Source organism: Cupressus sempervirens, chromosome 6 (genome assembly GCF_028749045.1).
Source record: "Cupressus sempervirens isolate cs-2001-9-10 chromosome 6, ASM2874904v1, whole genome shotgun sequence".
NCBI lineage: Eukaryota > Viridiplantae > Streptophyta > Pinopsida > Cupressales > Cupressaceae > Cupressus > Cupressus sempervirens.
The window spans coordinates 476516737-476588825 of NC_143123.1; positions in this window are offsets into that span (position 1 = coordinate 476516737).

The following is a 72089-nucleotide window of genomic DNA, read 5'->3' on the forward strand; positions in this document are numbered from 1 at the left end:
ACATATATGAAAAAAGAAGAAAGAACACAACTAGGCAATGTTGGAGATTGCCTCTACCCTAAGTTATGTTGAGTTTGATGATATCAAGGGTTATGATAGTGTAAATAAAATTTATGATTCTCTTCACACTATTTTATTGAGGAGACACAAATATTCTAAGGCCAAATCTAAAAGTCTTAGATGTAAGTTCGATGGTATGAGAATGCAAGAAGGTAAGAATAGTGCTCGATATTCTTTTAGGATAAAAGATGTTGTAAATGCAATAAGAAGAGCTAATAGTAAAATAGATTATGAGACTATACTAAGAAATTTTTTGAGAAAATTACTACCCATTTATTCTATTAGAGTTTCTACGATACAAGAACTAAGATGTGTACCAAGTTCTAATCTAACTTTTGAAGGTTTGGTAGGTATGCTCACTTATTTTGAGATATCTAATTTTTGATAATTTGAAACATAACACTGTTGAATCTACTTTCAAAGCCAAGCTTTCATTGAAGGAACCTAATGAGAAGGAGAAGAAAAAGGTAAAATACGTTTCTAGTTATAGTGATACAAATGAGGAAGATGTAGAAAAACTTGAAGTACTACTAGCAAGGAGATTTCATAGAGGTAAAGGAAAGTTCAAAGGTAAATTACCTATCATGTTTTTCAATTGCAATGAGGTTGGTGATATTTCTACTAGATTTCTAGAGAAGAAGAAATATAGAGGTGGAGACAAGTATAAAAGTAGAAGAGATGAAGACAACACAAATTACAAAGAAAAAGGGAAGAAGTATTGCTACATTGTTAAAGAGGAAACAAAAGATGGAGATGATGATCATGATGATGGAGTGGTGTATGTTGCAATGAAGGATGAATTTTATGAGGAAGAGGCAACTGTTGAAATAATCAAATGGGAAGAACACTTCTGAGAGGGGGGGTGAATCAAAAGTATCACACTTTAACCTTAAAAAATTTTAACAAAAAATAAATTGTATGCATTTAAACATATCAATTAAGCATAAAGTAAATACATGCATCAAAACACATAACACCAAGTTTGGTAACCTAGAAACCCTAAAAATGAGAAGGTAAAACTAGGGTGGGGATGATACTCACAAAATATCACTGCAGCAATAATGTTTGACCACTTCTGATGGTCTACCCTATTAAAAGCTTGCCCTATTAAAGGCTTTACACTATGTCAATAGTGACCTGTTTAAAGGATTTACAAAACCTTTACTTGAAGTGTTACCCTATTAAAGGATTTTATCACCTTTTCAAAGGATCTACAACCTAGTTGTTAAGCTAACCTATCAACATAGGATTTTCCTTCTAATACAATTGTTAGAGAGTATTAGATAGATAAACCTAATAGCTTACAATCCTTGATTGTTGAATTTAGGCACTTGATCTACTCTCTCTAATATTGATCCTCTAAGATCTAATATCTATATGACGCCCTTACTCTATTCTAACTAACTGAATATGCAATGCTGATCCAATCACCCAATCTCTAACACCTTTGTTGCTTGCCTTGTTCTACAATTTGCTCCCTACAATTGTTTATATGCTTAGGAACTCCTTAACTTCTACAAATTAAGAGGTCTATGCCTTCTTATAAAGGCTTTGAAGACTTGGGTTAGGTATGAATTTGTGGACTAATTTTCTTGCTCAAATCCTTGGATTTATCCTATTGGTTGCATGCAATATCTACTTTTATTATTAGCTGCATGCTGATTGCATAGGTAAAAGAAAAGATTCAAACTTATCTCTAAAATCCATTGAGATTCATCCAAAAACAATTTGCATATGAGTTTGTGAGGGCACAAACTCATATGTTGGTTTTGAGTTACTCAGCACATACTAGATTACTGGTACTTAGCACATGTATGATCACTCAACATATAGATCACTCAACAGCTGTATCATGCTCGACACCTGAAGTCACTTAGTACCTATTGGAATTATGGCTTGTCACATACTGTGGGTCGACATATATAGTGTTCTTGGATTTTATATGAAAATTGGTTAAGTGTGTTGACACTCAATTGTCAAAACCAATCTGAGACCAATAATCTCCCCCTTTGACATGAGTGTCAAAAAACTTAACTAAGCATTGTACTTGATCTTATGAGTACATCATTTACTCTTGTTTGACATATGTACAAAATTTGAGAAACTTGTTCAAAATTTTGTAAAGAACCATATACCTAAAAACTCTTATAACTCCCTCTGAGCTGATGTGCCATTTCCATTCCTGTAACCAAAATTCTTGTGTTGAATTTGTCTCATGCTGATGTATCTAATATTCTTTGCATTTGCCTTGTTTTTTCTTTTTGTACTACCTTCCATTCTTATTTACAACTCCCTCAAAACATTATATCTCTCCCTTTCTATTTACACATTGTGTCTTTACCCTTGTTATTGTTTCTCCCCCTTTATTATATCTCCCCCTTTTTGAAACTAATGTCAAAGGGTACTAAGGGTTAAGACCATATTTTTCCAAAAATGTACCATTTACCTCTATAATCATCTTGAGAGCTACATCCCAATTCTCCAAAGCAATTTCCAAAGATTTATGCTAGACGACAGTCTCTGCAACAAGATGTACAAGTCCATCTAAAGTAAAAAGATTAGGATCTTTCTTTATAATAGTCTCTACATAGGCTTGTTCTTTATGGAGTACTTCTAGATGTAGGGTAATGGAAGATTGTATCTACATCAGTTTGGCTTTAATATTGGCCTTATCAACTATCAACATAGCTAGTTCTTTTTGTATGTGAAGCATTTAAGAAAAATGCTTCTCACTCTAAGCTGGATCTTTTGGCAGTTGAGTGCTGGAAATATTTAGATTTCTCTCCAAGCTCATTATTCTTTGACTTGTTTCCTGTGTGAAGTATGAAAAATCACACAACTTTTTGTATAATGAGAATACATTCTTTCTCTTTTCAATCTTCTTCACCAATTCTACCTATGAAAGTGCTATATCACTAGATATTTTCTCATTTACTTCTCCTTGGAATTTCTTCTTAGACTATTCCATTAATTTCACATTAGTTTCCTAGTCTTCATTTGTCACCTGTTCTACAATGTTTGATAGTTGTTCCATTATTGGCTTCATTTCATCAGGTGTTTGCAAGCTGAAAGCATCCAAAAAGATGTCCTTAATCTCATGTAATGCTTTCCTTTTCTTATACTCCTTCCTAAGTATTTCTTGCCTCTTTCTCATGTTTAATGCATCCTTCATTTCAGTGATTTTCTCAATGCTTATTGCTTATTTCCTCATCTAACTCAAGGTCTCCATAGTGAAGTACCCTTATTTTTTTTTAGCTTGAGCCTAGTGCAAAAATTTGCAATGGCATTACATTAGTGCTCAGCTTCTGAAGAACTCTTGTAGGAGTACCAACAGTTGGTAGATTAACCAATGTCTATATGGTAGCCTACTCCTCTTCCTTATGTGTGTCCTTGTCTTCTTTTGATCTTCTTGAATCAATTACAATTATTTGAGGTGTACCTTGTGTTTGTACTATAGGATTAGATGTAGCAATCTATCCTATTTTCTCTATTGATGTATCTTTTCCTTCTTCAGTAGTTGGCCTCTGTAGCATGGTGTCAACTATTCTAGATGTATCATGAATTGATGATGGAAGCATTAGAGGTTGACCATTAGTAGCTATAGAGATAATGGAAGGTGGTTCTTATGGATTCACCTTCTCTCTAATTGAGTTAGCTACTGCCTTTTGTAACTCATCCACATTGACCAATACATGATTTGTACATAATTTTTCTTATAATGTGGATTGGTCAAGGATATTTTTGAGATCCTTTGTAGTCAGTGGATTGATGTTCTAACAAGATTTTTTAGGAACATCCTTCAGATTTATGGTATCTACAGATGTGATGATGACATTAAGAGGGCTAGGAGGTGGAAATTGTGTTTCTTGCACACTCTATTCTTCTTGTCATTGATGATGATTAGCTATTGCCATTTCCTCTCCTTTTTCTATCTCCTCGTCTTCACCTTGTTCTTTTTCCTCTTCATCTTTCTTCTCTTCTTCTCCTTTCTCTATTTCCTTTTCCTCCTTTTGTTTCTCTTTCTTCTCCTTCTCACTAGTCTCAGCCTTATTTGCATCTTGATCCTTTTCCTCTATCTTCTATTCCTCTTCTTTTCCATCTTTGTCAGTAGTCAAGTTATATATTGACTTCCATAATTTTGTGGACTTATTGACAACTTCTTCAATCTTGTTTTGGAAGATGCTAAAGGCTCTATAATTTGGTGCAAACTTACCTCCATGTTTATTATTTGCCCTAGCAATTTGACCTCTAGTCAATTCTAGCATCACTTGTGCCAAAGTGGATTCTCTTATTTTATTTTCCATTTTCAAACAATAATGCCACTTATTTTTGATAATTTCATATAGTTACTTGGGCATAGTATTTTCCAATTCAAGAGGAGTATTTTTGAATTCTGCCATCATGGCATATATAGTTTCTTCTACCTTATTCTAATCTTCTCTACTTAATTTATTGAAATCAATACTTTTCAAATTAGAGAAGTCTGAATTCTTTCTAACATTATCACAAATTTTATAAATAACTAACTTGGAAGGATAGCTTACCACTCTAAACTATCTGATGTCCTCAGATTCTATCTTCTCCTCATCATCTAACTCTAATTGTGCAACATATTTTCTTCTTGGTTTCTTTTGCACTTGACTAGTCTACTCAATAGCCTTCTTCTTATCTTTCACTTTCTCCTTGGCCTTTTGAGTTGAGGCCCTTGTGGTGGCTCTTTTCATTGGTGTCTTTGTCTTAGCTTGGGTTGGCTTGGCAACCTTCTTAGCTTTAGGATGGTTTGTAGGCTAAGTTTTAGCTTTTCTCTTCTTTAGCTCAGCTTGAGTTGGTGCTTCCTTAGCTTCTTCTTCCTTAGCACCTTCTTCCTTTTCTTTATCCTCACCTAAGACTTGAGTTATCTCCAATGGACCTTGCCCCTATTCATCTTGTTCATCATCATCATCCTCAGCATCTTCTTCTTCTTCTTCTTATGCCCCCTCAATTCCTTTTCCAAATTTCTTCTTTATTTTCCTCACTATTTTATCTTTCCTCTTAATCATAGAGGTTGTCTTCAACTCCATTTCAACCTTTGATTTCACAACATCATATGTTCCAAAAGGTTTTGTAGTCTTATCAATTTCCTCTACAAGCAATGTTGTGATTGCTACTAATCCTTCATCAATGTCTAGCTCACATCCCAATGGTCTTAGCCATCTAACCCTTGGAACTGCTACTTGAATATAAGTGTGATCAATATCAACTAAGAAAAAAATATCATTGATGTGCTGATCCACTAAGGAAATTGGTATCCTAAGCCTTTTTTTCATGGAGTTCTTGAAATCCTCAAGGCAACTTGTCATTTGAGCTTCAAATTTGTGTCTCATTTGCTCAATGTACTCATTGATTTGATAGTAGCTAACTTGTTTGAGTTCTAATTAACTTTTCCAATAGAGGGAAATTCTTCCACAACATAGAAAAATATGCAGACTAGAACTGATCCAAACATACACTGAGCACCTTTTGATCTTCTGATTGTTCCCAAATTCTCCATGATCAACTATAACAACAATTATGTTAGATCATATGTATGATCTTTCTTGACAAGTTTGTAAGCTACATCCACAGCAATGTAAGGAACACTATTCAATTTTCTTGATTGATAGAACTTGTGAGATATCACTCTTACTGCAAAATCAAAAAGGGGATCTATGATAGTATCAATAGTCATGCCCCTTTTGTTCCATTTAGCCCTGATGTTCTTTTCAATAGCTTTCTTGGAATCACTTCGTAGGGTCTTGTACCGATCTAAGGTTGGAAAACCTGTAACCCTATGCATGATTCTCTTCATTATCTTGATAGGTCCTTCTTCTAGCCATAAACAACCATTATGTATTTTTATTAGGAAAATTTTTATCCACTTAGTTTTGAAAACTATGGGGAAAACTAGGGCATGGGTTAAACCCTTTTTCTCAACTATTTGAAATTCTTCCTTCAACACTCCATTATCACATAGTTTATGATATGCTTGAAAAATCTCCAAGTCTCCTATTGCTCCTACCTTACATTTGTAACACTTCCTCACATCCTGCACCATCACGACTTTGGGAAAAATAATGGAGAGTGCACCGACAGGGTCATTTTTATAGGATACCTCTTGAATTGGCCTAAAATTGGGTTGTTTAACCTTGTTGCTAAAAAATTGAACCTTGAAACCTTCCTTTTCCTTAGGGTTTTTAGAACTAGATGCCATTTTGTAAATCTAGGGTTTCAAAAGATATAAAACTTTATAACTGCACAACTTAGCACTTGAAGAATACCTTAGATCGATGAAAACAATGCTTGATCTTGTCAAAATTTGTGCAAAATCTTTAATGCTATTCATCAATCACTTTTGTACTCTTCTCATTCTTTCTCTACATTTGAGTGACAAGAAATGATCAAAAATTTGACCTTATACTCTTTAAAACATAATATTAAATGCTTAGTGCATATACAACTATACACTTGGCTCCAACTAGATTTCCCCTTCACTCAACTTCCATTGAAATTCCCTAACCCAGCATCAATTGAAGATTAGCTTAGCATCAACTATCAACTTAGTTGTAATTGACTACTTGGCATTTATTGGCATTTACTTGGCATCTAAGGACAGCTCAACAACACTTGTAGAAATTTTAAGTTTTAACTTTGTATCTTTTCTCATATTGTTTTCTTCTTTACAGTGCTTGTTTGTCTTGGGACTGATGTATGATAAAATTTTGTAAATTAGTCCCTTATTCCTTCTCTTGGTTATTTTGATGAAGTGTGATCACTTCACCTATTAGGTGAAGTGATCCCTTCATTTGATGTGCTAACCTCATATTTCTTCTTCCATGTCTTGTTCATTTGTCCTCTGACATGTTCTATATCCACCTTCTCTTTTCCTTTATTGACTTTTGATTTGGGTGCCTTTGACTTTTTTCAAAAATTCTTGCTGATATGACTAGTCTTTAAGCAACTAAAACATGTGGTTTGGCTCAGCCATCTACTATAGTTCCCTCTTAAATGCATCCTTTTGCAATTTTTAGGAATGTGTCCATATTCCTGATATAGTGACAACTATACCTAGTGTTATAGTCCCAATTATAGTGATGACCATGGTTATCTTCTCTTGTTGCCTAATTTAATGTCCACATAGGCTTTGATCTACACTCAAATGCTCTATGTACATAATTCTTGCAATTATAGCAGTGACCTTCAAATTTTGGTGTTTTGATAGTCCTAGTCCTGCAATTATGTGCTTGATGTTCTTTCTTTTTGTACTTATGACAATAACTTTCATTCTTAGGCTTATCATGCTGATGGGAATTATTTCTCCTACATACATTAGAAGTATGTCCCTTTTTACCATAGAAATGACAAGTAGGTTTAGCGTTCTTACCTTTGTTACTCCTTTCTTCTGCAGTCTTGGATGATTCTCCTTGTTCAGTGATGGTGTAACCAAGTCCTAAAGTATCATTACTAGCATTTGGTGATTGTAGTAGCTACTAAAAGTACTTGATTGCCTCATTAGATTTATTGAATCTTCCTACAAATTCCTTATCTCTTTTTAGGTCATTTTGTAGTTGTTCATTCTACATCTTTAGTGTAGAGATCTCATTGTCTTTCATATTTAGCTCATGATGTGCATTCATCATCTGGCTTAGCATGTCTAGCTACATGTTTAAGATTCTTTCAAAATCAATTGTCTTTTCCTCCAATCTATTGGAAAGATTTCTCTTGTCATCTTCTATCATGGCTTTTTCTTCAATGTCTCTTTTCTTCTATTTAGTTACCTCACAAAACATCATGGCTTCTGATTCTTGTTCAAGCTTGAGTATTCTAATTTATTTTGCTTGAGTTCTATTTTTCTCCATCAATTCTACTATTGTTGCATCAAACTCTTTGGAATCTCCATTTGAAAATAGATTTGAGGTGTCAATATCCTTGTACTATGCATCATTCTCAACTATGGCAATTTATTTTCTTCTCTTTAAGGATTTTCTTACTTCTCCTCTAGCTTCTTCCAAGTTATGTAGAGTGAGGTGCACATCAATCACTTGATTCTCTATAATCTTCCCAAGTTTGAAGACTTCCATCTTCAAATCTTTGCTCTAAGTTGTTAGGCTTCTCTTTGTGAGAACCAAGCTCAGATACCAATTGTTGAAATAATCAAATGGGAAGAATACTTCTAGGGGGGTGAATTAGAAGTATCACACTTTAACCTTAAAAGCTTTTAACTAAAAATAAATTGTATACATGTAAACATATTAGTTAAGCATAAAGTAAACACATGCATCAAAACACATAACATCAAATTTGGTAACCCATAAATCCTCCAAAATGAGAAGGCAAAACTAGGGTGGGGATGATCCCACAAAATATCACTATAGCAATAATGTTTGACCACTTCTGATGGTCTACCCTATTAAAGGCCTGCCCTATTAAAGGCTTTACATTGTGTCAATAGTGACCTATTTAAAGGATTTACAAACACTTTACTTGAAGTACTACCCTGTTAAAGGATTTTATCACCTTTTTAAAGTATCTACAACCTAGTTGTTAAGCTAAGCTATCAACATAGGATTTTCCTTCTAATATAATTGCTAGAGAGTATTAGATAAATAAACTTGATAGCTTACAATCTTGACTATTGAATTTAGGCACTTGATCTACTCTCTTTGATCTTGATATCTATATGATGCCCTTGCTCTATTCTGACTGACTAAATATGCAATGTTGATCCAATCACTAAGTCTCCAACACCTCTTCTGCTTACCCTAGTTTGTAATTCACTCCCTTCAACTTTTTATCTACTTAGCAACTCCTTAACTTCTACAAATCAAGAGGTCTATTCCTTCTTATAAAGGCTTCAAAGACTTAGAGTTAGGTATGAATTCATGAACTAATTTTCCCACTCAAACCCTTGAATTTATCCTATTGGTTGCATGCAATCCCCACTTTTCTTATTGGCTGCATGCTGATTACATAGGTCAAAGAAAAGATTTGAACTTATCTCTAAAATCCTTTGAGATTCATCCAAAAATTGTTTTCATCTGATTTTTTTGAGGGCTCAAACTCATATGTTGATTCTGTGTTACAGGACACATACTATATTACTAGTGCTCGACACATGTACGATTCTAGCTTGCTCAGCACATGTAGCATTCTAGCTTGCTTAGGACATGTAGCATTCTAGCTTGCTCGACACATGTAGCATTTTGGATTGCTTAGCATCAATTGTGACTCAACACATATAGATCACTCGACACCTATATCATGCTTAGCACCTGAATTCACTTAGCACCTATTGGAATTTTGGCTCACCACATACTATGGCTTGGCATATATAGTGTACTCAGCTTTTATATGAAAATTGGTTAAGTGTGTTGAAACTTAATTGTCAAAACCAATATAAGACCAACAAAAACTACACTAGTGTCTTGTGTGAACAAGAATGATAGATGGATCATTGATAATGGGTGTTCATATCACATGACTAGAGATAAAATTAAATTCAAAATCTTGAATTAGTATGATGGAAATAGTGTAAGGTTTGGTAATGCACCCTATTTGATAAAAGGAAAAATTTCTATCCAACTCACGAAAAATATTTTATGTGATAATGCTTATTATGTTGAAGAAATTAACTATAATTTGTTCAGTGTGTCACAACTAAATAATTCAGGTTGTAAGTTTGAGTTTGAGAACAAGATTGATAAGATATATGATGCTAATGATAAACTAATTGGAAAAGGTGATCAAACTAGAGGTAATCTATTCTACCTTGATATAGAGGATGTTACTTCTTTAGTTTTAGAATTTGATGATGTGTGGCTATGGCTCAAGAGGTGTTTTCATGTTAATTTTGGTAACTTGGTTAGTATTAGTAACATGAGAAGAGTCAAAGGTTTGCCTAGTTTGAAGAAACCTGACAATATAATTTGCAAAAAATGTTAGTTAGGCAAAATGTCAAAGTCAAGTTTTAAGAGTAAGACTCATACCTCTAAATGAATATTAGGTATTTTCATACTAACTTGTGTGGACTAATTGATGTGAAAAGCTACAAAGGAGCTAAGTACAATATGCTATTTGTTGATGATTATTCTAGAATCATGACAATTATGTTTTTGAAATAGAAATCTAATGCTTTCTAAATGTTTAAGTGGTACTTAGCAAGAGTTGAGAAGGATATCGGTAAAAAGTTTAAAATTCTTGAGATCTAATAGAGGAGGATAATTTACATCAAATGAGTTTGAGATGTTTTGTAATAATAGAGGAATAAAAAGACATACATTTTCTCCTAGGACACCTCTACAAAATGGAATTTCTAAAAGAAGGAACAGATCTATAATGGACTATGCTAGTTAACTCATGATGGAGAAAAATGTTGCTTTGAAATATTGGATAGAATTTGTAAGTATAATTGTCTATACCTTCGACCATGTACAAGTCAAGAAAGGTACTTATTAAACACCTTTTGAAGTATGGTATGAATACTAACCCAATGTAAAATATTTTAAGGTATTTGAAAGCAAGTGTTATATTCTCAAAGATTCAAGAAATGGTAAATTAGATGCAAAAAGTGAAGAAGGTATATTTCTTGGCTATTCCACAAGAAGTAAATTTTATAAGTATTTAAATACTAACACTAACAAAGTTGTGGAAAGTGCAAATATGATATTTGATGAATATACAAAAGTACATGAGGTTGAACCTATGAAGAAATGAAAAGAATAAAAATAATTTGTATACATTTATGAAGGTATATCTACTAATGAAGATGTTGTAAATCAAGTTGCAAATCAATAGCAAGTTTCAGTGATTGTCGACTCATATATTGTGAATGTCAAGTTACATTTAGGAATTGAGCTATATTCAAGTGTTGAGTTATAGAATGAAGTTGAGGCACATTCTTAATCAGAGATTAGTGTACATGAAAGCGATGTTGAACTACCTTATAGAGATGTACATAGTGATTCATTAGTTGAGATACCAAATGATGAAAATAGAGAAGTACCAAATTGTCTAAGTATGTCAAGAGACATCACCCTCCTGCAAAAATTATTAGAGATAAAGATGTTAGACCAAAGATAAGGAACATGTTAAGAAATGGTACATGTTTTATGAGAATTCAAGAATCTAAAACAATAAAATGTGCCCTATAAGATGTGTACTAGAGTAAAGCCATGAAAGAAGAGATTGAAAAAATTGAGAAAAATAAGACATGAAATCTAGTTCCTAGACCAGAAGATAAAAATGTGATGTCATAAGGAACAAGGAAAGATTATTTTTTAAAGGATATGCACAAGAACAAGGGATAGACTATTAGAGAAACATTCACTCTTATTGCAAGATTGGAAGGAGTAAGAACTCTGCTTTCTTACTTTGTATACAAAGGTTTTAAAGTTTATTAAGTGGATGCTAAGTCTATAGTTTTGAATGGTATATTGGAGGAAGAAGTTTATATAGAAGAGCCAGAAGGATTTGTTGATGCTAACAACAAAAACTTGGTATGTAGACTACACAAAGCTTTATATGGTTTGAAGCAAGTACCAAGAGCATGGTATGAAAGGCTTCATAATTATCTTGTGACCATTGGATTTGAGAGGACTGATGATAACAATAATCTATACTTGAAGACTAAGAAAGGAAAAGGTATTTTGTTGGTGATATCATATTTGGAGGTCACAATACTTTATGTAAATCTTTCAGAAATGAAATAAAGAAATAATTTGAGATGTCTATGTTTGGAGAGATCAAGTTCTTTGTGGATTTGCAAGTACATCAAATGAATATCACTCAGTCAAAGTATGTAAAGGAGATATTGAAAACTTTTGGCGTAGAAGATTCAAAGCTAGTAAGCACACCTATGGTGACAAGCCATAAATTGTCAAAGAATGATGATTCAGCTAAGGTGAATCAAACATTGTATAGGTCTATGATTGGAAAATTAAAATATATAGTACACAACATACTTGATATTGAATTATCTATTGGAATAGTTGCAAGATTCTTTGCTAATACCAAGAAGAATCATTTGGTGACTGTTAAGAGAATAAGGAGATATCTAAAAGGAATAGAAGACTATAGTCTATACTTCAAGAAAAATGAGAAATTTAAATTGACAGCCTACACTTTTACTAATTGGGCTAGAAATATTGATGACAAAAAAAGCACTAGTTGAGGATAATTTTGTTTAGGAAAGAGACTAGTTACATGGACTAACAAGAAACAAAATTATATATCTCAATCTACTATTGAAGCTTAATATGTTGCTGCTACACTAAATTGTACAAACATTGTATGGATCAAACAACTACTCAAAAGTATGAAGGAGAAAATCACTGAACCTGTGATACTTTATTGTCATAATACAAGTGTTATAAATATATTAAAGAATTCTATGATAAGACTAAGCACATTGCAATCAAGTATCATTACTTGTGAGAGTTAGTTCAAGATAAAGAGATGAAGATGGAATATGTTAATGCAAAAGATCAAATAGTTGATATCTTCACAAAAGCATTACCTAAGGATTCTCATGAGTATCTACGAGGTAAACTATGGTTGATACCCCTATCAAAGACAATTTTTGAAGCATGAGAAGTGCCCTGAATCAAACAAGTTGATTGACATATTTTACACATTGATTTAATGGATCCTACTTTAGGAGCTACCTAAAGTAATCAATGAGTTGGAGTTATAAATTAGTCACAAGCTAGGTGACCAAGGGAGAAACTAAAAATGTTCATATTAAGATGACAAGCCTTTGGTATTGTTTTCAAAGAGAAAGAAATCATGTTGAAGGGAGAAATCCTAACTACTAAGAGAGATATTGTTATTAAAGAGGGAGATGAAAGAAAACATAGAAGAAACATAGAATACCTAGTAAGAGGGAGTTAATGTCAAAGGAGATATAAGAAGTGATCCAAAGGGAGTCATAAGGATGAGTTGATTGATTATCTATTGATCATAATAGAATTTTTGAACCTATTCAAAAGATGAAAAGTTGTTGATAGAGTGAAAGATTTCACTACAAAGAACTATTTTATTTTTGGTATTGTGCTAGTTGTACTTATTAAGTTTGGTTTTCCATTAATGAAAATGAGGGAGATTGTTGAAAATAGATTGATACAAGTATGAATATGTATTTCAATTATTGTTTTGTTACTGATGTCAAACCTGCTACTTGCTTGTAAGACAATTGCTTAGATGATTTTAGTACTATCATTTGTTTGATTGATAGAGATTTGATCAAATGAAGTAACAATAACACCTAGAGGAATGGTTGAATTATGATATAGAAAAGGAGTACAAAGATCAGTTAAGACAATGATATTATAGTGCATTGATAATCTACTTAAGGTTGCAAAGGATGGATACATTGATTAAGTTTAGAAGAATAAGTTAAATGAAGTATGTCTTCCAAGCTTAACAATTTGCATAGTAAGTGCCAAGCAAAATTAGTGTAAGCTAAGAAGAAAATTAGTTGGACCTAAGAAAAGTTAATTTAAATGTAAGTTGAGTGATATAGTGTAAGCTAAGTAAAGTTTAGTTGATATCAAGCACCAGTAAACTTTAGTTTGTGCCTAGTGTTTTCATAGTGGATGTTGAGCAACATAGTATGTGTTGAGCATCAGAAGAAAGTTAATGCCAAGTGTCATCATTATGAGAATGATTTTGAATTTAATGAATTTGAGCCAACAAGTTTGATTTCTTGGATTATGTGAACCATGTAGAAGATAAGCTTGATGAGTTGGTGGCACAAAATTCAAGATGAACCATTTTGAGGCAAATTCAAAGAGGATTGAAGGAAAAGTTTCCAAAAGGGAATAAAATGAAATGATGGGTAGATTCATTGAATCCTACCTAATCCAACTTAACCCTTAAATGGAAAAAGGAGGATGAATGGAAAAAGATTTTAAGTTTTTATTTATAGAGATGGTTGGTAAAAAGGAAAGGATGTCAAGTGTGAGAACCTAAGGAAGACAAGGAGTCTAGGGTATTGCCTCATTTAGTGACCTAAGAGAAGAGTCTACATTGGTAAGCAAAGATAGAAGGTTTAAGGGTATGGATGCTTAAAGGGTGAAAAAGCTCTTAGAGTTGAAGAATGTGAAAGAGAAGCAAAATGAAAGACTAAAATAGAGATCTATAATATGTGAGTGTGTTGTAAGTTTTTATCAAATCAAGCCTTACTGTTACTTTCTAACCATTGCACTAGTTTAGGGTAAATCCTTTGGATTGATGTTGACCTAATAGTCATTTTTAAATCCTTTAACCAAATGACATTCCAAGTTAATGATCTAAATTCCACTAACAAGGCTCACTCCTAACAAGGTGATTGAAATCCTTTAACCAAGTTACATTTAATAGTGTGCATTGTAACCCTTAATGAGGTTGGCCTTTTAGAGGGCATCACTTTAGAAGAGTGAGAATGAGTAGCATGTTACTGGTGGTTTTTCCCAAATTGTATTTCCATGTTAAATCATTCTGTCAAATGTGTTATTGAATAATTTATGTTTTGTGCTTACATTTCTACAAAGTTGATTTGACAGTAATCTACAAGTTTAAGTGATTTTATGATCTAATGGATGCATGCATGATGAAATTTTTTTATGGATATGGGTTCAATAAGCTATGAAAATTTTTATTTGTACATTTGGACCTTGGATAACTAATTCACCCCCCCTAACAATTATTCTAAATAATTCCAACATTTTTCTCTTTCATATTATAGAGATGAAAAAGATATCTGCAATTAGCTTGTCATCTCATAGGTCATGTTATTAGTTATTTTATGCTTCTATCATTGCATTAGAATGGAAGGATTTTTGGTTTTAATCTAATCAATACATATTCAAATTTATGGTTTGACAACTGGTACCATATGGATGAGTCTAAGGTATACCCACCTAGGTTTTGCAAAGCCTGAAGTGGAGTTCAACCTTATAGTTGGCTCGAGTTCTAAACAAACTATATCCATCATAGGAGATAACTAACCTTAGATTTATTTTTTTATTAGCTACCTAGTAGTTAAAACCATTGTTAAATTAGGGGCCAATGAAATCTTAGGATATGGACTTGATAGAGTCAATGTTGATTCTAATGAATTATTTAATAAAGACAATGATAGTAATCAACATATTGTATGTGAACACTTTCATGGTAATTATTATAAGTTGGTGACTAATCTGTTTCTTGAGGAATGTGAAGGAGTTTTAGTGCTTTTTGAATTTGATTGGATGAATGACAAGGTTGCAAATGAGGAGAAATCAGATTTCATACATCCTTCACAAATGGATACACAAGGTGAGTTTCAAATTCATGATGTATGTAACTCCTTGAAGCAAATAGAGTACAAATCCTTTTTGTTTCCAATTGATGGCATGCATAAGTTATTTGATAGAAATGAATTTTAGTATGATTTTGAAATCTAAGAGGATGTTAATCTGTCCTTTCATAGTAATCATTATGGTGATTTTCATTCTAGTTTTTCCATTCACTATGAAAGTGAAGAGATAGAATTTTTTTTGTGAAGTGAGTTAACTTAGAATGTTGATATTGTTGGTGAAACTAATGGAAATGATATTTATATCTTTCATAATGAAAGTGGAAATGAAAATCATGTCTATGATAGAGGTAAGAAATTGCATTGAAGTTTCAATGGCCCAAAGCCATCATTTGTACAATTTAGGAGTAGACTTATTTCTTTCAATTATTTTTTTGAGAGATAATTCTTGGAGTAGTATGCTTCTTCCAAATATCTGAATCATTTTGATACCCAAAAGGGATGTGCATCCATAGATAGAGCCACTATTCAAACTCAAAATTGAAGCATTGATTTTGAGTACCATTTTGAAAACTAAGCCTAAATAACCCTCTATAAGAGCCTTTCATGCATATATACCTAGCTATCATTTTGAGGCCTATTATGTGATATAGGTATTTAGCACCTTTAATTTAGTGCATATATGTTTTTTATGATGATAAGTTGTCATTCTGAATCATTTTTCAAATATGCTTTTTTTTGTAGGTGTCAAACATTGACAAGAAGCCTAGTTTGCATTTGAATATCTTGCACCTGGTAAAATTTCATGTATCGACAATTTTGGAGTATCTATTATGCATATGAAAGAATGTATGTTTAAGATTTCAAGTCATTTTGATTTTTTTTGAAAATTTTTTGAATCCCTCAAAATCAATTGTTTACTATTGTAATGTAATGCACACTATTTAATAGTGAATATTTTATGACCAGTTGAGTATTTTGAGGAAATGGTTATACTATTGAGTTTTAATCCTACATAAAATCCTATGTTTTCAATTTGAATGTCTGAAGAATCTGTTTGATGAGTTTCCTAGATTGATTCCATTTCTTAAAAAACTAAAATAGCCCTGTTACCATCTATGATAGAAGTTATGTTTGACTAGTCATAAATTTGGCCTAGTTTACCAAAATATGAAATTTCTTTCACCATTTCATTGTAGGAGTTATATACATGATGTGCTTAAGTTTTGAGCTTATGAAAAATTCATTTGACTAGTTCTCAAATGCAAATCCAAATGAAATTTTTAAAATTTTACTGGTAATTAGATGTGCAGATTGATAAGGAGGCATGTTCAAGATAATAAAATTTAAAAACTATGATAGATGATCTTAAGAGGAATTCACCAATGAATTATAGACAAAAAATAATCCAAGTGTGCTAGTTTGTAAGTTTTGATGAATCCATTTGCACACTTCCCCATGTTTATTCTGTTTGCAAAAAATTAATATTCTACTAGTGTTCCTACATCTACAAAACCAAGTACTTATATATGTGAAAAAACTAATCTTTTATGATCATGTGTAGACAAGAAAACATTAGTAGCACATGCACATATCAAGATTTGAATCAGACAAATAACTACTAACTATCATTGTGTTTCACTACATTTAATGCAACCAAAAGAAAGAATCTCCATGCAACCTCAGAGCAACTCAACAAGGGCACCCAAATGAGACCTTGTTGGTGTTCTCAAGATTGAGGGATGTGGATGTTCTCTCCTTAAACACAACTATGATGAATCACAAGATGATTAAAGAAATTAATGAAGCTAATCTAAATGAGTGGAGAATGCTCAAGAAGAGGTTGTGGAAGAAGCCACTCATGAAAACATTCAAAGGAAGTGAGATGGATAAAATTATAATTTAACAATGAAAATTTACCATGAAAATTAAAATAAATGAAAGAAATTCAAGAACTACCAAAGGGTTAGTGCTAAAACTCTCTAAAATCTCTAGAATAATACAAGCAAAATAATAATATAATGGAGGACATAAAAAATGCTTGAAACAAGGGCTCTATTTATAGGCTTGAGGGAGACCTTCAAGAGGTGGCATCTATGTGGAATCCACATAGGTGCCACAAGGGAGACACATGGGCTAAAGTACAAACCATGTAAAAGTCAAAAATAACCTTTATAATTTGAGTGGCTCAAGGTTTTCTTACATGTGTGTAAGCAACCTTGGGGAAAGGAGTGAGGGACAAGGATGTAAGAGTCCTTTTGGAGAATTAAATAAAATAGGCTCCTTGGACTTTGAGTTTGTGTGAGAAACCACTTAGGTGCTAAAAGGTGATTAGAAAAGTTCTTAAGCTTAATAAATTGGGATTACCTAGTAGGTAGGCATAGGAGGATGAGAGTGATAGGTGGTAGCCTAGGCATTAGGTAGGATTATGATTAAATCAAATAGGATTTAATTCAATCATAGGATAAGAGAATTTAATAAAGTGGAGTTATTTAAATCAATTAGATTTATTTAAAAGCGGGATTTATGGAGAACTTTGTATTAAATAAATTTAATACATTAGGGGGAAGTATTTGAATTGAATTCAAATACATTAAGAAAGTGAACTTGTTTAATTAAATAAGTAGACGAATATGAAAAAATATAATTAATTAATATATAATTAATTATAGTGTCAAGGGAAATATTAAATAAATTAATATAGTGTTTTGGGACAATTTTAAGTGTCTACATTTTGCTCCTCTTTGATGTAGTGTGGAAACAAGATTGCATAAAAGAAAAGAAAATATAGGTTACCCTAGAGAGGAGAGGAGTCCTAGGAGTCATTTCATAGTGACAACAAGGGAGGAGGGTGCCTCCTCAAGGAAATGGGGTGAGAAAGGCATGTATTTTGCCCAATTTTCTTGAAAAAGGCACAGGATGGAAAAAAAAAGGCTAAAAAGATTATATTGCATGATTTATAGGGTATAGAAGAATGAATGGGACAATTATCACTTTCCCCAAAAACATGAATAATGAATCTAAATTCATCCTAACTAAATGATATTGAGGGATCTAGTTGTGCTCATATGGGAGAGTACACCCTAGTTTAATTTTACAAAAGGGGTTATGCATCAAGTGTTATAGTAGCATAGATGACAAGGTTCCTTTGTAGGGACTAGACTCAAACATAATAGAGACTCTAGAAACATAGATCTAAATTTCATATCTATGATGGAATGAATGAAATATTTTAATTGGATATGTATGGGCACACCCAAAGTCTTGTCAAAGATCTTGGTGGAAAGTGTGCTAACCTATTGCCCCTAGTGAGCAACACATAACCATAACTCAAAAATTGACATAGATGTGCTAAAGAATCAAGAAAATAGATCAAACTTCAAATGCCACATGTAGTAAATTTAATCCATTCAAGCATCATCAAGGTATTAATGATCAAGGGAAACTTGAGGAGGTAACCACTAACACACAAAAATTAAATAACAAAAAGACCTTCTGACCAAGTAGTCTTTTAGTCTATAGTTCCTTCCATGAACTTTATTGTGATGGGGAAATTTGATATGTTATTGATCATTTTATTTAATTTTTTTGAAATATTTGTGATTGGTTCACTAGAAATTATAGTGAAAGGAACAAGGTCCTCAAATCATTTAACCTCAGTGTGATTTTGTGTAAGTTCTATTTGCAATCACTATTTTTTTAAGCTCATTTTGATGGCATGAAGTTCAATGTCATGAGAAGAGATGATGAATAAAATAATTTGGACAAGATGGTGGATGAAGGAAGAACTTGATTGAATCAGTAGGATGATTGTGATAAGCTTGGGAGGTAAAAGCACAAACTTGTGTCACCCTATTGTAAAGGAAAAGGGTAACAAAAATATAACTATTCACCTTCAATGACCAAAAATTGGTATTATTATTTAGAATTTGAAAATGAAGTAAACTAATGAAATGTGTAAAAATGGATGAATTTTAAGATTATAATTTTTAAAAATTATTTATAATAAGAATTGATAAGTTTTCTTAATTTTTATAGATAATTTTTTAGTTGCTGAGAAATGCTAAAAATTAGGGGTTTAGTTCCCACCATAAAACTACATAGAAATAAACATATTTCCATTTTATCTTAGATTATGTTATAGATAACATATATAGCTAGAACAATCAAAAATAAAAATTGACTTTAGACCTATATTTTCTCTTTTTTAGTGATTCAAATTTCAACTCACATGAAATCAATCGTTTTCATCTCCCACCATATTTTTCAAAACAAATATATTCCAACCAAAAGAAAAATTTTACATTCTGAAAGAGGACTCTCTCCTCTAGAATGTCATATAATTTTTTAAAAAAATTGATATGATTTAATATTTTTTTCTTTCTTAAAATTGACATGTTTTCAAATGTTAAAATGCATTCTTGTAGAATTTTTTAATTACAATATACTATATCTAATTAAAACCCTAAAAATTCTATATGAAAAATATTCTTGACTTTGAGCTCCATAAAATGCTGTTTATATGTTACTAAAAAAATATCATAGAAAATAGTAAGAGTTATTGAAATGTCAATTTTTTGAACTAACTTTATTTCTTTAGTAATTGGATACAAACTAGTATAAAGCATGCATTTAATAGATATTTGCAATTAGAAAAGTGTGAGACCATATATAACTTAGCTAGAATGAACTTCTCTAGATCATATGTTTGAAAAAAAAATATTTTTGTATAGAAATACTCAAATTCAGTCATTTTGATAAGTCAGCCTAAAAGGTGACATAGATTTGTACTTTTACCCATGGTGAAAAGAAAAAGATAGATAAACAGGATGTAAATTGATTTGTATGCAATTATTGGAAGAAGGGAATGTGATTAGATTAGAGGATAAATGAATTTATTGCATGAATTAAAAGAAGTAAAAATTGATGGAAGATGGAATAGATTAGAACCAATCACAAGAGAGAACCAAGGAGTGGTAAATGGATTGGAAGGGTGGGGAGACTTTTATGGATGGGATGATATACAAATGAAATGAAAGGTGAAATAATATTGGGACTAAAGGATATGGTATCAGACAATGGGGAGCCAAGGACCATGTTTCAAAGGAGTTTAAATGCCCCATACCAAGGATAGTAAAATGGAAGGGAAAATGGTGGGAAAGGATGCATGAAAATGGAAAGATGGTGTGTAAAGGATATGTATGGAGGAAATGGAGGTTCATGAATTGTTTCCAAATCATACATGGATACTATTACCTTTTTTTTTTGTTATTTTTGGTTCCCCTAGTTTCAATCACAAGAAAATTTATGAAAGTGGAAGAGTTATGAATACATGACATAAGAGGGAGGGTATGAATATGAAATGGAGGAAATGGATGGGATAATCAAGAATAAGGACATATGAAAGAAGGATGAGATTACATATGACTATAGAGGGAGGATGGAGGAAATGATTCTAACAAGGTTGATGGATACAAGATATGGATATGGTGTCAAGATCAAATATGTAAAAGGATGTTGGGAGTACGTAGAATAATGTGTGGATAATAAGAAAGGGATATGGTAGGTACATATGGATGGATGAAATGAAAATGATAGTCGGTATCAAAGTTGGAAAAGGATGATGAATGGTACATGGATATATGTAAGATATGTAAGGCAGTTCGGTATGGATGGAGCTTGCCCCTAGTGTAGAGTACAATTGGAAGAGGAAAAGTGAATGGATGGATAAGTGGAATTGGAAGACACTAGATACATTATAGTAAAAAAGAGGAGGACTCATGAATCTATATACATGGATGGTATCCCTTAATAATTATTTCTCTTTCTTTGTTATTTTCAAGGAATTTTTACTATTTTCTCATAGATGTTAGTAGATAGTGAAAAGAAGGATAAAATGGGTTGGAAAATGGTGGTCAAGTACTTATGAAAAATTTTGGATTAAGGGGGTGGATTGGTTTGGATGAAGACATGATTGATGGATGCTAGCTTAGAAGACTTGTGAATGAGTGGATCAAGGAGGTTGAAAGATCATCATTGGTGCAAACCTTTAAGGGTGATGGACAACAAGGAATTTTGGAGGATGTGTAGGAAAAAGTTTGAATTTTGGGATATAAGGACCCAAAATGAATAAAAGAGATAATGGATTTAGGATGGTGGATTTGGGTATACAAGGGCCAAAATGGATTTCAAAAATGGAAAATAGGAAGATTTATGAATGAAGGAAGCCTTTGGATTAGTGAAATTGGATGCCATTTTGAACTTTTCTTTTAGGTTTGTTGCTTGATTAAGTAGCTTTGGAATCCACATAATTTTTTAATTTTTAATTTTGGCCTTTGTGGATTTTTAATTTCTTCTTGCTTTTGGATTGCATTTTTCTTTTCTTGAACATGTCTTTTAGATGTGACATGTTGATCCTTTTATTTTTATTATCTTTATTCACTTTATTTTTGCATCTAATTTGCTTCCATTAGCCATGGTATGGATGCATAAGGATAAATGGTATGGAAAGCATATGGATGAAATTATGGATAGTGAACATTGGAATGAATTTAAGAATGTGTTTCATTGTATGTCTTTATTAGGAGTATGAGGGGATGAAGTTGAAGAGTTGGATATGGTGGATGGATGTATGTATGGATCCAAAATTGATAGAAGGGATGAAGTATTTGGATTTGGAACATAAGAACCCAAAATGAATAGAAATGGGGAAGGAATAGGATTATGGATATAAGGGCCCAAAATGGACTTGGAATATGGATAATGGGAACATTTAAGTTTGGATGGAGGAATTTTGGATTTGGAAGGAGTAGAAGGTGTACCGACATCTTGAGATATTATTTCTTCAATGGGATACTTATCATTTTCAATACAAGATGTGAGTCCATGTATATGGGGTTCATGAGTGGATTGGACAGGTGCCAAGAGATCTTATGTAGGATTGGTGTCATGAGAGAAATCATGAGGGATAATATGTCATGAGATGGATTGGGATTATGAAATGAAAATAAATGGATATTTTGATCTTGACTTATAAGATGATCATGTAGTGGGATGGAAGGAATGATTGGATCATATAATGGAATAGAATCATATAATGGAATAAAATCATATAATGGAGTGGAGGGAATGGAACCATGAGATGGAGTGCTTTGATCTTGACATGGAGGAGTATTAGTTGATGAACTAGAAGGAACATCTTCATAAAGTGGAGGATCTATGGATGCTAACTCTTGAGATGGAATGGAATCATTAATGGGTGTGGTAGAGGGAATGTCTTCATCTTGATTAAGAAGGGGATCATGAGATGGATTAAGAGGAATAAATGGATCTTGAGGGACAAGAGAATAATGGGATTGATAAATTATTGGATTTTGAGGAGAAGAGGAATCCATAATGGCATGCTTTGGAGCAAGGTTTTTTCATTCCATTGAGTGTATGAATTTGGGTGAATGGATCACTTTATTTTTAGTTTTGTATTTAGACAAGCTTTCTACCAATTATTTGTTAGCATTATGTTGTATTTGTCATTAGTGACAACACTTATTCAATTTTGAATTAATAACAAGCTCATCACTTAGTCTACAATTTATACTGAGCATTCAGTGGTTACCTTGTAAGTTCAGCAGTTATGGAGTTCACACTGAGTATTTCTAAAGCTACCGAGTGAATATACAATTCAACAATGTTTACCAAGCTTACAATATTCACTGAATAGATAGTGGTTACTAAGCTTCATAGTATCTATTAAGTTATCAGTTTGCATGACATGAAGCCAGTTTCTACCAAGTGATGAATTTATAGTGTTTACTGAGTGAAGCAAGGTAAACACAGTGTGCAGTATCTACTGAGTGACACTACATCTACCAAGTCACCAGTGGTCATCGAGTTCAAAACTACTCTGAGTGATTAGTATGAACCAAGCCTTTACTTCTACTGAGTGCATGATGATGCCATGTTATGTAGTAGATGTCGAGTATTAGAAAGTCATTGAGTCAGTTTAATGAACCCAAGTTATTTACTATTGGGCCGACTTTGTAATGTGTTGTTCACTTGTGTTTTGGCCGACCTTGCAATTTTGTAAATTTGAAAGGTATCTATGTAAGGTGTACTGTAAGATATCATTTGTATTAAGCAATAGAGAAGTAATGTGAATTATTTTTGAGAAGTACATGTGAAGGATTATCAGTAGCAGTTCAAGGAATACAGCAAGGTCAATACAAAGGCAGAAAAGTTATATCCATCACATAAGGTGATCAGTGCATAAAGGATCTTATCAGCAATTAGTTGTAAGTAGATCCACTACTTCATCTTAACAAGTGAATCAATTTCTATATCCTCTAAAAAGGTAGACTTAACAATCTTTGTATAAATCTCTAAACTAAGTGCATACTTCATTGTATGTTTGTAAATCCTCTAACAAGGTGGACCTAGCAGTCCTTTGTGCTCCTAATAGGGAAAATCACTAGAAGTGGTCAATGTAAACCTTAATAGGCCAACTTTATGTTGTAGTAGTGAAGTTTTGTCGGTATCATCCCCACCCTAGTTTTACTTTCTATTTGGAAGCTTTCTGGGTCACCAAAATATTGTGTTCTTTTGTGTGGTGAATGTTTTATTCTTTAGTATTAATGCATACAGTAGCATAGATTGCTTTGTGATAAAAGAAAGAATTTTAAAGTTATCGATTCACCCCTCCCCTCTCAGTAAGCTAGCTAGCCTTGATTATTTCTAGCAATTGGTATCAGAGCTTTGTGGTTCTCAAGATAAAAGTTTGACAACTTGAGCAAAGATCTAAGGACAAATAGAGATATTTAGACTTGACAAGGCAATTGAAAATGAAAAGCTAGATCTAGAGATGGCCATAGCTTAACTCAAAGAAGTAAAGTAACATCTTTCCCAATCCCTAAAAAGAAGGAAGGAACTTGCAAGAAAAATGGATGATAATTACTATGTTGAAGAAAATATTGAAGACTTTTTCTCATCAAGCAGCTTAGATGAAGCTAATGAGGCAATCAAAGAACTCCTAGAAAAGAATGCCTCTCTGCAAGAAGAAATAAGGAAACTCAAAAGAGAACAAGAAATTCAATCAATCAGGCTATGTGAAATTTTAGAACAAAGGAATAATTCAAATGAAGATTTGGAGGCAAGAAACAATGAAGAACAAAATCAATCCAATCAGCATGAAGACCTCATTGATCAAATCATAGGAGAAAATGAAGAAATTAGGATTCTCAAAGCACAGAATGAAAAAATAAGAAGTGATCTAAATTATGAAAGGGAAATTAATGAAATAATAATGAGAGAACTGAGATGTGAAAAGAAAATCATTGAAAAATTGAAGAATGACCTAAATGCTGAAAAATAAATCAATGAGAGAATGTTGAAATCACAAGAAGACATAAATCAATTGAATCAGCAAAATGTGTGAAATCTTCATAGGCAAAAAGGTAAAGCAAGACTTGGATACAATGAAAAACAAGGTGAATCTTCCAAGAAAGGTGCAAAAAGGAATCAAAAACCCTCATGAAATTATTGTGGGAAAATTGGTCATACATCAAACAAATGCTAGAGCAATGGAAAAGAAAAATTCAATGGAAAGTGCTACAACTGCAATCAGCATGATCACAAAGCTAACTAATGCAAGGAGAAACCAAAATTTGAAGGTATATGTCACAAATGCAAAAAGCATGGTCACAAGGCATCTCAATGCAGATCCAAATCATTCAATCTAGCTGAACAACTTGTAAATTCAATATTTGGATGGTACTACAATACCTAGTGCAGATGTTATTATTGTGGAGAATATGGACACACTAGCATAAATTGTGCAAGGCATCACCTAAGAAAGAAGGATACTACTATAAGGTGTTACACATGCACTAAACTTGGTCATATAACTAAAAACTGCATGAATATAGGCAAAGTTGAAGATGAAAAGAAAGAAAGGGCTAACAACATAAGGAAACAAATGAGGTAGCAATGGATTCCTAAATCTACTAAGGATACAAGATCAAATCATGAAAGTGAAGTCACTCAAGAAGTGGGTGACTCAATCCCCACAAACTAAATTCTTAAGAATGTGTTGGAGCTGTACTCAGCAAGAAAATCATAAGCAATTCCAAGAAATTTGAGGAATGCAAATGATCCAATCAGTATTCTAGATACAAAGGATCATAGAAAGGTTATCTTTCACTAAGTTGCATCAGACTCCACTGAGAAAAGTTGGTTGAAGACATTCTTGAGCAAGGTCAAGAGTAAAAGGAATTTGGTTCATCTATTAAGTTGATACTCTTGCCGAGTTAATTTAGTGGATGATAGTCTATCATGTACTACGTCAGTATGGTACCTAGTGTTAATGGAAAATTTTCATCAAAAAGGGTAGAATTCAACTTCAGTTTTCACTGTGTCTTTAGTATTCTTAGAGCAAAGAGATTTCCAAGTGCACTCAGGCAATTCCACAAAATTTTGAGCAAATTTTTAGCTAAGGAATTTGTTTGAAAATTTCTTTCACTTACAAAGTAGCAATGGCATCTAGAAGCACTAGCAACAAGGCAAAAAGGGGATCAAAGATGTTGGTAAAGGGTGTAGAGTGGAAAGCACTAAATTTCAAGATAGTTCCAATAGTGGTGGAGGCACTCAACCCTAATGGTGTGCAATCAAAAATTCCACCAAAGGTAGTTCTAATTAATGATATCTGCACTCATTTTAAGTGTTCAATTCAAGAAATAGGAAGCCTAGAAATGGATAGTTCTTTAGAAGAAATGTGTGTTGATGGCTCATTGAAACTTGAGCACAAGCACTTGGAAACAAAAGGATTGTCACATATATCACACCTGCCACGAAGCTTTTAGATAAAGTGGATTAGCTATACTCATAACCATGTACACAATGGTCAATTATGGTTGGAGCAGCCCATATTGATCACCAAAAATATGATTCACAAGACTACTAGCCTTCATCCTGACCAGAGCAAAAACCATCAAAACCCTAGGTCAAGATGAACTCTAGAAGAAAACCCTAGCCAAGTGGAATGTTAGAGGTTTGAAAATTAGCACTATTACTGATGTGGAGTTGAAGTTCAAAATTCATGTAATTGCCCACAAAATTTATAGTTCTAGTCATTTAAATAGTGTTCAATGTGAGGCAGCGGACTTAGCATTAAAAGTTGTGAAGAAAAAAATGGAATTTGACATATTAGAGCCACTACTGAAGCAACTAAACAAGAATATGGATAGCATCAGGTCATCAAAGAACAATCCCTATGAATTTGCTTCTTTTTTTATGTGTCTTTTATTTTATGTGCAAAAATTCTTTCCATCTAAAGGATCTATCATGTGGAGAAAGGATGTTCCCATTTTGTATCAAATAAATGAGTTTATTGTAGAAATGGGTGTAAACTTTAACAATATAATTGACAATTATTTTGAAGACTTCAAAGAAAGAATGAACAACAAGTTTAGGATTTCTCCTAAACTTGTTGAGGATTATAAAGATGATGTATGTTTCATGGTAGACTATGATAGTGTATACATTCAGGTAGTCAAGCTCCAAGTTGCATGGGTGAAACCTCTCCCTTATGAGGTCAATATTGATGAAAATAGGGACATCATTGAAGTACTAGTAAATGAGCCTTTAGATCCCAAGCAACCAGTCTTTGGCACATATGATGAGGCAAAAGCCAGAATTGAATTGGAAATCAAGCTACCTCAAGTAATCAGCAAAGGCAAGAGGAAGATTACTAAGATGAAAACTGCCACTGGTCCCTTAATGCTTATCGAGGGAAAAGGAGAAGATGAAGAAGAGGATCAAGAAAAAGAAGATAAAGAGTGTATGCATGGAATGTGGCCTCTATTAACACACACACACTTCAATGTGGTCATTACCTATGAGGTCATCCTGAAATGAACATTGAATTGTTCATACAGAATGCTCAATAGTGCAACCTGTTGCCTTCTATCTAGAAGGATTTTGCCTATTAATGTCCTCAGATTCAAGGTGCAGACAACTAGACCTTCTAAGAATAAAGGATTTAAAGAAAACTAATCTATATGAGTGTGCAAAGTAATCTAGAATAATTATTCAACTAATTTAAGAACTTGTAAAAGAAACTATATTAAATGTATGCACATTAAGAGCTAAATGAAATTAAGCTAAGAATGTAGAGATATGAAAATGTATGGGCTAAATGAGTATGAAGTGCAGTAGCAATTCGATATCAATTCAAATCGACCTCCCTTGATGAGGAATTATGAGTCCCTTAAATAGAATTCCTAGAATCCATCAATGGATGAGATCAACTCAGATTAACTGTCAAGATTGAAGCAAAGATTCAGTTAAGATGGAAACTTCCTTGTGCAGGTGAAGTGAACTATCTTTGATCTGAATGTGATGAGAAATTAACTAAACTTACCATGAGTGAGAGAGTAAGTTAACTAGATTGATTCTAATTTTGAGAAATAGTTCACTCAAAGTTTCCATTTAGAACTGAAGAGAGGATTTTGAAGATATTATTTAATTTAATAAGTGAGATATGATCTCATAAATGCCTTTTCCATTTAATTGAATAATCATATTCAATTAATTAAGAGAAGCACGATTATTAAATTAAATAAATTTAATCCCTTAGTACATTAGTCTTAGGTGATAATTTAATTTAATAAAGTATAAATACTTTAGATTAAATTAAATTTAAATCAAATAGGTTTCAATGCAACTAATATGAGTAAATACTATAGGAATTAAATAATTATTATGATGAATGCAAATTAGAGTTTTCTACATCTGACAATGAAGTCAAGTAGCGAATGTTAGGACAAGAATTTTCCTAATGAGATAAGACTCGAGCTTTGATCAGGTAGACTAGAATTGGTATAATGGCAATGAGAAAATTTTGGGGTATTACAAAGAGAAAGAATCAAAAAAGAAGGCAAAGCCAGCTAAGAAGAAAGGGAGGGTTATCTTTACTAAACCTCCAAAGGTCTCCATAGCTATTTTCACTAGGATAGATAAAGGCAAAGATGAAGGTGAAGTAGTGTTTAGTAAGCCCCAACTTACCTTCCAAGAAAGGCTAAAATAGATGGAAGAGGGAGCTGGCATCACAAACTTCAAGGCTTTAAAGTTTGAAACTAAAATTGATGCCAAGAAGATGCAGATTAAGGAGCTGGTACTCACCAAAATGGGAAAGTGGAAGTATTCCCCTGACCAAATTGCTCCTCAGATCTCAAAAGAATGGTTAGTAAGATTGTAGCTGAGGTTTGGAGTCAGCTGCACAGACAACCAAGGACATCTATGAACAATACTTGAGGAAACTATTGCCAAATCTTACTGATGTAGAAGTAAAGGCAGCCATGAAGGATAATGAAGATAAAATGATGATCAAATTCCACACATGTTTGATTTTAATCAAGTACATTGAGCATGTTGTAAGAGATGCAACAAACATGTGGAAGAATATCTATCATCTGCATAAGCCTAGTGATGATCTAGTTGAGATCAAGGATGATGATGGTGATCGTAATGATGAAGAAGATGATAGCACTCTTTGTGCTACTATTGATGTTGAAGACTATTAGGCACTAAGGGATGATGATGAAGAGAAAGAGGAAGAAGTTGAAGAGGAAGACAAGGAGGAAGTGGATGAAGAAGATGATGCAACAAAGATTGTAGTAGAAGCCATTTCTTCCCTTCCTCACTCTCCACCTAAGCCAGCAACATCATCAGGGTTGGAGTCAGCTTCAGTAGGATTGATTGCATCTACATCAGAAATATCATTTTCTCCTACCACCTCATCACTCTAGGTATCTTCAATAGAAGTATTAGTTACTTCATCTACCGAGCTACAACCCTCTTCATCAGCACCCAAGCAATCCATCACAACAATGTGCACAATTGTTAGTTCCACATTTGCATCAACTTCTTCTACACCATGTACAATAAGTCTACTAGTTCATTCTACAATTTTGTCTACCATAGCTCTAAATGCACCAATTTTTGTTCTAGTTATTTCTTCAATTGTAAATATTCCAGCTTGTACATTACCTATTGGTACATCATTTTTGGGAGGCACATCAATTTTGGATATAGCTGGTACTTCTCTCAATTTTTTTTGTAGTTGGACCAATTCAAGCTTTTTTTGCTAGTCCATCTACATAAACTATTGTTTCTATTTCTAAATCCAAGGAAGTAAGCACTGAAGTAAAACCAAAGACCCATCTAAAACTATTGCTTACTAGTAACGTAATTGATGAAGATATAGACTTGGATAAAGAAATTATCATACCTAAGATATATTTGGACACTGCCTTAGCCAACAAAATGAGATTGGTCAGTCCATTTTTAGAGCAAAAGACAAGGTAAAAGCAGCTAAGAGAAGAGAGGGATAGAGAATTCACAATAGTCGAGAATACCAAAAAGATAATTATTGAAGCTATAGGTGTTGATGTTGATCCATCTCAACACATTTTGTTACAATTAAAAGAGGCTATAAATAAGTTCAATGAGGAAAATTTTGGCCAAGAGAAGCTCATTGAAAAGGAAGAGAAGAATTTTGACAATAAGGTTCTTGAGCACATCACTTAGCACATTGCAATAAAGCAGGTAGAATTATCCACAATTTTGAGCAATCTTGAATAATCCTTTACAAATGTAACATTACTTTTTGGCAAGCTTTGTGATGTTACCAAGTATACCAAGGATATTAAGGAAAAATTAAATAAGATTGATGTGGACATGAAGGCTAGTGCTCAAAAGTTATAGTTTGACCCTAGTTGAAGCTCATCACATCACATGAAGGTGAAATTTTTGTCAAAAATGTAGGCAAAGCTACTTACAGAGGAAGCCAGGATCAGGTCTACACTCATTGACATCTAGAATATGATCCTTCCAGTTATGGACCAAATGCATAAACATATTGCTTATTCAAAACAAATTGATCCAAGACAACAATTTTTCAATAGAAAATCATATGATTGAACTTTCTATAGAAGTTCAAGTGGCACTCTCCACCTACAAAATTTTGAAAGATAATTGGGATAAGACATTGTCTCTTATTCTCAAGGTACACTCCAAGTTTCTCTTACATTTTAGTGTCTCTATTTAAATTTTTTGTATATACTCTTTGTCATTATTATTAAAAAAGGGGAGTATGAGAAGAACAAGGGAAGAGAATAGGGGGAGTAAAGAGACTTGTGGAGAAATAAGGAATAAAATAAATTGATATATGTATAAATAAAAGCTATCTATATATTATGCCATATGTATGGGGGAGATATGTAAGATATGTATAAATAGTAGCCTTACAAAGATCAATTTTGAAAAAACAAATCAGAATGTTAGTGAACATAAGTTTTGGCTCATAAGTGTTTTTGTCACTAATGCCAAAGGGGGAGATTGTTAGCATTATGTTGTATTTGTCATTAGTGATAACACTCATTCAATTCTGAATGACTATTGAGCTCATCACTCAGTATACAGTTTATACTAAGAATTTAGTGGTTACCTTGTAAGTTCAATAGTTACGCAGTTCACACTGAGTATTTCTAAAGCTACCAAGTGAATATGTAGTTCAACAATGTTTACTAAGCTTACAGTATTCACTAAACAGATAGTGGTTACTGAGCTTCACAGTATCTACTAAGTTATCAGTTTGCATGACATGAAGTTAGTTTCTACCGAGTGATGAATGTGTAGTGTTTACCGAGTGAAGCAAGGTAAACACAGTGTGCAATATCTTCTAAGTGACACTACATCTACCGAGTCACTAGTGGTCACCAAGTTTAGAACTACTTCAAGTGATTAGTATGGACCGAGCCTTCACTTCTACCAAGTGCATGAAGATTCCATGTAATGTAGTGGAAACTAGATATCAAAAGGTCATCGAGTTAGTTCAGTGAACCCAAGTTATTTACTATTGGGCCAACTTTGTAATGTGTTGTTCACTTGTGTTTTGGATGACCTTGCAATTTTGTAAATTTGAAAGGTATATATGTAAGGTGTATTGTAAGATATCATTTTTATTAAGAAATTGAGAAGTAATGTGAAGTATTTTTGAGAAGTACATGCAAAGAATTATTAGCAGTAGCTCAAGGAATATAGCAAGGTCAATATAGAGGTAGAAAATTTATATCCAGCACATAGGTGATCAGTGCATAAAGGATCTTATCAGCAATTAGTTGTAAGTAGATCCACTACTTCATCTTAACAAATGAATCAGTTTCTAAATCCTCTAACAAGGTAGACTTAAAAATCTTTGTATAAATCTCTTAACTGAGTGGATACTTGATTGTATGTTTTTAAATCCTCTAATAAGGTGGAGCTTGCAGTTCTTTGTGCTCTTAACAGGGTAGATCACCAGAAGTGGTCAATGTAAGCCTTAAAAGGCCAACTTTATGCTATAGTAGTGAAGTTTTGTGGGTATCATCCCCAACCCAATTTTACTTTCTATTTGGAAGGTTTCTTGGTCACCAAAATATTGTGTTCTTTTGTGTGATGAATGTTTTATCTTTCAGTATTAATTCATACAATAGCATAGATTTCTTTGTGATAAAAGAAAGATTTTTAAAGTTATTGATTCACCCCTCTCCTCTCAGTAACCTAGCAAGTCTTGATTATTTCCAACATTATTGTGGAACAAAGACATATTTATTACAAGGTGGGGATGATGTTGATTTTAGAGGATTAGGATTGAGTGGAGGTTGAGGCATGGGTAGGGGATTGGGATGATGGTTTTTGATACTAAGCTCAACATGTGTAGAATTACATGGAGGATTTGGGTTGGAAGGGACATGAAGATTAGGGACTTAGAAACATGGAGGAAGTGGACACATGTTCTTAAATATAGTTTTTTTTTTTACCCCCATTTGCTAGTCCAAGGACATAATTCTTAAATTCCTCACATTCTAAGAAAATGACATTTATGTTTGAGGAATTATGAATTAAATCATCTATGGATGAAGGATACTGAGATGGATTTCCATTGTCAAAGGTAGAAGAAGAATAAGGAATGTGAGATGGATTATAATTGGATATGAATATTTGTGGATTGATTTGATAAATGGGTTGAATGGGAGGTATAACTCCATATTTCCTTTGAATATCCTCAACCATTTGGTTAAGCCAATTAAAATCCATGGTGATTAGATGAGGAGGGATGAAATATTTTATGATGGATGAAATATGAACTTAGGATTAGGAACAATTTTGGACATCATGTTGATTTTATTTATATTTGATTTGATTTGATATTGGATGAGGGTTTGAGATTGATGTAGATAAATACCTTATGGTATTGAAACAAAATGGATGTTGGATTTGGATAATGATATCTTCTTCCACTTGGAGATGGAAAAATGATCCCAAGTTAGAGTAGGATAAAAAATAGATGATTCAATTCTTGGCAATGGACAAATGATCCCAAGTGAGAAAGTGAAACTATGAAAATGTTTGCTAAGAAAGTGAAACTATGAAAATGTTTGCTAAGGATAAAGGTCTAATATCACACTTTGGAAAGATCTTTCTACCTAATGATATGAGTGAATCTTGATGAAGGATAAATATGATTGATGATCTTGATTTGAGCCAATATTGACTATTATTAGATGTGGTTTAATCAAGATAACTAGAATTATGATGGTGCTCCTAAGTCCAAAGTAGAATATTTTATGAAAACTTGAAGTGGAAGAGGATTTGAATAGATGAAATTTGAAAGATAGATTTTTGGATAAAGGTTGAGTAATTGATTAAAAAGAAATGAATTTGACAAGAGATAATGGTTGAAAATATTGGATTACTTATTAGATTTGATGAGGAAATTGGATCTTGATGTGGATTAGGAAGCATGACTAGGATGAAGATTAGGAATTTGATAATGATTAAGAAGATGAGAAAATGATTAGGCTGATTTGAGGTGATTGAGATTTTGAGGAAAGGTTTGAATGATTAAGAGGGTGATTAAGAAAAGAGATGTGTGATGAAATGTATGGATAGAAGAAGTGATTTGGAAATTATGTGGAAAAATAATAATTTTTTTTGTTTTTTTAAAAATATTTTTATTTTTTTGAATTTTGAACTTTTATGATGTTTTTTAATTTTTGAAGCATTACAATGTTTTTGTTTTGTTTTTGAAATATAACATGCAAAGAATACAATGAAATATATACAAGAAACTTTTGGCTAGTGTGTTCCCTTCAAATGGAGAATGTTTAAAACAATCAAGCATGTTAAACACACCAACAATCCTATAAGGATTCAACTAGGATATACAAGTTCAACTAAGGGTGTCCTTGATATACATAAGGTGCATGAGGCCTAATCTATATATGAAAGAGAATAATGCCACATAGCCAAGAGGAGATAGTAATCCAAATCTTCATTTTCACTTCCCAAAGGTACAAAGTTCTTTGGGGCTTAGCCAAGAGTAACAAGATTCTACTTTCGAGAGAGGTGTCTTTTGATTCACCTTCTACTATTTATACTTTGCCAGAACACAGGAATTGAGGTAATCCCTTGAGGTGATGAAACCCCCAAGTAGGGCTCCTAAAAAGAAGGAAAAAAACAAGACCACTTATTTCTTATGCACTTATGATCACCCAAAGGAATGAGAGGAGAGAATACATAAGTGGCCTTGGAGTTTTAAAGACACTTGTTCACTCCAAATTGAAGCTTTAGGTTTTCTATCTACTCTTGAAGACACTCATGTTTAAGAATGCAAGGTTCTCTCCAACTTGACAATTTCATCAACATAAGAAATCAATCATTAGTCAACATAAAAAAAATCAATAGGGATAAGAACAAGTTACTTTAAGTCATTAAAGATTAAGTGTGTTAATTTTAAGCACCAATTCCAAATGATTTCAATGTTCTTTTCTCCTTAGTCACTCAAGATTTGATAAAAGTGTTATAAACCTAAATTGAAATATTTTATCACATTCTTCTTTGATCTTTAAGAAATCAAGAGTGTGTTTGTTATCTAAGCATTCATTCCAAAAAAATATTTTTCAATTTCTGTAAGGCATTAAAAATTGAATTTGGATTATTTTAGCTTCAACACATTCAAGAGTGTGTTTGAATTATCAAATTAATTACAAAATATATTCCAAGAAAAGTGTTTAAACATTCAAGTTCATTCCCAAGAATAATAAAGCATTAAGGAAAATTTACAAGAAACATGGTTAGTTATTTTTAGAATGCTCCAATCTACAATGCTTCACACAAAAAAACTTGATTACCATCACCAAAATCTCCAAAATGAAAGTTTCACTATGACCAAGAGAAGTTACAATCAATAGTCTACTAGAATGATGTTTGACACAACATGTTGATTTCCTAAAATCTGACAAAGTCTGAAATTTTCTAAAAACTCTCAAAAACTAGAATCTTTATTTGATCTCCTACGAAGCTAAAACCACTCTCAAACATCCTAGAATGTATATACATAAAAAAATAACTTAAAGTACATTCTTAAATTTTATATTTTATGTATATACCTAATGTTGAAATGACCTATCAAGACATAGAATGGTATAAGAAAGACCAAAGAAGATATCATAACACAAATAGGTCATAGATGACAAAAAGAACAAATGACAAAATGCACAGACACTAATATGCAGAGACACAAATATGAAAAGATCACAGTTTAGTATAGGTGATGGTTTAGAAGCAAAGACGATAAAACATAGAGATGCCAAAATGAAGAGATGATAGTTCATATGGGTAGACAATACTATGCAAAAATGCATATGAAAGTCTATGGTTTTTTCTAGAAAGTTGTGAATTTTAACAATTTTTAGGTGTGAAAAAGGGACATGGGTCCCACTGGGCATCCTAACATATATACATGAAAAACCTAATCTATTGGGAGCATGCGTAAAAAAGAAAACATTAGTAGCACATGCATACATAAATATTTGAATCAAACAATGAACTACTAATCATCATTGTGTTGCACTACACTAATGCAATGAAAAGAAAGAATCTCCATGCAAACTCAAAGTAGCTGAACAAGGGCACCCAAATGAGACCTTGTTGGTGTGCTCAAGATTGAAGGATGTGGATGTACTCTCCTTAAACACAACTATGATAAATTCCAATATGATTAAAGAAATGAATAAAGCTAAACTACATGAGTGGAGAATGCTTCAAGAAGAGGCTATGGAAGAAGCTACTCATGAGAACATTCAAAGGAAGTGAGATGGATAAAATTAAATAAACTAAAAATGAAAATCTAACATGTAAATTTTAAAAAAAATGCAAGAAATTAAAGAACTACCAAGGGGTTAGTGCTAAAAATATTTGAAAGCTCTAGAATAATACTAGCATGATAATAATGCAATGGAGGAGGTGAAAAATGCTTAAGACAAGGGCTCTATTTATAGGCTTGAGGGAGACTTTAAGAAGGTAGCATTTATGTGGCATCTACATAGGTGTCACAAGGGAGACACATGGGCTGAAGGACAAGCCATGCAAAAGTCAAAAATAGCCTTTATGATTTGAGTGGCTCAAGGTTTTCTCAGACATGTGTGAGAAACCTTGGGGAAAGGAGTAGGGGACAAGGATGTAAGAATCCTTTCGAAGAAATTAATGAAAGGGGGCTTCTTGGACTTTTGAGTTTCTCACACATGTGTAAGCAACCACTTAGGTGCTAAAAGGTGATTAGGAAAGTTCTTAGCCTTAATAAAGTGGGATTAACTAGTGAGTAGGCCTAAGGGGATCAGAGTGATGGGTGGTAGGCTAGGTTTTAGGTAGGATTTTGATTAAATCAAATAGGATTTAATTTAATCATAGGACTAGAGAATTTAATAAAGTGGAGGGATTTAAATAAATTAGATTTATTTTAAAAAGGAGATTTATGGAAAACTTTGTATTAAATAAATTTAATACATTAGGGGGAAGTATTTAAATAGAATTCAAATATATTAGGGAAGTGAATCTATTTAATTAAATATGTAGAGGAACATGAAAAATATATTTAATTTATATATTCTATTATATTGTCAAGGGAAATATTAAATATATTAATATAGTGTTTTGGGATAATTTTAAGCATCTATAGTACCCAACTTCATGCACTTTGCAAATTTTCCTTGTTATTTGTCACAAGCTCAAATCATAGACTTATATTCTCCATATGACAATGAACTATTGCCCCAGGTTTCATATCCCCAAGTTATCATTTGTCAAATTTTCAAAGTTGAAACTAGATGCATGGTCTTATTTTCTAACATGTCTGATTGTAGGTAGTTTGAAAAGCACAACTTTGATAGTTGATATCTTTTGACTTGAAAATCATCATGAGAGAAGGTTCGATAGACTGAAGGATTTTTTATCATAGAGAAAGTGGACTAAGTGCCAAGGCTAGGGCAGGTGTTTTGGTCAATTTTTAAGGTTAGTCTGATGACCTCCTATCACAAAGTTGACATTTTTTCATAAAAGATTAAAAATTGAGTTTCAATTGATCAAACTCAGTCTTAGTTGGTATGTGGATATTGTCAAAACATAATTTGGAAGTTATTAGTTTGAAAAAAAAAAAAAAATTAGCTAGACCCACACTGGGGCCTGATCGATTTTGTCAGATTGATAGGATGTTGGGGATTGGAAGTGTTCAAAAGATGTTATAATAATTTTAATCTTTAAAGTGCACATATTTTAGATCAAATGGGTAAGTGAGTTAAATATACCGAATAAGAAATAAAAGAAAAAGTCTCAATGTTTACAAAGCTAAGGTTGTACCCAAAGATAGGTCTTCCATTGAAATGATGGCTTAAATTTTCTCTCATAAGATAATGTGTTATGATTTATTCCTCACTAAGATGAAACTCAAGTCCAACAAGAAGCAAATAGAGTGTTTCAAATGCTTTCCAATATATATGCTAAAGTAGCTAATGTAGTGTTTGGAGTTTCTCAAGAACCATACAAGTTATTTTCTTTTCATCATATCCCAAGTTGAAATATATATGGTTTCTTTTGGAATTTAAAGAAGGATATGCCATTCAAGAGTAGAGAAGAAGTTTATGAGGTAAATATGGGCATTCAATTGAAGTCAAGATAATGGGGAGCTTTAGTTTCTAATGGGGTTCATATAGAAGAACTAAAGTATTGTGTCAAACCTATTAATTGGGATCTTGATCATGTGCAAATTGGGACACATTGTTCAAGAGCGATATAGTTTTCTTCATAATCTTCTTGTAAGGAGTGCTAATCCAAATCCAAATGGAAAAGGCAAAGAATTTAATTGCCAATCTTGAAGTCAAATTTTTGCCTAGTGCATAAATGTCAAACTTCTATTGGGAGCTAAAATTACAAAGGCAATAGACACACAAGGAAAGCATTGCAGATGACAAGTAAAAGGAGTTGATTGTAGCCAAGTTAGGTGTAGAAGAGGAGTAGAAAGAGATGATATTTTATATTGATAACCAAAAATCCATCAATATGATTCTTGGTCCTCTCACAAGAATGATGAAAATGGAATATTTGTTCCAAAGGAAGGCCAAATGTACCGAGCATAGTTCAACCTATGATTCATATGGATATAAGATGATGCAATTCACCACATTTTGCAAAAAATCACTCTTTCTTTTCTCATAATATTTTGAATAAAAGGGGACAATGTGTTTATTAACTAAACATGCTTATGGATATGGAAGCACATGTGCATAAAGAAAATTTCATCTAAATCATGTGAGTGGTGGTTTGCGAGAGCATTTCCTTTTCTTTAAAAGGTTACACGGGTTATTTCTTAATTGCATGTCCTATTTAGAGGGAAATAATGACATACTATGTTTCAGATTATGATAGAAAGTGATAGGACATGGTTTTAGGAGGTGATGAATAGATTCCTTGCCTTGTATTATGCCTAATCTAGAGGAGACTACTACAAGTTTATCCCACATTATTCCTATAATGAGAGTTTCATCTATTTTTTATATTTGAATGCACAAGTCATAGGTGTCTTAAGGACATGTGCAATTTTAAGAGATGAGCCTTATGTGTAGTGGGATCAAGGGGTTGATTTGGGGTCAAAGGTAAAAAAAATTGAACATATATACATACCATGGAAAAATGACATGCCAATCAAGAAAAATTATAGCATGATAGTGACTAGACTAGACTGACCAATATAGACATGCCACATGGCACACACTCCTAGATAGACAGGCTAGCAGGATCGACACATGGCACAATGTCCCAATGTCACAATGATGTGGTAGAAAGATGACTAGGAATGCTAGAATGTGACAAGATGGCACATGTCTGGGGTACTAATGTGGTGAAGTGACACATTGTATGAAAATCAAGGTGATGAGGTGGACTGAGGTGACATGTGTTAGGTCATAGCATAGTTGCAATGATGTGGAAAGTAGGTGATGAGGCATGTGATAAAGTGATGTACTAATACATGGAAAATGAGCATGATTAGGAATGTGCACTAGATTTTTCCACATGTCATCAGATTAGGAGTCATCGTGTAGTCACCATCAGAAGATGCTCACTAGTTAACTAATGTGACAAAGCACCCCAATGAAATTGCAACACATAGAAATGGGTCAAGGAGTGATGTGGTAGATATATGGACTAATTAGGAAGTGTCTTGTGGTAACTAGGTAGTAGCAGGATGCAGTGGATACTAATGGAGCAACTAATGTGGAAATGATAGTGAAAGTCAGACCAATTAAAGGGTGACATGTGTTAGTTTGACCCAAAATGAAAAGGGTGGGCAAATCATAATTTCAAAACTAATAATTTTTTGTTATTTTCCCTAAAATTGAATGTGTAGGTCATTTTAATAAAACTAGGTTTATATGATAAAGTGTAAACTTTATGAAAAATGAATATTTGCACATTTTAAGGGTCTATGCATTATTTTGGATCTGGAATTTTAACTAGATGCCTTGGGCTTGATCTAAAAGAAAACATAGGAGTATTACATATCGTCAAAAAGTTTTTAGAGTATACTTTCCATTTTTGCTATTAGATTTTGCATAGGTATTAGTGGCTAAAAATTATTTTCAGATCTATCTAAGGTAATCCATTTTAAACTATTTCTAGATAAACAATTTCATTTTTGATTTATGGAAAAATTGTGAAATGCATAATCCACTAAATTTGGTGAGGATCATGCCAAAAATGTTATTTTGCCTCCAAATTAATTTAATGGGATGTTTGAAACATTTGATACTAGATCTAATGTTTTATCATAATAGGTTTTCTTATCATTTAGGGAGAGATATTTTCAGAGTTTTTTATGAATAATGATGAGATTTGATCTAGATTTCAGTTGTAGAAAGATGATAGAAGCTTTGTTTTAGTGCTAGATGGAGATTCAAGAAGACAAGTGTTAGTTTGATATCAAATGCAAGATTTTCATTTTTCTATATCTTCTCTTTCTTTCTCTTTGTAGAGGGTTGATTCCAAACTTTTGAATAAGTTTCATATATATGTTTCCACCATTATCTTAGCATTCTCTCTTGTTTCAAAAATAGTAATGAAGTTATGTGGTTTATTTCAGATTATTAGGTGTTTTATGAGTTATTTTCATGCATCTTGAATGTATTTTCTTCAAAGAAATGAATACAAAAGAAAAAAATGAAATTATTTTCATTCTTATTCTTGTCTCCTATCTTTGTTATTTGTAATCTTTTGTGGCTTATGATCAAATATTGTAGATCTCAGTTGCAGCAAGTTCTAGTTGTGTGTTTTGATATATTTTTCATTGATTCAAAGAATCATGTAGATGATTGATATGTCTTGATAGGGTTGCAGATTTCATGGAAGGATCTAATGAGTATGAGATTCAGTTTGAACATAGATGTCTAATTTACAAAGTGAATGCATAGATCACCAATATCCTGATGTATGTGGTAATTTATGGAACATCGAATGGATAGGGAACTAATTAGTCATAGGATCTACATGTATCTTTTTGTTTCATATGTGGGTTATGTTGATAATAAACTTATAACCAGAATCTTTTTCCCTTTCATGTTGTAGAGCTGAAAAGGATATATGCACTTAGCTTGTGAATCTCATAGGTCATGATATTAGTTATTTCATGCCTATATCATTGCATGAGAATAGAAGTATTTTGGGTTTTAATCTATTTAATATAGATTCATATTTATGTTTTTAGCAATTGGTGGCATATGGATGAATCTAAGGTCTACTCGCATAGGTTTTGTAGAGCCTAAAAAGAAGAAGGAGTTCAGCCTTATAGTTGACCTTGATGTTCAAATAGGTGAGTTGAATATGGGAAGTAGTTATACCCTGGGCATATTTTTTCTTATCATTAGGTTGTTCAAATCTTGTCAAATTAGGAGCCAATAGAATCCTTGCATAGAAATACACAAATATAGTTTCCCTTGAATTAAATATTTGAGATCATCCATCCTTATCTTCAAAATGCTTTAGATATTCCAAGAAATCAACTCTATCAGTTGGAAATCATGATTTCCTCATAAACTATCAAAATGGTGTCCCTCAACAAACATTGTGTTCTGACACAGCCATTACTAGGTTACTCAGTCGGTACTAAATTTTGGTACATCACATATACTATCACTTGGTCAATACTGATTCGTAGTCAAACCTACTTCTTCTCAACACATATTGTGGCTCAATCAACACTAGCATCACTTAGCATATATTTCAAGTTCCTTAATCTTATACCTTGTTTCTAAGTCAATCCTATGCATTTGGACAATCTTTGATCACTTCTTCAAAACTTCAATACAGCTATCTTCTTCACTTCTATCATGAGTAGACAATCACTTTGTCTTATCAAGGTCAAAATAATCAAGTACCCATTGTAATTTCCTCTCATAACTCAACATTTCCTCTAGGTGCTTTTGTTATGATCTATTGACCCTATGGCAAGACATATTGTCAATTAGTCACAAAACACTTAAGTTATTTAGGAAGGTTAATTAATACTACAATCTAGCTTTTTCCTAGACAATATGTTTTAGTGTAGCCTAAGTAGTTCAAAGATATACTATATTAAATAAGCTCATAGTATAAATTGAGTTCTCAGTGTTATCACTTTGAGCCAAGTTCATAGTATGAACTAAGTTCACAGTTTTCATTGAGTTCATAGTTCTCACTAAGTTTTTAGTATGAACCAAGCTACTAGATCAAGTAAGTGTGCTCTTGTCACCCAAGTGTTAAAGTTTTCCCTGAGCATCTAGTGTTACCTAAGTTCCAGAATATTTCCTAAGCTCACTGTGTTGTCCAAGCATCATTATAGCACCAAAGTGAATAATGTTTCCCAAGCATCAACATTTGACCAACTTAAATGTATAATTTGGTTATTATGAAGATATTTCTTGTGTGAACTGACTAGGTATGAAGCTATTGTTTGATGGATATATAAAGAAGGAAAATTAGTTTTTCTAAGGTGTGATATATGTACACTAGAAATGTGTACTTCTCTAAACCCTTCTATCCAAGGTATTCCATAGATTGGAGAGTTTGAATGGTGTCTTAGAGATCCCTATTCATGGAGTGCAAAAGGTATACAAATAAGAATAAAGGGGGATCTTAGATATACATTTATTGCTAGTAAACCATGAAATGGGAGATTTATTAGACAAGAGAAAGAGTGCTAGTGTTAAAGAAACTCTCAAGCATGCAATGCAAGAATGAAACTATACTAAGATGAGATGCACAATGCACCTAAACTAAGACAATGAGAGTATTTCCAAGCCATTCTAAATAAGCTAGGTACACTATGCTATAAAAAAGGAAACTAAGCTATTCTATATGAATCTAAGCTAGAATGAAAATGAAAGAATGAGACAAGAAGATAGAAGTTCTCCATAAAAAGCTCCAAGAAAACTTGTAAGTAAACCTACAACATAACATTAGCTCAAAAATAGGATCCTCAAAGAAAGAGAGATCTCTCCCTTTTAAAGATGTACATATGGTTAAGATAAAGATCAAGAAATGGATGATTAAAGGTGGGAGTTGAATTTTACCATGATCTACAAGAGAATGTCACCCAATGAGAAAGAGTTGACTTTTAATGAAAGATAAAGTCTTTTCTTTTAATTTATAAACATGAAAAAGACTTTATGTGGACACATTGAGTGGGTTACAAGAATTGGGTATTTTTTAATTAAAAGGGGACATGATCTTCAATCAAATATGGACTTAGGATATCATAAACTATATGTTAGAATCAAATAAATTAATTTTTAGCTATTTTTTCTAGACAAATGATTAAATAATTTAGCCAAAATGTTGAGAAGGGGACTAATAGTCTAGATGACCATTTTTAGGTGATTAATTTTGCCCCTCTTTGAATGATGTGTGATTGATCTAGGAACACATTACATCAAAGAATAAAGAATCCAAGGAAGTAGTTGTAGATAGAGAGATCTGACTATCTGAAGAATGAAATGCAGAGCAAGATCACAAGTCCAGAATGTATTGTCTGGTAGTGACAATACTGATCACTAGGAGAAATAGACAATATCAGAACTCAAGAAGAGTACTAACATCAAAGTAGATAGATCAAGAGAAAATGGAAAGGTCAAGCATATGCTCTTGAGAGATAGATAGCTATAGCAAGTAAGCAATGGTAGAATATTCCTACCCCTCAGGATTGAAATTGAAATGGGATAAAGGGGATGCAGAAATGAGAAAGATATGATAAAATTGAGATATATTGAACAAGGTCTATGATAATAAATAAGTGACTAAAACCAAAGTGTGACCGTAAGGACATGACATAATGCCCCATTTTGACTAGAGTTGACCATGAAGGATATAGTATGAAAATTAGGTTAAAATCAAGTAGAAAGATGATATTAGGTGAATTGGAGTATGTAGGAAGTATAAAAATGATGAAGATGTGAAGAAATGAAGATGCCTTGGTGAAGATTCAAATGTTAGAACACAAAAGGTCAACTAATTGCATAGAAGAAGGCATAATTTTAAAATGCAATTTCGATCAGCAAGATGAACTCATATTTTTATTTTGATCTCAAAAATGGATCCATGATGCCAAAATTAGCTAGGGATGCAATTTTCACAAAATTTTGAGGAGTTTGAAAAATGGGTCAAAATTGAGTCAAGGGGCTATATAAGGGACCCAAGGATCATTTTCAAGTCATTTTTTCTTTTGTAAAGTTGAAAACTTTTGGTTCGTCTAAGAGTGCAATGGCTTTATTAGGCATTCTAATCCATTGACATCATTTTGAGTCCAAGTGGTTGTACAACCAGCCTATAGACTATGAGGCCCTGGTAAGTTTTCAAAAATATCACACATTTGGGTCATTTATTTTTTATTTTAGCATTTGTTATGCATTTTAATGTCTTTTGTGAAAATTATCATACAATAATTTAAAATTATCACACACCTATTATAGGAAGTGTTATACAATACTCATGATGACCAAAAAGTATCCCACAAGCATTATAGGGTGTATCGTATGGGAGGACCCAAATTTTGCATGACATTGTGTGAAATATCACCCAAGACAAAAATATCGCACATGTAGCATAAGAAATATTGCAAGACTCTATAATAACAAAATGTGTTGCACAAGTATTAGAAGAAGTATCACACAACTAATTTTTTAGCACTTTTCCATGTTTAGAGGTAGAGTTTGAGCATGTGACTATTATTTTCCTTTGTGTTCAATTGTTTATGATGTCACTTGATCTATCATAGGGTATATTAATGTTTTGTTGTTGCTTTACTTAATTATGTAGATATTTTCCTAGCAGTTTTTATTAGAGCCCCCAAGGTGATGGGTTTATCCGTCATTCACCACCTAGATGATAAAGAGAAGGTAGTCATAGATAGCATGGGTTTTAGTTGGTTATTATGCATGCCCCATATTCGTGTGAACCATGGGTTGTTGACAACATTGGGTGAGAGGTGGCATAGTTAGAATAATACCTTTTATTTGCCCACTAGTTAGGCCATAATCACCCTTGAGGGTGTGTATCACATCCTATGAGTGTCGTGTCACAAAAATCTAGTGAGTAGTGTAGATATATCTTAAGATTTGTTCTTTTAGGTTCTCAATTTCTATACAAGGTGTACTGATATGAGCTTTTTTATGTCATGGGTTTGCTACAATTAGACCCTGACAGAGGGGAGATTAGTAGTACAACAATTTTTTGAGCATGTCACCATCCTAGAATGGCATCTTAGTTGGGAGAGACTAGTAGAAAAGTATGGGGATTAGTATCCCTTAACCCACCTTGTATGTTCACTGGTTGCCCAAGCCCTTGCCACACACAGGAGAAAGAAGGGCTTCCCTTTAGGTTAGGATTGATTCATAGAAAACTTGATTGGGTGGCCTTGGAGGATGGCATGGGGACCTGCAATTCTTGCAAACATGTACCATGAGTTGTATGAGATGGTATATCAAGAGGGGAGGACATGGGCCTATAGTGTAATTTTGGCTTAGATCTAGGCATGGGGAGCACATAGCATTGGTGTGGCCCCAAGTGCAACCATAAGATTGGAGTCATCCATTCATTTATATGTATATAGGATTGGTCCCCTAGACACACAGTGGGGATGTCACCTAATGCATGAGATTATTTAATGAGTTGATATATTTTGTATGGAGGCCATACTAGTAGTGTATAAGAAGGCTAGATGCCTACGAGCTAGATTATATGCACTATATCAGGCTACTAATGGGGATGCACTTTGATATTATCAAGCACTTTGTGATCAACTAGGTCTAGCAATAGTTTAGGTAGAGATAGGTGATATCCATTGAGACTACCACATATGCCCTCTTCCAAGGAGAGGAGAATTAGGGATGGCTATCAATGCTAGACTATTAGATAGCCCTAAGAGATATAGTAGCCTTACAGTGGGAGCCATGGGACTACCTGCCATATTTAGCAAATGTAGGGGTAGACCCATCTTATTTGTATGATACAAAAAGATATCCATTCCCTAAGTTTATACAACTAGATGTGGGTTTGATGAATGGAGGTGGAGAGAAGTTCCCAAGGAGCTATAGGGAGATGGTTGTAGTCATGAGCCATGAGGGAGGAGGAGGAGGAGGATCATGAGGAGGTAGAGTGGCCATTGAGGTGGAGGATGGTGGAGAGAGAATAGCCACATGAAGAGTAGCTGACAAGGGGAGATGGAGAGAATGCGAGAGAAGTGTAGATCTGAGCACTAGAGGCAGAGGTGCAAGTGGCATGAATCACTACTTTTATGTGGGATCAATAGCTCATTAATGAGAAATAATGTAGTAAAGATCTCCATAGGGAATAGGATGTAGCAAGGAAAGAGGCAGAGCATTATGGTGTATGCGTAGTTCATTATTATGTCGCATACAAGGGTGTGGTACTACTATGACAAGGACTTCTTGACTACTCAAATGGTATAGTATAGCCACTAGATAGGAGACAGGCTCCTCCACCACAACCACTACTAGCCCAAGAGGGTGGGAGTCAGTCTTAGGTCTAGGATTAGGTCTAGGTTAATGTCCTTGTGACACTTTTTTATGTATCATATATATTTTGAGACAATTAGGTAGATTTTAAATCTCACATGTACATTTACTCTAATTCATTGGATATATGTATGAGATAATAGATTTGATCAATCTTCTATGTATTTTTCTTATGTTACGCTCATATGATGGGTTTATTGTCATGTCCCCTATTCAAATTTTTTAAAAAAAAAAAACTTTGTTAAGGCAGGCAGGCTCCAAAAAGGTGAAATTTCGGAAAAAGGGGCTAATCTTTGGAAACCAATGGACTAATAAATAAAAATTATTATTAAATTATATTTTATTAAACCCACTTAGACGTGAGTTAGGGTTATGCCCTCTTTAAAAGGGGTTTGGAGGCATTTTGGGCTCATTCTACATCTTGATTCTTGCTAATTTTCTTGTTGTTCTTCAGAGGCTGCCAAACCTGTGGAGAAGGAGAACCAAGAACAGGAGTTTGTAGGTTTCTAGGAAGGCTAAGGATGAGAGTTTGAAGCCATTCCATGTGCATGCTCATACAGAGTTTGCCTTTGTGCTGAATAGTGCCGATTTGGGTGTTTTCAGGGTTGTTTTTGGTTTGAGTTTGGGTTTTCAATCTTTGAAACATTGGTTGTTTGATTTTAAAGTTCTGATTTGAGGCTAGAAATATCATAAAAAATCAGTAAAGGGACATTACAGTGGTATCAGAGCCGTGATCTTGCCAGCCTGAGGGTTTGTAGAAGTTGCATGTCAGTTTTAACAACTACCCAGATCTTGCATGTCAAGTTTTGATAACTACCCAAATCTTGCATGTCATATTTTATGATTGCATGCAACTAAGTGAAAGAGAAAAAAGATATTTGCAGCAAGAAAAGAATAAAGAAATTTTGATCAAACCCCCAGTTGAAAGCAAAGGTACAAAATCCAAGGAAGAAAAAGGTATGGCTGATCCAGATGAGATGGAAAAGAAATTCTTCCAAGACATCCAAAATACTCAGAAGCAAACAGTGGATGGTTTGGCAGAAACTAGAGAGGCTTTGCGAATATTGACAAAATTTTTACAAGGAATTGCATCTATTAATGAGAAAGGGAGCACTTCAGAGGAGCCAAGAAATGGGAGATCCACACCATCTAAATCAACCAAATCTATTTTCTTGCCTGCAGATGAGCCACCAGTACCAAATCCAGCCATTAATCCAGTGGAAGAGGTTACAGGTAATTTGATTACATTAAGAGCTACTTATAATGGCTTAGATGATGACTTTCGTAGTTCAGTTCCTTTTAGAGAATATATGGATATGATGAACGCTTTGATGCCCAAGAAAGAGAACAGGAGGGAGCATGACACAAGTGGAAGAGAGCTCAAAAATAAAATAAGCAAGTTTACATCACCTACTTTTGATGGAACAAATAAAATTTCAGCTAGAGCATGGCTACAAAAATTACAAACTTTCTTCACACTTAACCCCATGAAAGAGAGTGATGCTATTCAATTTGTAAGTCTACACTTGGAAGATGCAGCCTATGATTGGTGGTATCATGGAATGACTACTCAAGGTCACAATCAGGTAACTACATTTGAAGATTTCAGTCAAAGGGTGATAGATAGATTTGACCTCAAGGATGATGAAGAGTACTTTAAAGAATTGTCAAAGTTGAAGCAAACCAAATCAGTTAATGAGTATATAAAAGAATTTCAAAAAGTGGCTGTTATGGTACCTAATATGAGTGAAAAGAGGACCGTTTATCTTTTTCTTGATGGTTTAGAAGATTCTGTTAAGGGTTTGGTTAAGGCTTCCTCACCCTCAACCTTACAGGAAGCTATCAAAAGAAGCTTGCAACTTGAAACTTGCATGCCTATGAAATCAATCACTAATCAAAAACCCCCAAATCTTTGGCAACATAAGGAAAATTTTTAGAAAAAGACTTTCCCAACACTACCACCAAAAGATGTGACAAATGTGGCAAAAACGAAGGTAGATGAAGAGACTAGGAGTGAATTACGAAGGAAAAAGCTTTGTTTTACTTGTAGAGAACCATGGGTTCTAGGACACAGATGTTTGGGGAAAGGTCAAGTGCACTATATTGAAGTTGCTTCAGAATCTGATTCAGATGAGCATGAGGAATTTCATGATACTAAGGAGGAGGTAGAAGAAGAGAAAGTAAAAGAAATCGGCAAGGATGGCACTTTAGCAGCATTATCAGGAGTCCCAAGATACCATCCCTTCTGAATTCGAGGGGTACTAGCAGGGCAAAGGTTGACTATTCTTCTTGATAGTGGGGCAACTCACAATTTTATTGATGAGGGATTTGTCATGAAAAGAGGGCTTAAAGAAAAAGATTTTGAGGGATTCAATGTTACTGTAGCTGATGGATTCACTATGCCTTGCACACGGGTGGTGAAACAACTCAAGATGACCTTAGGAGATTATGAGTTATGTGATGACTTCTATGTGGTTGGTATTGGGGAGACAGATCTTGTATTGGGTGTTCAATGGTTGCACTCTATCAGAGGCTATTACATGAACCATCAAACTATGGAGTTTAAATTTCATTCCAATAGGAAAGAAGTCATATTGAGAGGGTTATCGAATGGAGCACCTAAGGCGGTCTCTGCAAAGAGGATGGAGAGGACTTTTCGAAGAGGACAAGTAACATGGGCAGTAGGAGTCATAATCCAACCAACAAGCTCTCCAAAGAATCAAGGTAATCTCCATTTTGAAATTCAAAATATTCTTGATAAGCATAGTATAGTTTTCAATGATTTGCCTCTAGGATTACCACCAGATAGAGGTTTTGAGCATGTTATAGAGTTAGAACAGGGTGCCAAACCAGTTATAAAAACCCCATACCACCATCCAAGAGGTTATAAGGAAGAAATTGAAAAAACTATTAAAGAACTCCTGGACATGGGATTCATAAGGCCTAGCTCTAGTCCATTTGCATCATCTGTGGTACTTGTCAAGAAAAAGGATAGTACAATGAGAATGTGTATAGACTACAGGGCTCTAAAAAAGAAGACCATAAAAAATAGGTATCCCATACCACGCATAGATGAACTCATTGATGAGTTACATGGTGCTGTATACTTCTCAAAAATTGACTTAAGATCAGGCTACCATCAAATCCGAATGAGGAGTGAAGATGTGGAAAAGACTGCTTTCAGATGTCACTATGGGCATTTTGAATTTCTTGTTATGCCATTTGGACTCACTAATGCACCTGCAACATTCCAATCTTGTATGAATAAGGTATTCAGTCAGCATCTTTGAAATTTTTTTTTGGTATTTTTTGATGATATCTTGATATACAGTAAAACATGGGAAGAGCATCTTAAGCACATAGACATTGTTTTGGGAATCTTGGAGCAGCAATCCTTCTATGCTAAGCTATCTAAATGTGAGTTTGGTTTGACAGAGATCCTATATTTGGGACATATTATAAGCTCTAAAGGAGTACAGGTTGATCAACAAAAAATCCAGGCAATTTTGGATTGGCCTCCACCCACTAATCTTACACAGTTGAGAGGTTTCTTCGGGTTGTGTAGCTACTATAGAAGATTTTCCAAGGGATTTTCTTAGCTTGCTGCCCCCTTGACTGATTTGACAAAGAAAGGAGGTTTTTTTTGGACAGAAGAGGCACAAAAAACATTTGATAAGCTTAAGGAGGTAATGAGTTCATGCCCTGTGCTTGCAATTCCAGATTTCTCTTTACCTTTTGTTGTTGAATGTGATGCTTCTGGAGAAGGTATAGGGGTTGTACTAACTCAAAGGGGACATCCAATAGCATTTGAGAGTCAAAAATTAAATCAATCAGAGAAAGGGTACTCCATCTATGATAAGGAAATGTTGGCAATCATGCATGCACTTCATATGTTTAGACAATATTTGGTATGCGGGAGATTCATTGTAAAGACAGACCATAATAGCCTTAGGTTCTTCTTGAACCAAAGGGATTTGAATGATCATCAACAAAAATGGGTAAGCAAATTGCAAGCTTATGATTTTGATATTGAATACATGAAAGGAAAGAATAATGTGGTTGCTGATGCTCTCTCAAGAAAGCCCACTTTGTGTTCCTTATCATCTATCTCTGCTGATTGGAAGGTCTCCACAATTTTAGAGTATGCTAAAGATTCATTTGCCACCAAGATTTTGGATAAGTTAGTGGATGATAATAGGTACAAGGTTGTTGATGAATTGATTTATTACAAGAATAGGATCTTCTTAGTGCCAGGGTCAAAAACTAAGGAGAGGATATTGAGGGCCTTTCATGACACACCTTTGGCTGGTCACCAGGGATACTTCAAGACATACAGGAAAATTTGAGAGTGGTTCTCATGGAAGGGTATGAAGGAGGATGTCCTTAAACACATTAAGGAATGTATGGTATGCCAACAAAGCAAGAGTGAGCAAAATTTTCCTGCAGGGTTGTTGCAGCCACTTCCTATTCCCAAACAAAAATGGGAAAGTATTTCCATGGATTTCATCACTGGGTTGCCCAAGGTTCAAGGTAAGGATTGCATATATGTGGTGGTAGATAGACTAACTAAGTATGCACATTTCTTTCCTATCACATCTGATTTCAAGGCATCACAAGTGGCCGAATTGTTCTTCAAGGAAATTTTTAGATTACATCGTTTGCCTAGAAACATTGTTAGTGACCGGGACAGTAGATTCCTCAACTCTTTTTGGAAGGAGCTCTTTCATTTGGTAGGAACTGAACTCACTCCCAGTACTAGCTATCACCCTCAAATAGATGGACAAACAAAGATAGTTAATAAATGGATAGAAGGATATTTGAGGAAGTATGTTTCAAATCAACAACATGCTTGGGTGAAATGGTTACACCTAGGGGAGTATTGTTACAATAGATCTCATCACATGTCTATTGGTATGCCTCCTTTTCATGCTCTTTATGGTTATGATGCCCTTTCCTTTGTTGATCTAATACTTTCCGATAGTAGAGTACCCGCAGCAAGTGATTTCATCAAGCAAAGCCAAGACATAATAAGGTCCCTCAAGGATAATCTACAACATGCACAAAACCAAAAAAAGATATATGCTGATAGGAAAAGGATTGAAAGATCTTTTGAGGTGGGAGATTTGGTATTTGTTAGGTTTCAGCCATATAAGCAAAGCACCTTGAAGAGAAGTGGGGCAGAGAAACTCAAGCCAAGGTTCTATGGGCCTTATAAAATCATCAAGAAGGTAGGAGAGGTAGCTTATGAATTGGAGCTCCCACCAAACAGAAAAATACATAATATTTTTCATGTATCTTGCTTAAAGAAGGTTCTAGGCCAGAAAACCATAGTATCTACAGAATTACCACCTCTTGATGATGAAGGGAAATTAGTTTTGATACCAGAAGAGATTTTGGATACCAGAGAGAAAAGGTTGAGAAATAGGAGCATCATAGAGCATTTGGTCAAATGGAAAGGATTACCACTAGAGGATGCAACTTGGGAAGGAGCACATATTCTTCAGAATTCCAACCTTCATTGCTTGAGGAAAAGCACTATTTGGGAGGGGAGGACTTGTCATGTCCCCTATTCAAATAATCAAAAAAAAAAAAAAAACTTTGTTAAGGCAGGTAGGCTCCAAAAAGGTGAAATTTCGGAAAAAGGGGCTAATCTTTGAAAACCAATGGACTAATAAATAAAAATTATTATTAAATTATATTTTATTAACCCCTCTTGGACGTGAGTTAGGGTTATGCCCTCTTTAAAAGGGGTTTGGAGGCATTTTGGGCTCATTCTACATCTTGATTCTTGCTAATTTTCTTGTTGTTCTTCAGAGGCTACCAAACCTGTGGAGAAGGAGACCCAAGAACGGGAGTTTCTAGGTTTCCAGGAAGGCTAAGGATGGGAGTTTGAAGCCATTCCATGTGCATGCTCATACAGAGTTTTCCTTTGTGCTGAATAGTGCCGATTTGGGTGTTTTCGGGGTTGTTTTTGGTTTGAGTTTGGGTTTTCAATCTTTGTAACATTGGTTGTTTGATTTTAAAGTTCTGATTTGAGGCTGGAAATATCATAAAAAATTAGTAAAGGGACATTACATTTATATGGATGTTTCAGCACTTTTTTTTTTGTTTCTATGTGTTTTTTTTTCTCATGTATGTGCCATCTCATGTTTATGTATACTCATAGATCTCTCTCATAGATATTTTAGCTCTCATGTTTGTGTTGTAGACTCATTTTTTCAAAATGTAATGCTTGGATAGATTAGATATGATGATCAGATTGACCCCTTGTGATGAAATTTATAGAAGAAGCAAGAAAGTGTTAGGATTAACCTCAAAAAAAAAAAATAGTTACATGCAAATATAACCAATATCAAAAAATAATAGATCACATAGAAGAGAACACAAGACACCAAGATTTAATGTGGCTCACCAAATCCCTGGGCTAGGTCCACCAACAAGAAGTTCAATATTATTATTATCCAGTGATTAAAATTTGTAATCCCTTATAGCTCAGTACTGCTTCAAGAAGCTAAAATATCACCATTATATTATGAAATCCCTAGCTCTAAGCCTTTTATACAAGCTTTTTCCACTTACAAAATTAGGGCTAGAATAATAGCATCTGATGCCTTTTACAATATAAGGGTACTTTTGGCTTTGAGGGTGTTGCCCCTAAAAACCCCTCCAGGGGAATTACCCATCAACCCCACCCTATACTACAATAGGAGCACACCTAGGGTGCCATAGCACCCTGCAAGAATGTTGCCCCTTGACTCCATCTTTGGGGCACTACCCCCAAACCCCCATAGAAATAATATGAGGAGAAAATCATGTCAAATAAACAACTAAGTTTGATTAGGCTCCACATCACAACATAAAGTGGATGTGGTCAACAAGGAATGAAGTATATAATCAAAAGAAAGAGTTAGAAGAGATGAATGTAGTTAGTTGATGTGTCCATTAAAGATGAAGAGAGATCTCTTTCCATGTGCAAGATGCAAGACTAAGCTAGAATGAGCCTATAATGAAAAATAGTATGCAAAATGGTTTTCTTACAAGGGATACAAAACATTTAAACTCTAATTTCATCATTGAGCATTATTAGGGACATTGAAAGATCATACAATTCTCACTAGTATAACTATGAGGATATAAATATGATCTATATTGGATAGGTATGTGGGAATATAGCCTAAGCATCAAAGACATGTAAGTCAAGATGACTAATGCAACTATATTCCATAAGTTCAGTATAGCAAGATTACACTTGTTTCAAGGCATAAGTGCCAGGTTAATCCTCAAGTATGGTCTTGCAAGAAATAGACAAGAATGATACATTTTGGGTCCAAAGTGTCAAGTAGGACAAGCACAATGGATCTCAACACCTTAGACTAACAAAGCATACCCACAAGAAGAAATAAGTAAAATATGTCCCATGCCCCTAGCCTTCTAGTCCATGACATCCTTGAAAGACTATTAGGGATGGAACACTCAGCAAAGAAATCATCATAGACAACACAAAAAAAAAGATAAAGTTCATCATGTCTCAACAAGTTTAATTTTAAGTGTGTGTTTGTGTCACATGGCCATTTCTTTAGGAATCATATCTAATAGTGAAAAATGTCGTAGCATCCTAGGCTATAGGTAAGATATCCGAGAAGTATTGAGAAACACTCAATGTCAAGGGGGGATCATTGAGAAGCATTATTGTAGATGAGTTTCTAGATAAACAATAATGCACAAGAAGACATTGACAAGCTAAACAACCATGAACTTGACATGAGGATTGTATATGAGCAATGTTAGTATGCTAATAGAAACCAAATTTAAATAAAGCTTCTACAAACTAAACAAAATTCATAAACTTCGAGATAGACTAAGATGAGCTCTCAATTGAGAATATGAACCATTAATGGGCTCTCTGAATGAGAAGCTCTCTTGTTGAGTGGCTTTGTCTAAATAGATAGGATGTATGCTCAAGCTTATTCTTCAAAAAGGGCTTCAAATGGAGTTGGAATTTGGGTGTGAGTGTATGGTTTTGATGTAAAATGGAATCTTAAAATGGCATTATGACTTTACTTCATGGATTGTGTTCTTTTGCAAAGGGGAAGGATCCAATTTATAGGCAAGAGGCTTGAGGGATTGAGGGCTAAGATGCAAGGATGGGGAAAAGCTCATGGAGGGCTCAGATAGCATGAGAGGAGAGTACATTGATTGTGCTTCCTTATAGCCAATCAAGGAGTGACACATGTCACAGGGTGAGAGGATGGAGGAAAGGGGAAGGATGAGTCAACAAAGGAGGCTCAAGGGATAAAATTTTCATAAAGACCCTCATAATTGCTTGTAAGAGAAATGAAAGGGCTTGGAAGAGTCATTTATGGCCTAGTGGGCTTCATAAAGTTTTATGGTTGGGATATTTTGAGGGAGATGAGAGGAATTTTGACTTGGGCTTGATTAGGAAATTTTTAAGCTTGCTTAGGATTGTGCAAATGATTAGAGGATGGATTAGGATGGTTTAGGATTAGCTTAGGGATAGGCAAGTGGATGGCATTTAATGAAGGTGGGTGAAGGAGGAGATATTTTTTAACTTTGGCTTGCGTTAGTAAGTCTTAACCCATGTTTAGGGAATGTGACAAGGTTAGGAGGGGATTAGAATTAGGTTTAAAGACATCTTCTAGAAGAGTCTAGACTTTGGATGAGGATAAAGACTTTCTAGAATAGTCTAGAACTTCCTAGGATGAGGATGAAGACTTTCTAGAAGAGTCTAGAACTTCTTAGGATGAGGATAAATTAGATTTTTAGGAAATAAATAAAGTTTTATTTATTTCAAGGGTTTGGGTTGAGGAGATATTTATTAAAACTTTTTTAATAAACATGAAGATTAATATTTAATCTTAATTAAATATTTTGAGTTGGGATTAGTGGTAGGAAATGATGGGATTAGCCTTTAATCAAAATTAAAGAAGGTTTAGAAGATTTTGGAAGAGGTTAGTGGTCTTAAAAAAATTGACCAAGTTTTGGGCAAAAAATAAATTTTTTATTTATTTTGAATTTTTTGGTCAATTTATTAATTAAATAATTAATAAATAAAGAAATAATGTTTAAATAAGATTTAAACATTTTTTGGAGGGATTCCTTAATTAAATATTTTTAATTAAGATAAAGGGATTTAATGGCATAAAAATTAATTAATTAATTAATTAATGATGATGTCATTAGAAATTTTTTTAGAAAATAAAAAGACTTTATTTTTTAAAGGATTTAGGTGTCTACATTTTGCCCCTCTTTGACATAGTGTTGAGATAACACTATTTCAAAGAAGTTCAGATATAAATGACACGAGGAAGATGTTTTAGCAACAAAGTTGCCCCAGTCTTGGATAAGAAGGAGAGACTAGACTATGAGATGCCCCCTCAAGAAGGCAGCGGGGAGAGAAAATGAGGCTTGATGGCTTCTTGAAAAATACAAGAATCCAAGATAAGCAAGGAGATGCAGATTGGCAAAGAGAAGGAGCTGAATTAGCTCAAACTCTCACTATGGGAGAATGATAAAGGAGAATTAGATACACAAGAGGAAGAAAGCTTAAGACTTTAGGGAAGGTGGAGGATGAAGGAGCAGAGTGCTATAAAAAAGAATCTAGGATAGGGAGATGGATGAGGGGATTATAAAGCTGATGCAATGGGATTTCAAAGAGTAGATTGGCAAAAGATGGGTTTCGAAGATCCCTAAGACTAGGATTGTGGATCTCAAAAGATGAGGCTTGTTGGATTGATTGGATTGGTGGATCCATAAGACTAGGATTGTGGATCCCTAAAGCTAAAAGTGAAGATTGATTCAAAGAGATACTGATGCATAAGCTAGGGTAAGAGAGACAGATGCTGGATATGGATGGGGGATAATGGAGATGAAGGGAATCCATTAAAGCTTTTTGAGTAGGGGGATACTTCAAAGAGAAGTACTACCATGTAGTTGAGCACTAGATTTGCTATAGGACTATTGGTTAACTGCCAAGGTTACCAAGAACATCAAGGCCATGTCACCAACTATCCAGAGGACTAACAGACTGACTCGAAACAAACACACAAGGATTGCCCCAGAATCACACATGAAATTTGGAAGAAACAATGTGGAACCAACACTGGGTAACCCACAAGCAAAAAAGAAATAAATGAAAGACTTGATCAAAACTGTATGCTTAGAGTGCCCCATTCGCAGCATACCATGATATGGAAGATCGTGGCAACCTTGAGGAGGGAACAAAAAGATTTCTTGGAAAAGATACTTCAAGACCCAAAAGGGAAGATTCCAAATCAAAAGAAAACAAAAATCCAAAAGAGAACCGTTTTCCAATGAGATGGGTAGGACGAGGTACTAATGGACCAAAATCAGACATAAGGAAAGCTATATCCTACAAGGATCTATCGGAGAGCACCTAAGCTAGTGGATTTGGATGAGTGATGCACTTGGCAAGCTGAACTGAGAAGGATAAAACTTTGATGATAGGAGATCTAGCTAAAGGAGGCATTGGAATAGCTAACCAAGGGTTGTGTGATGTGTGCAAGATGCTGATCAAGGAGGAACTAACACAAAAGCTAGATAGATACAATGGTACTAAGCTAAAGAGGATGTACAAGCTGACGAACCAAGATATGTTACAAATGTACAAGGTTGTTCATGTTTTGGTTTTTGTGAGATGGGAATGTGAGTTAGTTCCTAAATTTAATATCACGAATGGTGAGTTAGTTCCTAAATTTAATATCAGATTTACAAAGATTTTAAATGAAATTCCTGAAAGCTACAAGTCGGATGATCAAATGTGTTTAGTGGTTTATCTCGGTGCGTTCGATAAAAAGATGAGCTATTTGTTGAGGGATAAAGAACCTAGAACTTTGCATCAGGCATTCATGATAGCAATAGAGATTGAGAATAACATAAAATATGGACTAATCAGGAATCACTTCTCTAGAAATATTTGCTAACAATATGAAGTGCAAAGCACAAGTCAATGTCATAAGGAGTGTTTAATTTCAGATCAGCAAATAAACACCCTTGCTGTTGTAAATAGTTTTGTTGAATGTCCAGAAATAAAAACATGTGAGCATTAAATCTCTTTGTTGCAAAGAATAAATGATTCCATTCATGCTGAATTAAATGCACATGTTTATGTTATTACAACAGCGAATGATAGAGTTAATTCATTGATGAGTTATGCATGCAAGATGTAAATCCAGTCATTCATTTTTCCATTGATGATTTGTATTGTGTTGAAAACATAACGAATCAGGAAGAGGAATGGTATATATCCTAGTATGAGGACGGATAACTTGGAAGTGATGTATCAAGTGATAAAGATGAAATTGCTGATCCGACATATTGTGAAGAAGCATCATGTGAAGACAATGGCGAGACTTTTTACTCAAGTCAAGAAGAGGATTGTGATAGTACATATGCATCTTCATGTGAATTAGATGCTGATTGGGAAGAAGAGAGCAATGACAGAAGTGAGTGTTCTCTTGCAAGTAAAGGTCTGAGTATTATTTCTAAATCTGAAAGTGAGTTTCCATTTCAGAATTGTGTAAATCAGTTTGAGATTGAAAGTTATGAAGAAAATGTGTCTACACAATATGAAGACAAAGAGGTTATCCATAGAGATGTATTACCTAATTGTGTAGAAGAGTGTCTTGAGGATGAATGCAATGATGATCAGTACGTAATTGATCCTAAGATTAATACATCAGCACCTATTGGTAAGATAAATGATGCTTTACTTGCAAGACATTTGAATCACCTATATGGAGACAATGAAAGTAACTTTGATTTGTATTCTACATGCTTCGTAGACAGAGTGGATGTTGAGTCTTCATGTAGTTCTGATTTTTCTTCATATGCTAAAAGTGTCCATGACAGTGATGTTAGAAATGGTTTTAAAGTTTTCACTAATTCGTTATATGGTGAGGAGTTTGACATTGATCAGCACATCACTTCTCCTAATGTCCTAATGTCTACCGAGGTAAACAATTTTGCTAAAGTCTAGTGGCCTAAGGTCATCATATGTACATAGTAGGAGTAGTTTCTTGTTTTCAATAAGCTGTTCGAGGAAGTTTTGTTGTTCAGGTGTGTGGTCTGCTTCTTCTAGAGATCTAAAATCTTGCCATGCCCGCAAGGGCATGCATCCCCAGATAGAGCCACTGTTGACGCTCAAAATTGTAGCCTTAATTTTGAGCGTCGTTGAAAATTTGGTCCTATAAATGCTTTTAAATGAGATTGTACCTGGTTGTCGGTCTGAGGCCTAAGAGGTGTTTAATGTTTCTAACACCTTTCATTTAGTGTGTCTTTATGTTCTATGAAGTTAAACTAACATTTCGAACTATTTGGCGAAGTCCTTTTTCAAGCATTCATCAAATTTGTAATTCTGTCCTAGTGTCAAATAGCGACAGGAGGTTGTGTTTGCCAATGAACATCTTGCACCCAGAGATGTGTCATGACTCACCACTTTGAGATTATCTAGTGTCCATACCTAAGAACCTATGTTTCATATTTTGAGTCATTTCGAGTTCATGTGACTAGGTTTTGAATCCCTCAAATTTGGTCATTCACTATTTTCATGCTGATGCACTTTGCACATATTTCTGGGAACCCCTATTTGATGTGTTATAACTTTTGACCAGTTGACTCAAACGCTAAAATTCATTTTGCATTGCATTTTAGACATCAGAGACTTGCTATGTTTCAAGTTTTACCATATGATGAATCCATTTGATCAGTTTTCAAATGTGATTTGAAACGCAATTTCTATAGTTATACTGGTGTCAGTATTTGCAAATTGATCAATACCCCTGTTCGTGGCGTTATAACTTGAAATTTGTGATTGCCAAGATCAAATGGATTGTACCATTGTACTATCCTCTAAAGATACTCCAAGCATGTTAGTTTTCAAGTTTTGACAAATCTATTTTCACACTTTACCAGGGTCATTTCATTCGCAAAAAATGATATTTTACTGGTGTCCATTGTCCTAGAAATCCAAGTAGCCTACTTCAGACGCTTGCCAAATTTTCCCTGTGATTCGTGATGAGCCCAAATCATATATTCACAATGTCTTCGTGACAGAGAACCAATGCCCTGAGTTTCATTTTCCCATGTGTCTGTTTACCTAGTTTTTTGAGCCAAATCAAAACCCAGCTTGTTTTCTGACATATCTTCTTGCAGGAAATTTTGAGAAGGCAACTTTGATAGTGAATATTTTTTGATCCTCAATTCGTCATGAGATCAGATTTGATAGGGTACAAGAGTGCAGAGCAAAGACTTAGTGTGTCAATTTTGAGAGCCTAGTCAGTTGTCTGGGTCAGTTTTTAAAGGCAGTCAACAGGCCTCCTGACACCAAATTTGAAAATTTGCAGTTAAATGGTAAAATGAACTCTAATTGATCAATTAGTGGTTAAAATTTTTTTTCAGTCAATATTAGGTGGTGAATAGATCAATTTGATGATTCAGTTGATCGAAAATGAAATTTTTTTTAGCCGAACCCACTTTGGGGCCCGACTAAATTGTGTCAGACTAAATTGTGCACAAGAGGTCCATTTGCAACCAAGGAGGATTATGCAAATAATAGAAAGAGACACCACAAGTTGAGGGAGCTCTAGCAGCAATCAACACCCAATCACGCAGTCAAGAAAAAAGCTCACGTTAAAAGAGCTTATGACTCCCACACTTTCATAGCAGAAACTCACGCCAAGCAGTAGGGAGCATACCAAGCAGAAGGCGGAGGTTAAAAAAAATGCCTTTCAAGCAAAAAAAAGAAGCTCACGTCAAGCAGCAGGTAGGAGAGAAGTCGCCTTGAGCAAGATGAGTGCAAAAATGCTGAGGAATCCCACTGCCGGCTGGAGTAAGAAACCCACGCTTTTGAAATCAAGAGCAGCCATAAAAGGGCGCAAGGTAAATGTTTTAAAGAGAAAATATGCACAAAACAAGAAAGAAAGAAGAGTTTCCAATCAAGCCGCAGACCCAAGCAAAACAAGCCACATCAAATAGAGGGGAGCTATCTCTTATGATGACCACGTTTTTATAGAGATGAGCAAGGCCCCAATTCAAACAAGGAAGCTTTGCCCACACATAAAACATAAATAACTCCCCATGTTAAACAAAGAACTCGCAGTGAGGAAAGGGAGAATGCAGCCTCAAAGGTAGGCGTCACGAGTTTGATGAATAGGAACACTCCACACTGTGCACAGATCAGTAGATGCCAAGCAAGATTCAGAGGAGAGATAACACAGTAAAGAAGAGCCCACGCAGGTTAAGACGCCATTCGTACCATGTGTTTGGGAGCTAGTGATAGGAGAAGTCCTTCATGAGCGTTTGAAGAGAAAAATAAGGAAGATCCATCCCATGCAGCAGAGAAGGGTGTGAAGAGAGTTAAAATACTTTGATCCCACATTCAATGGCAATTCATTTTCTAAAGTGTTTAAATAAACTTGCACACGACCATACTAATGTCTTCAAGACACTACTTTTCCAAAGACAAGAGGCGCTTGTGGGTCAAACCTGACCGGACAGATGGTGAGATGCTGCATATAATTTTGAAGTACGATGCAATTCAAAGGAACTCCAGCTAGAGAGATAGCGAGGTCGTCGAAAAATCCCAAAAGTTTTCGATATTCAAAGTGTTATGTGGGTCCTGCATGCAATACCAACAATGAATCGGATGGTGACAAGTGGCAGCGACAGAGTGACTGGGTTATGATGTGGTGAAAAAATGTAAGGAGCGCACCAGATTGTGCCACGTGGCAGATCTAATAGTTCATGTTACCTCACTAACCAAAGTTTCTCACCGATTAAGTATAGCGAAGTAGCAAGGAGATGACACATGGCAGATGATGCAGATCAGGTTCCAATCAAGAAGTGACACGTGACATTGGTCAAACTTAAGGTTGACCACATATTAAAAGGGTCAGGGAAATATTGTAGAATTAAAAATAATAATATTTTATTATTTTTGTTAAAGTGCACATCAAGCTTTTTGAATTTTCAAAAGGGGATTTTCTTTCTAAAGTTTTGACTTTAGAAAATTTTAATTTTTTCAAAAATTAAAATTTCAAAGATGTGCAGACATGTTTTTTATAGCAGAGGAGTCATTTTTAAAATGACTTTCAGTGGGTTTCTGAGATGCAAAATAGGTAATGTTATATATCAACAAAATTGAGAGAAGACGAACTTTCTGATTTTGAAGTCAATTTTTGCACAGGTATCAGTCTGTTTGAGCTATAGGAGGATTTGTCTTAGATACCTGAATTGTAACCATTTTTACATGAAGAAGTTCAGTTGTGATTTTTGGCAAATTAATAGCTTGAATATGTGTAAAAGACAAGGAGAATTCAATTGGGGGCATTTCTAAGTCAGTTAGATGAAGTTTTATCAAGATTTTGATGCAAATCAGATATTTAGCAAATAAGGGATTTCATCATTCAGCTAGGAACATTTTTCAAAGCAGTTGCAATGTAATGATGAAATAGAAAATCAAATCAGATGGAACAAAGAGGTTAGAGAGAGTCTTTTCAGTTGCAAGAAATGAAATTCTAAGGGGATACATGTCGAATTTGCCCTGTGATTCATGATGAGCCCAAATCCTACATTCACAATGTCTTCGTAATAGAGAACCAACACCTTGAGTTTCATTTTCCCATGTGTCTGTTTACCTAGTTTTTTGAGCCAAATCCAAACCCAGCTTCTTGTTTTTTGACATATGTTCTTGCAGGAAATTCTGAGAAGGAAACTTTGATAGTGAATATTTTTTGATCTTGGATTCATCATGAGATGAGATTTGATAGGGTACAAGAGTGCAGAGCAAAGAGTCAGTGTGTCAATTTTTAGAGCCTAGTCAATTGTCCGAGTCAAATTTTAAAGGTAGTCCATAGGCCTCCTGACACCAAATTTGACAATTTGCAGTTAAATGGTAAAATGAACTCTAATTGATCAATCAGTGGTTAAAATTTGTTTTCAGTCAATATTAGGTGGTGAATAGATCAGTTTGACGATTTAGTTGTTTGAAAATGAAAATTTTTTTAGCCGGACCCACTTTGGGGCCCGACTAAATGGTGTCAGACTAATAAGGTATATTAGGGAGTTGGTGTTTTAGAAAATACTAGCCACACTTGAGAAGTTCAGAATTAAATCCTGAACGGTTTATGCTATCTAGCTCACTCCAAGTCAGATTAGCATATTTTAAAGTGTCTATGGTCTCCTGGAGAAGATCGTAGGAGGAAGCATTTTATCGATTGCAAAAAGTAACAGTTGAGCTTGCTAGCCACACACAATTATCTGGTACCACAAATGTGAGATTCATTTGTTGGCGGTTAACAGTGAAACTATCATTAATATTGGAAAATTACTACCTCAGTACATTTTTATGACATCAGATATTTCTCATAGCATATCTCAAGTCAGTCATCAAGGAGATATAATGTCTATACTACAGGGTGTTTTAAATAATGTTGTTTATTCACTTGTGAGAAAAGTAATCAATATATGGTCATATTATGAAGATACACAAGCTCGACATGGTGGCTTAGATATTCCTTGCCAAGATTAGATAGCACTTCAACAATGTCAAGAATCATCATATGATAGAGCAGAGGCACTTGGATCTGTAGGAAATACTTCATCAGAATCATGGAGAGGAAATATCAGTACGGCTAAGAACAGATGATCTTAAAGGCTTCAGAAAGTATGAGAGCATTAAGAAAACTGTACTACATGAACTTGCTCACATAGTGCACTCAAAACATGATGCAAACTTTCATGCACGAGATAAACAATTGAATGAGGAAGCCACGAGTTTTAAATTGAGGATGTGCCAATGCATTTAAAAGAAAGCCATATCATTTAAAGCAATGACCAAGAGTGTAAAAAATGTGAAAGAAAGAATCCATAGTAGCATATACTTGAAGCCATCAACACCAAATGAAGACTGCCAGTTCAATGGCTTAGTTAGATTGATGAGAGTTGTCGGTAGTGTAATGTTCTATATCTTTTTACAAGAGTGAATATCAATCATTTCCAAGAATCTCAGTCTAGAGAGATTTGGCAGCTCCTTAAGCTGAGGGTTATCACTTATAATCAGCTCAGATGGGGGACAGCTCTAGCAAGAGGCACTATTGTTTTTAAAGCCACCCATACATTCAAGAGAGATGTGAAAAATGCCAGGACATCCATGGCACAAGAGGTCAATCTACAACCAAGGAGGATTATGCAAATAATAGAAAGAGACACCACATGCTGAGGGAGCTCTAGTAGCAGTCAATGCCCAATCACGCAGTCAAGCAAAAAGCTCACGTTAAAAGAGCTTATGACTCCACACTTTCAGAGTAGAAACTCATGCCAAGCAATAGGGAGCATGCCAAGCAGAAGGCCGAGGTCAAACAAAATGCCTTTCAAGAAAAAACAAGAAGCTCATGTCAAGCAGCAGGTAGGAGAGAAGTCGCCCTCAACAAGATGAGTGCAAAAATGCTGAGGAATCCCACTGCTGGCTAGAGTAAGCAACCCACGCTTTTGAAATTGGGAGCAGCCATAAAAGGACGTAGGGTAAATTTTTTAAAAAGAAATTCTATGCAAAACAAGAAAGAAAGAAGAGTTTCCAATCAAGCCACAGACCCAAGGGAAACAAGCTACAGCAAATAGAGGGGAGGCTTCTCTTATGATGACCACATTTTTATGGAGATGAGCAAGGCGCCAGTTCAAACAAGGAAGCTTTGCCCATGCATAAAACATAAAGAACTCCCCATGTTAAACAAAGAACTCGCAGTGAGGAAAGAGAGCACACAGCCTCAAAGGTAGGCATCATGAGTTTGATGAATAGGAACACTCAACACTGTGCACAAATCAGTAGACACCAAGCAAGATTCAGAGGAGACATAGCGCAGTAAAGAAGAGCCCACGTAGGTTAAGAGGCCATTTGTGCCATGTGTTTGGGAGCCAGCGATAGGAGAATTCCTTCATGAGTGTTTGAAGAGAAAAATAAGGAAGATCCATCACACATAGCAGAGAAGGGTGTGAAGAGAGTTAAAACACTTTGACCCCACATTCAATGGGAATTCATTTTCTAAAGCATTTAAATAAACTTCCACATGACCATACTAATGTCTTCAAGACACAACTTTTCCAAAGACAAATGGTGCTTGTGGGTCCAACCTAACCGGACAGATGGTGAGATGCCGCATATAATTTTGAACTACCATGCAATTCAAAGGAGGCCGATGACATCAGCAGGAATGGAGATCGGACAAACAAGAAATCCGGCTAGTCGCTACCTTGCTAGCAAAAAATTTCTTAGAACTCCAGCTATCGAGATAGCGAGGTCATCGGAAAACCCCAAAATTTGGTGAGATTCAAAGTGTTATGTGGGTCCCATGTGCAATACCAACAATGAATCAGATGGTGACAAGTGGCAGGGATAGAGTGACTAGGTTATGATGTCGCAAACAAATGTCAAGAGCGCACCAAATTGTGCCACGTGGTAGATCTGACGATTCACGTTACCTCGCTAACCAAAGTTGCTCATTGATTAAGCATGGCACAGTAGCGATGAGATGACACATGGCGGATGATGTAGATCAGGTTCCAATCAAGAAGTGACACATGCCATTGGTCAAACTTAAGGTTGACCATGGATTAAAAGGGTCAGGGAAATATTGCAGAATTAAAAATAATAATATTTTATTTTTTTTGTTAAAGTGCATGTCAAGTTTTTTGAATTTTCAAAAGGGGATTTTCTTTCTAAAGTTTTGATTTTAGAAAATTTTAATTTTTTCAAAAATTAAAATTTCAAAGATGTGAAGACATGTTTTTTATAGCAGAGGAGTCATTTTCAAAATGACTTTCAATGGGTTTTTGAGATGCAAAATAAGCAATGTTATATATTGCCAGAATCGGGAGAAGACGACCGTTTCAATTTCGGAGTCAATTTTTGCACAGGTATCAGTCTGTTTGAGCTACAGGAGGATTTGTCTTAGATACCTAAATTGCAACCATTTTTAGACCAAGAAGTTCAGTTGTGATTTTTGGCAAGTTAATAGCTTGAATATGTGTAAAAGATAAGAAGAATTCAATTGGGGGCATTTTTGAGTTAGTTAGATAAAGTTTTATCAACATTTTGATGCAAATTAGATATTTAGCAAATAAGGGATTTCATCATTCAGCTAGGAATATTTTTCAAAGCAGTTGCAATGTAATGATGAAATAGAAAATCAAATTAGATGGAAGAAAGAGGTTAGAGAGAGTCTTTTTAGTTGCAAGAGATGAAATTTTAAGGGGACACATGTTGATTGTAGGTTCAATCCAGGAATTCATCTTCATCCTATATTATTCTTTCTTTCTTCCATTATGGAGGTTCGAATTTTTGCACTGAGAAACCATTCTTTAGCATTTCTTCTTGTATTGAACAACATTTTGAGTTTTATGCAAATAGTTCATGTCTTTTAGGTGATTTATGAAGTATTCTGTACATCTTTCATGTATTTTGGTTTCAAGGAAAGCGAATAAAGAGTAGCAATGGTTTCAAATTTAGTCTGAATCTTGTCTCCTATTTGTGGATCTGTAATCTTTTCTATTTTATGATCAAAGACCATAGATTAGGTTGCATCTCATTTAATGATGTATGTGATTGAAATAACTTGCTTATGGAACCAAGAGCCATGGGATATTCTAAGTATGATATTCATTTTGATGTAGATGTCAGTTCACAAAGTGAAGGATGGATCAGGGATCTTGATGTAGAGATATGTCTGAGATTTTAAGGAGATGTATGGTTATAATTCATTTAATTGCCCAATAGATAAGGCACTGATCATAGATAGGATCATTAAATTATGTTGCTCATACTTGGGGCTTGCTGTCATCAATCTATTAAATCATTTTCATTTTATGTTGAAAGATATTCAAAGTATAACCCACACTTAGCTTTCCAATTTCATGAGTCATGTCCTTAGCTATTTCATTCTTGTGATCTCCTGGTTAAGCATAGAAGAATTAAGGGTTTCATCTGCTTTTATAGATCCTGAATATGGCTATTGCACTGGTCACATAGTCAAATCTAAAGAGGTCCACCCGCCTAGGTTTTGCAGAGCCTGAAGTGCAGAAGGAGTACAACCTTATAGTTGGCCTAGGTTCTTGGTAAATTGTGTCCATTATTGGAGATAACTACCCATAGACGCATTCTTGCCTTGCATACTTGGTTGTTCCAATTCTGTTAAATCGGGAGCCAACAAAATGGTGACTCTGCTAGGGAGTCATGAAGAAATTCATTGATAAAAGGACAAAGATCTCTGGTGTAATATATTTCAGTCCAAAAATTTGCATACTTAGTTTTGTATGCAAGGTTTCATGTTTCCCAGTCAAGAATGTGTTCTCTCACTTTGTTAAGGGTGTGATGTTCCAAGGTTGTGTGTGAGTTTTCAAATACCTATTATAAATTTTTGACCAGCTTGTCGTCTTATGCAAGCTAGGAAAATATTTTCTCATTTAATGAGTGCCAACTCTAAAGTATATCTTTGCACCAGTGTAAATTTTTGAAGTGAAGGGTATTGTGAAAGTTGCAACAGTTGGAATGTAGATTTGAAGAAGTTATCTCAGGCCCTTGGCAGTGGTTGAAAGAAAATGGTGATGTTGTGCAAGGGTTACTAAATCAAGCATGATTTGAATTTGTTGTTATTTGTAGCATTGAAGTAGTTGTAGGCATCCATATTGAGAGGTATTTTCCACTTTCATGTGTTCTCATTTACATGAAAGTAAGATTTCAAAAGTTTCTCCATCAAATGGTTTAGAGCATTAAATAGGAGATTGGTTCAATACAGTTCAAAATGCTTTGTGGAAAGTAGATTCAGCAAAAATGTTTTATATGTCAAAGTATGTTTAAAGTTTTGAATGGTAGAAAGAACTCCAGATCTGCTACAATTAATAAATTTTGAAAGTGTCTAATGGTGAATGAGTCTTGAGTTTGAAGAATGTCAAGTTTCATCTCATCTATTATGCAGCCTGTTAGTGAAAGTTTTAGATCTATTTCTACCAAGCGGTATATGCCATTAAATTTTAATGGTATCCATGGTTTCCCAAATACTATGCCTTGTAACCTCAGAAAGGATTTGCCTAAGTTAGGTGGAAACCATAAAAATTCAGCCAGTCATCATTTTCAGTTGTTTAGTGACTTGGTTGGTGATTTTGAAATTGCTCATGAAGACATTTAGATGAAATTTTTTGTTCAAACTTTAGAGGATGATGCTAGGGACTAGTTTTCATTCCTACCAGCATGTTCAATTTCATCCTATGATGAATTAATGTCAACCTTCATGATGCAGTTCAGGGAAAGAGTAACCATCTCTGATTATTTTGATAAGTTTTTGAAAATTCAAATCAGGAATGGTGAGTTAGTTCTTGAATTTAATATCAAATTTGCAAATATTTTAAATGAAATTCCTGAAAGCTACAAGCTGGATGATCAAATGTGTTTAGTGGTTTATCTCAGTGCATTTGATAAAAAGATGAGCTATTTGTTGAGGGATAAAGAACCTATAACTTTGCATCAGGCATTCATGATAGCAATAGAGATTGAGAATAACATAAAATATGGACTAATTAGGAATCACTTCTCTAGAAATATTTTCTGACAAGATGAGGTGCAAAGCACAAGTCAATGTCATAAGGAGTGTTTAATTTCAGATCAGCAAATAAGCACCCTTGCTGTTGTAAATAATTTTGTTGAATGTCCAAAAATAAAAACATGTGAGCATGAAATATCTTTTTTGCAAAGAAGAACTGATTCCATTCATGCTGAATTAAATGCACATGTTTATGGTATTACAATAGCGAATGATAGAGTTGATTCACTTGATGAGTTATGCATGCAAGATTTAAATCCAGTCATTCATTTCCCCATTGATGATTTTCATTGTGTTGAAAACATAACAAATCAGGAAGAGGAATGGTATATATCCCAGTATGAGGATGAAGAACCTGGAAGTGATGTATCAAGTGATAAAGATGAAATTGCTGATCCGACATATTGTGAAGAAGCATCATGTGAAGACAATGGCGAGACTTTTTTCTCAAGTCAAGAAGACGATTGTGATAGTACATATGCATCTTCATGTGAGTCAGATGCTGATTGGGAAGAAGAGAGCAATGATAGAAGTGAGTGTTCTCTTGCTAGTAAAGGTATGAGTATTATTTCTAAATCTGAAAGTGAGTTTCCATTTCAGAATTGTGTAAATTAGTTTGAGATTGAAAGTTATGAAGAAAATGTGTCTACACAATATGAAGACAAAGAGGTTATCTATAGAGATGTATTACCTAATTTTGTAGAAGAGTGTCTTGAGGATGAATGCAGTGATGATGAGTACGTGATTGATCCTAAGATTAATACATCAGCACCTATTGGTAAGATAAATGATGATTTTCTTGCAAGACATTTGAATCACCTATATGGAGACAATGAAAGGAACTTTAATTTGTATTCTACATGCTTCGTTGATGGAGTGGATGTTGAGTCTTCATGTAGTTTTGATTTTTCTTCATATGCTGAAAGTGTCCATGACAGTGATGTTAGAAATGGTTTTAAAGTTTTAACTAATCTGTTATATGGTGAGAAGTTTTACATTGATCAGCACATCACTTGTCCTAATGTATACAAAGGTGCTTTGCATGGAGTTATCAATCCTCTTTTTGAAGAACACATGGACAATTCAGATTTAGTTTAGAATGAGTTTAATGATGATACTTTATCCTACTACTATGAGAAATCAAATTGTTCTTCTCCTGAGTATGATAGAAAAACTGATGATTATATTGCATTTGATGAGGTAAATGACATGGCATTTGACGAAGTTGTTTCTGAAAATCAGTATGCACCTTGCAATGAGATTCATGATGAACTCTCTGATGTGAAGACTAATTTTCTTGCTGATTGTGAAGAACCATTTGAAGATTATAGATTAGTCTCAGATTTTGACATTGATGATATATGTAAGTACAAGTCAGATTGTTCATTTGATTCCTATCCGGTTATGCAAAGGGATACATAGTTTGAAGGTATGAGTGGTCTTTTCCCCATGTTGAATATGATGCATTCATATTCAAAATTGATAGCATGCATGAGTCATTTGTTAGAGATGTTTTTCAGCCTCAGTCTGATATTTTTGAGCATGTCAATCAGAACTTTCATAGTAAGCAAGGGGTTGAAGATGAACATAGTTTTTATTTGCATTATGGAAGTTAGGGTTTAGATTCAGTTTTGCTAAATGAGTTGATTCAGAATGATAATTTGATTGGTGAGACTGATATAAGTGGAATTTTTAGTTTACCTCATGAGGAGAGGAATGAAAAATAGGTATATGACCAAGGTAAACGATTTTGCTAAAGTCTGGTGGCCTGAGGTCATCATATGTACATAGTAGGAGTAGTTTCTTGTTTTCAATAAGTTGTTCGAGGAAGTTTTGCTGTTTAGGTGTGTGGTCTACTTCTCCCAGAGATCTGAAATCTTTCCATTCTTGCAAATGGCATGCATCCCCAGATAGAGCCACTGTTGACGCTCAAAATTGTAGCCTTAATTTTGAGCATCGTTGAAAATTTGGTCCTATAAATTCTTTTAAATGAGATTGTACCTGGTTGTCGGTCTAAGGCCTAAGAGGTGTTTAATGTTTATAAAACCTTTCATTTAGTGTGTCTTTGTGTTCTATGAAGTTAAACTGACATTTTGAACCATTTGGCGAAGTCCTTTTTCAAGCATTTGTCAAATTTGCAATTCTGTCCTAGTGTCAAACAGCGACAGGAGGCTATGTTTGCCAATGAATATCTCACACCCAAAAATGTGTCATGACTTTCCACTTTGAGATTATCTAGTGTCCATATCTAAAAACCTATGTTTCAAATTTTGAGTCATTTCTAGTTCGTTTGACTAGGTTTTGAATCCCTCAAAGTTGGTCATTCACTATTTTCATGCTGATGTACTTTCCACATATTTTTGGGAACCCCTGTTTGACATGTTATAACTTTTGACCAGTTGACTCGAATGCTAAAATTCCTTTTGCATTGCATTGTAGATGTCAGAGACTACTATGTTTCAAGTTTTAGCTTATGACGAATCCGTTTGATCAGTTTTCAAATGTGATTCCAAACACAATTTCTATAGTTATACTAGTTTCAGTATTTGCAGACTGATCAGTACCCTTGTTCTTGGTGTTACAACTTGAAATTTGTGATTGCCAAGATCAAATGGATTTTACCATTGTATTTTCCTCTAAAGATACTCCAAGCGTGTCAGTTTTCAAGTTTTGACAAATCTATTTTCACACTTTACCAGGGTCATTTCATTCGCAAAAAATGATATTTTACTGGTGTCCACTGTCCTAGAAATCCAGGTAGCCTACTTCAGACGCTTGCCAAATTTTCCCTATGACTCATCATGAGCCCAAATCATAGATTCACAATGTCTTCATGATAGAGAACCAATGCTCTAAGTTTCATTTTCCCATGTGTCCGTTTACCTAGTTTTCTAAGCCAAATCTGAACCCAGCTTGTTTTCTGACGTATGTTCTTGCAGGAAATTTTGAGAAGGCAACTTTGATGGTGAATATTTTTTGATCCTGGATTTTTCATGAGATGAGATTTGATAGGGTACAAGAGTGCCAAGCAAACAATCAATGTGTTGATTTTCAGAGCCTAGTCAGTTGTCCAGGTCAGTTTTTAAAGGCAGTCAACAAGCCTCCTGACACCAAATTTGACAATTTGCAGTTAAATGGTAAAATGAACTCCAATTGATCAATCAGTGGTTAAAATTTGTTTTCAGTCAATATTAGGTGGTGAATAGATCAGTTTGATGATTTAGTTGTTTGAAACTAAATTTTATTTTAGCCGGACCCACTTTGGGGCCCGACTAAATGGTGTCAGACTGATAAGGTATATTAGGGAGTTGGTGTTCTAGAAAATACTAGCCACACTTGAGAAGTTCATAATTAAATCCTGAAGGGTTTATGCTATCTAGCTCACCCCAAGTCAGATTAGCATATTTTAAAGTGTCTATGGTCTCTTGGAGAAGATGGTAGGAGGAAGCATTTCATTGATTGCAGAAAGTAACAGTTGAGCTTGCTGGCCACACACAATTATCTGGTACCACATATGTGAGATTCATCTGTTGGCGGTTAACAGTGAAACTATCATTAATATTGGAAAATTACTACCTTAGTACATTTTTATGACATCAGATATTTCTCAAAGCATATCTCAAGTCAGTCATCAAGGAGATATAATGTCTATACTACAGGGTGTTTTAAATAATATTGTTTTTTCACTTGTGAGAAAAGTAATCAATATATGGTCATATTATTAAGGTACACAAGCTCGGCATGGTGGCTTAGATATTTCTCACCAAGATTAGATAGCAGTCCAACAATGTCAGGAATCATCATATGATAGAGCAGAGGCACTTGGATCTGTAGGAAATACTTCATCAGAATCATGGAGAGGAAATATCAGTACGGCTAAGAACAGATGATCTTAAAGGCTTCAGGAAGTATGAGAGCATTAAGAAAACTTTACTGCACGAACTTGCTCACATAGTGCACTCAAAACATGATGCAAGCTTTCATGCACGAGATAAACAATTGAATGAGGAAGCCACGAGTTTTAAATTGAGGATGTGGCAATGCATTTAAAAGAAATCCATATCATTTAAAGCAATGACCAAGAGCGTAAAAAATGTGAAAGAAAGAATCAGCAGTAGCATATACTTGAAGCCATCAATGCCAAATGAAGACTACTAGTTCAATGGCTCAGTCAGATTGATGAGAGTTGTTGGTAGTGTAATGTTCTGTATCTTTTCACAAGAGTGAATATCAATTGTTTCTAGGAATCTCAATCTAGAGAGAGTTGGCAGCTCCTTAAGTTGAGGGTTATCGCTTATAATCAGCTCTGATGGGGGACGGCTCCAGCAGGAGGCACTATTGTTTTTAAAGCCACCCATACATTCAAGAGAGATGCAAAAAATGCCAGGACATCCATGGCACAAGAGGTCCATCTACAAACAAGGAGGATTATACAAATAATAGAAAGAGACACCACGTGTTGAGGGAGCTCTAGCAGTAGTCAATGCCCAATCATGCAGTCAAGCAAAAAGCTCACATTAAAAGAGCTTATGACTCACACACTTTTAGAGTAGAAACTCATGCCAAACAGTAGGGAGCATGCCAAGCAGAAGGCAGATGTCAAAGAAAATGCCTTTCAAGAAAAAACAAGAAGCTCACATCAAGCAACAGGTAGGAGAGAAGTCGCCCTCAGCAAGATGAGTGCAAAAA